The sequence below is a fragment of the Rhineura floridana genome, chromosome 3 (genome assembly GCF_030035675.1).
Source record: "Rhineura floridana isolate rRhiFlo1 chromosome 3, rRhiFlo1.hap2, whole genome shotgun sequence".
NCBI classification, from domain to species: Eukaryota; Metazoa; Chordata; class Lepidosauria; order Squamata; family Rhineuridae; genus Rhineura; species Rhineura floridana.
In genome coordinates this window covers 201820864-201891217 of record NC_084482.1, presented here as the reverse complement: position 1 = coordinate 201891217, position 70354 = coordinate 201820864, and the positions used below count along the sequence as shown (strand labels likewise).

Sequence of the window (70354 nt, the reverse complement as noted above, 5' to 3'; positions counted from 1 at the left end):
AGAGAACAACAAAAGGGATTCCACCTGTTAGATTTAAAATAAATTCCATTAAACATATAGACTTCAGTAACTGGAAAAAGTGGGATGATGGAAATCATGAAGAGTAATGAAATATAATGAAAATGATGCTGAGATTGCAATGGAGTAACTGTATTACAAATGAAAGTGATGTGAACTGAAATAAAAGGAAATGTATCAGAAGAATAAAACCAAATGATGTAAATGTAATGACATGTAAAATGTAACACATGTAAATGGAAGAGAAATGTAACTGGCTGAATGTGGAAATTTAAGGTGGGGGATTGTTGGCTATTAAACCGAGAAAGCAGAGGTTAAATTTCCACAAGTGAGCTACGTGACTTAGAAGCGAAAGTTGGCAGAGCTCGAGCCATCTTCAAGGACACGTTGCTAAGCAACCTAGGCTTGGGCAGCTGGCCTTATCTATATAGAGGGCCAGCAGACACTTGTGAGTGTGGGGGTCGAGGAGTTTGTACAGAGAGAGCTTGTGATATATTGTCAGTAAAGTGACTATTAAAACTTATTGCTTGTCCGGCTCATTGCTTCAACTGGCATCTAGCCTGTCACTATACTGTTCTGCATCCTGGGCATCTGCTTGCGCCAGATACAACATCCAACATCTCCAGGTAAGGCTGGGAGAGAATCCTGCTGTGGTATGTTCTTGTCATAGGAACATAGGAAGCTGCCCGAGTCAGACCATTGGTCCATCTAGCTCAGTATTGTCTACACAGACCGGCAGCAGTTGTCCAGGGGTTTGGGCAGTGGACATTCCCAATCCGTTCTGGAGACGCCAGGGATTGGATCTGGGACCTTCTGCATCCAAGGTAGATGCTCTGCCACTGAGTGACGGCCCTTCCCAAAATGCCTTCCTTTGTCAGTGAGCCCTGGCAGGCATATCTGGCTGCACTGGCAGCACTGGGTGGCTGCTCTTTTAATTCCCTACCGTGCCCCAGAATGACTAATGATAACTTGGGGATATTGTGGGAAATTACAAGGGTGTTTAGAACCAGAGGCCTGGTGCTGATCAGAGTGCCGGACCACAAAGAAGAAATTGAACAGTGGGTCTTGCAAGCATTGAATACCTGACAGCTGCCCAATTATGCCAGGTGCTGGCTGAATTAGTACTAATAGCAAAGTTTGATTCTGTGTGTTTGGGCATGAATAGGGACAATGCTTTCCTGCTCATTGCAGCTATTAATTAACTTAGCAATGCTACTGCAACGATTATGTTATTGCCAGTTGTTGCTGTTGTAAACAATCACTCTGATCCCTTTGCATATAGTTTTCATTGATACTTTTTCCATTTAATTGGAAAATTAAATCTTGTAACAGTGCTTTTGGTTCCACTGTTTACAAAGGGGTCACTGTCGCTCTCACTCTCTGTACACCCATTCCTGATATATTGAATGGACTCTAGTCCACAAAAGCTTATGCAATAATATAGTTGTTAATCTTCTGAGATGTCACTAGACTCTTTTGTTGTTTTTCCGTTGCCTGTCAGCTGTACTAATTAACTCTGCAATATTGCGGCTGGGTTCGCACCTAATGCTAAGCTACAGTTAATATACAGTAGGTCCCCACTCATACAGCAGGTTATGTTCCGGACCCCCGCTGTAAAGTGAAAACCGCTGTAAAGCAGATCCCATTAACTTACATTGACCAAAACGGCGCCCTGCGGCAAAAAACCGCCATAAAAGCGGAACAAGCGCTGTAAGGCAGGGCCTTTCTGCAATTCACAACCGCTGTATTAGCGGAACGCTGTAAAGCGGGGTCCTACTGAAAACCAAAGTTTACAAACCATGGCTTACGAACATTTGTTCTTGGTTCATAAAACCATGGTTAAGCTGCTGGGTCAGGTTTGGATGACCAAACATAGATGCTGATGTGTTTTAATCTCTTTTTAATCTGCTGTTGTTTTTAATAATTTTAAAATGTTTTAATTACTTGTTTTTAACTGTTCTTATTGATAATTTTAAGGGAAGTTTTTTGTAAACAGCTTAGGTTACAATCAAGTGGTATATAACTTTTGTTAAATAAAAAAATCAAACAAATTATAAATGATAGTTTATAAACCATGGCTTAGTGTTATATATGAAGCAGGGCACCAGCATGAAAGGGGATTATATTAGCCATTGAGAAGAGTCTTCGAACTTATTTCCTTGTCGTTTCCTGCTGATTGGAGCCAAGCAGAGTGAAATGAGTTCCTATTAGTTCCTACTTCAAAAAGCCAAGTCGTGGAGAGTGAGAATTCTGTAATTGCAGAAGAAGAGACAGTAAATCCTGATAGCATCCCATCTACATCATCAAGCAGTTTGGTAGCAGCAGGAGATAAACATGTAGACACTGAATTAAAAAATTCAAGCAATATCTCTGACAGTGAGAAAGGATAGTCAAATGATGAAAGAGACAGAGAAGCAGAAGTAATATTCAAGCCTGGCTGGATTATTCTGTATTGTTAGAAGTTTATATAATGTTAGAAGGGAGCATGGCTGTGACTATCCTGAAGGGACCCTGCACTTCTGCATTTGCCACTACACTTCTGCTTTTGAAAAACCCAGAGGGTGTTGCTTTCCCCACTTCTGGTTGCAGATCTAGATAGTGTCCATTTCCTTGGCATATATTGTCAATCCTTTCACATGCGCCTCAGTGACTGCAGTCTATGAAAAGGCAGGTTGTGCACTGCATGATGCCTTATTGTTTATGTGCATGCATGAACATGGATGTGCGGCTAGAGACAAGAATGCACCATTTCCTTCCTCCCATCCCTGAGATTTAACTGTTAAAGACCTGGGAACAGGGCTGAACCCTGTAGAACGGCAGGTCAAGCAAGCCACATTTTAATTAGATATCCCCCCACCAAAAAAAGGACAAAATGGGGCATCCAATGGCCAAGGAGAGAGAGAGGTCAACAGTGGGAAGGTTGGATGTGCATATGTAACCTCTCCATTCATGTTTTAGGAAGCCTGTCTGTCTTCACCATGAAGGGGTTAAACACACAGAGCTGTAAGCGTGCTAGAGAAGCCTGCAAACTTGTGACCTAAGCCAAGGCACCTTCCTGATCCACTGCCTTCCTTTTTCGCACCAGGGGGTTTTGCGCTTTGGATGGAGCCATTGGAGGTTGTAGATCTCTTCCCAGAGGTTGCAGCAATGCGGAAGCTGCAAGGAGCAGGTGAGTTAAAGCCCCGAGAGGCCACTGGGTGAAAAGAAGAAAAATAAATTAAAAGAGAGATGCCAGAAAGCAATAATTGTGGGGGAGGGCTGCAGGAGGGCATTCCTATAGCTTCCTTGTAGGGTTGCCAGCATGTCATCTGCCTTCTGTGCCTGTGCTTTTGTCAGGGGCCTGATGTGCAGCAATCAGTGACAGCATTTACTTCCCTTGCCATGGAAAGCTGATTGCTGCATGGCAATCAGCAACCATGCTGTGAAAGGCACAGGAGCAGGCCATGATGGCTTCCCCCAGGTCAGTTGGCAACCTGTCTGAAGCAACTTCGTGGGGTGGAAATCAAAGCAATGAAGCGTTTCACGGCATGAAGATGAGCGTTAATGCCTGCTGTTTAAAAGTACAGGAGCAGGGATGGTTTAAAAACTGGCAACTCTAAGCGTAGCAAGGGCTAAGAGTAACAACGGTACATTTATATGTCAGTCTTTCAGTGCACAAGGTGCTTCACACGCACATTATCTCAATAATCCTTGCAACTGGGGAGAGCCCCTTTTCACTCTGGGCCTGCTTGGAGGCTTGAGCGCTTGCCCTCCCACTCCTTTTGATGTCAAAGTCAGGTTTTCCACCTTATTTCCGCTTCATACATGAACGAGAGAAGGTCATGATTAAACAAATGCGACCACCAAGAGTGTCCGCAGAAAAAAAATTTGGGGAGTGGGGAGATCTATGAATCGTCATAATCCATCAAAGGTGAGGATTTCAGACCATGGCTGATGTTTGCAAGGATACAGACCAGGCATCCCTTTGAAAGTGGCATTCATTTAAGGTGCCCAAAGAATTCTCAGCTGAGCTTCCCCGTACGAGTGAAGTCTAGACTTTCAGACTTTTTAACATTTCAAAGGGAGAGAGGTCACCCATCAAGATAGGGACCAGTAAATGTCTTTTGCCAAGGGTGGTCACTTTGCACCTGATAAGAAAAGTTTTGGCTTTTATTGACCAATCCACTCTTCCTAGGGCTTAAAGCCACTGAGTTAGTTTCTCATTGTAAATGTACTGCCTTCAAGTCGATTCCGACTTATGGCCAGAGCTTCGGAGAGTTACTTTTTTAAACTACAACTCCCATCAGCCCTCTTCCATCCTTAATCCCCGAACTATCCAGCTGGTCTTTTTGGCACCATAGCTTCATGGGGGCAGTTTGAGTTTAAGAAATAACAGAGTTAAGGAAGAATAATCCAAAATGACTTACAGATACTATAATGAGTACAACAGCTAATAATAAAGCACTCCTATGAGTAAAATCTAATGGCTTTAATATAGTAGTTCTTAACTGGAACCTAAATCAGGTTTGTTCAAATACAGGATTCTATCAATCAGCATTAGTAAACAGTCCTTCATCTGGCCACTGAAGAAGACCAGAAGGTGGAAACGCATCTGGCCAACCTACTCCAGGTGCACCCCTTTTAGGACATCGTATTGCTTTATTGTTGGCTGTTGCATTTCTTTTATTTCATGGTGATTAAATACTCACTTTAGTGTCTCACCCATTTTGGAATATTCTTCCTTAATTCTGTTTTTTCTCAGCTTGTCCTTTGTTAAGGAAAATCAAGTCCCTTTGTGTGTTTGTTTGCCATTTGAGTTTATCATCATCATCAACAACAAAATAGATCCTAAAAGAGCCTTGCCATCATAGCTTTCTACAGACATAAGAGCCCTATCCACCTATTACTTGTGTGTAGAACATAAGCATTAGTGTACAGATGAGGGCCGCACTTTTAGCCTCACAAACCTTCTTTGAGTGTGTGAAGCAGTGTTTTTCAGGCCGTGAAAAGCCAGTGGGCTTTGGGCCACTTTCTGGTGGACCTCCGTGCCACAGCTTGTCCGGTGGCTTCCTCACTTGCCCTGCCCTGCTGCCTAGCCCTGCCAGAGCCTTTTGCCAGCCCTAGCAACTCCTTGCATGCTGAGTGAAGGTGGCCAGCAGACTGAGAAGTTTGGGGAAGGGGGGAGAAGAGGGAGGGTTGGTCTCCCTCCTCTGAGGGGAAAGGGCCAAAGGAGATACTGAAGGAAACTAGAAAGTGAGATCATTATTTTATGATGATAAATAACAATTGCCCAATTAATCTGGTATGCTCTTTTAGTTGATTGCCAATGTTTTAAATTGATTAATCTAACCCAGGGATGGACAGAAGGAAGCTCTGGAACTACTGAGGATGATTTGAAGTAGATCTGCCATGATTTTTGACTCCCAATTGTCAAACAAATTCCCCTGCCAAAAAAAGAAATGGGGGGGGGAGGACCAGCAGTGGATTTTGGTGGGGAAGAACTGGGCTCAGTTTGGTTTGTTGTTGTTATGTGCCTTCAAGTCGATTACGACTTATGGCGACCCTATGAATCAGCGACCTCTAATAGCATCTGTTACAAACCACACTGTTCGGATCTTGTAAGTTCACATCTGTGGCTTCCTTTATGGAATAAATCTCTTGTTTGGCCTTCCTCTTTTTCTACTCCCTTCTGTTTTTCCCAGCATTATTGTCTTTTCTAGTGAGTCCTGTCTTCTCATGATGTGTCCAAAGTATGATAACCTCAGTTTCATCATTTTAGCTTCTAGTGATAGTTCTGGTTTAATTTGTTCTAATACCCAATTACTTGGCTTTTTTGCAGTCCATGGTGTGTGCAAAGCTCTCCTCCAACACCACATTTCAAATGAGTTGATTTTTCTCTTATCAGCTTTTTTCACTATCCAACTTTCACATCCATACATAGAGATCGGGAGTACCATGGTCTGAATGATCCTGACTTTAGTGTTCAGTGATACATCTTTGCATTTGAGGACCTTTTCCAGTTCTCTCACTGCTGCCGTCCCCAGTCCTAGCTTTCTTCTGATTTCTTGACTATTGTCTCCATTTTGGTTAATGACCGTGCTGAGGTATTAATAATCCTTGACAAGTTCAATGTCCTCATTGTCAACTTTAAAGTTACATAAATCTTCTGTTGTCATTACTTTAGTCTTCTAATGTTCAGCTGTAGTCCTGCTTTTGTGCTTTCCTCTTTAACTTTCATCAGCATTCGTTTCAGATCATTACTGGTTTCTGCTAGTAGTATGGAATCATCTGCATATCTTAAATTATTGATATTTCTCCCTCTAATTTTCACACCTCCATCTTGGTCCAATCCTGCTTTCCGTATGATATGTTCTGCGTACAGATTAAACAAATAGGGTGATAAAATACACCCGTCTCACATCATTTCCTATTGTGAACCAATTAGTTTCTCCATATTCTGTCCTTACAGTAGCCTCTTGTCCAGAGAATAGGTTGTGCATCAGGACAATCAGATACTGTGGACCGCCATTTCGTGATCTACACAGTCAAAGGCTTTGCTGTAATCTATAAAGCACAGGGTGATTTCCTTCTGAAATTTCTTGGTCCGTTCCATTATCCAACGTATGTTTGCGATATGATCTAGTACTCAAAACAAATTCCTGGGCTCAGAATTCTTTAACTCTAAGTGCATGACTTTTGCACTTGGCTGCAGTTGATAGGTCTCAGGTTTGTATAAAATGAATCGAAGGAACCACAAAGTGCCCACTCCCAGTTAGGGAGTTCCTCTTAAGTTTCTTATTTCTCCAGTCTTATACTCAGTTCTCAATGTTTCCACAGCAATTTGCATTTAAAATAACTCATGAAAATCCAACAGCATTTTAGTGCCGATTTCTCCTAAGAAACACATTTTGGCATGCAGTTTTGACTAATATACACATATTTGCAAGCAACTTCCCCATTCTTCCATGTTATTTTTACCGATATATGTGTTTTTATACCCATTGCCCCCCTAATATATGCATGTTTGTACATGCAGTTTGGTTGCAGAATTGCACTGAAGAATTTGGAGAAGCATACATTTCAAAGCAGAGCTGTGCTCTGGTTTGCTATTTGTTCAGGAAGTGCAAATTAGGGAGTTTCTCACTAAAATGCAAACAAAATCAAACTTCTTCTCCATCCCAACCCCCAATCTAACCAATTAATCGACTGAGGATGCAGTCCTATATACCTACTTAGCTGGGAGTAAAAACGGAAAATGGACTGCCTTCAAGTCGATTCCGACTTATGGGCGACCCTATGAATAGGGTTTTCATGGTAACTGTATTCAGAGGGGGTTTACCACTGCCTTCCTCTACCTGGGAGTAAGTCCCACTAAATTAAATTTTATTTATTTATAAATAAGTTTTGTTTTTGTTAACCTGCCTTTCACCATAAGGTCCCAGGGCTGGTTATTCATGGAGGATAAGGCTATGAAATGCTACTAGCCATGATGGCTGTGCTTTGCCACCATAGTCAGAGGTAGTATGCTTCTGAAAACCAATTGCCGGCAGTCACAGGAGGGTAGAGTGTGCTTGCAGTCAGGTCTTGCATGGGGGCCTCCCATTGGGGCATCTCGCTGGCCACTGTGAGAACAGGATGCTGGACTAGAGGGGCCACTGGTTTGATCAAGCAGGCTCTTCTGATGTTCTTACATTCTTAACAATATAATATACAAATACATCAAGCAGATATAATTATAAAACCAAATCCCGACACAAACCTACCCATACGCTACACTCAACATCAAAGTCCTACTCCGGGTGCTTACTCCGAGGGAAGCTCGGAGGCTGGCAACAAAGGAGAGGGCCTTCTCAGTGGTGGCCCCCAAATTATGGAATTATTTTTCTGACGAGGTGCACCTGGCGCCAACCCTGTTATCTTTTCGGTGCCAGATCAAGACTTTCCTCTTCTCCCAGGCATTTTTAACAGCATTTGATTAACGTGTTTTTGACTTGCTTATCGGTTTTTATGGGTTTTAATGGTTTAAATTTGTATATTGATTTTCAGTGTTCTTAATTGTTGTAAACCGCCCAGAGAGCTTTGGCTATGGGGTGGTATATAAATGCAATCAATCAATCAATCAGTCTGTTCCAAATGGAACAGAACAGTATAAATTTAGCAAAAGAGACAACTCCCCCAAAACAAAATGCCTTAAGTGCCAAAGGCCAGGGTAAAGAGATGCCTCTTCAGCATACAGTGAAAGCTGTACAGCAAAGACGCTCTGTGGGGAAGGAATTCCCCCACTTAGGGGCTGTCTCCTGGACCACCATTCTCTGAACCTCTGAGGGTGGCAGAACATAGGAAGCTGCCTGATACCTAACCAGACCATTGGTCCACCTAGCTCAGTATTGTCTACACTGACTGGCAGTGGCTCTTCAGGGTTTCCGGCAGAGTTCTGTCCCAGCCCTACCTGGAGATTCCAGGGATTGAACCTGGGACCTTCTGCATCCAGAGCAGATGTTCAAAATAGCAAAAAAACAACAGATATGCAGCACAAGAAGGGAGGGAGAGCAGAGGACGGGAGATAGCTATGGGAAACTGCTATGAGGACTGTTCCAGTCTCAATGGAAAATAAATGGAGTAGCAGAGAGAGAGGGCAGAACTATCAAGAGAGCCCTCTCTGTGGATCTTTACACCAAGAAGGTTGGTAGGGATGGAGACCGCCTTTCAGATATTTTCGGCCTAAGTGGGGCTTACTTCTAAAAAGGCACATACGGGGTTTTGTTGCAGTGGTTGCAACTCACTTTGCACGTTCTCAAGAACTGAATTTCCTCTTCAGTGCAGGAACTGCAGCCGGAAATAAAAATGGAGGAGCAGGACCCCACAGGATCGGAATCCCGGGGGAGGCTGGAGGCAAGCGAAAGAGAGCCTCACATGGTCCAAGTCGGGACCATCAAGGCATTTCTGACTGGAGAAGGCCCACTGCAAGTTAAGCAGGAGCCAGAGGAAGGGCTGCAGCAGCGCTGGGAAAACCAGTGGCAGGAGTTCCTGAAGACAGTGGAATCCCCTTGCTCAGGGTGGAGGCACCTCAAGTTACCTGAGCCCATCTCCGAGGAGGAGACCAAGGAATTCCAGGCCTCCTTCAAGGAAATAGATGGTGCCAGTCAGTGGCCTAGAGGAGAATGGGCAATTCCAATGGTACCGGGCCTCCGGGGAGCCCAAAAACCCGACAGAGGTCTGGATTCTTCAGCAAAAAGGAAGGATGAGATGGCGAGCGAGGACGCCGTGGATTTAGAGACGCGACGCCAACGCTTCAGGCACTTTTGTTACCAAGAGGCCGAGGGGCCCGGGGATGTTTGCAAGCAGCTCTGGAAACTTTGCCACCAGTGGCTGAAGCCAGAGAGACGCTCCAAGGACCAGATCCTGGAGGTGTTGATCTTGGAGCAGTTCCTGGCCGTCCTGCCTTGGGAAATGCAAAGCTGGGTCAGCAAACGGAGCCCGGAGACCTGCAGCCAGGCGGTGGCCCTGGCGGAGGCCTTCCTCCTGAAGCTGCAAGATTCTGAGGGGTGGGGAGGAACGGTGAGGACATTCTCAGTGGGGCAGCCCTGAAAGGCCCAGAGGAAATAGCAGGGATGTTGTCTCATAGTATGAAAAACATAGGCCTGGCATTTCCCCAAGCCTGTGTTTAAAAAATTTTTTTTTCTCATCTAGTTTGGCCCTAAGCTAAACAGTATGGTGACAGACCTGTTTGTTTGAACCAGGGATGGGGGAATCGCAGGCCCAAGGCCTGAAGGAAGCTTCTGTACAGTAGGGCCCCGCTTTACAGCAATTCGCTAATACAGCGGTCTCAATTAGATGCAATTGGACTAAAGCCCCACTCATACGGCACTTGCTCTGCTTTTACGGCGGTTTTCCGGCATTCTATTAAATGGGTTCCGCTTTACAGCGCTTTTCGCTTTACAGTGGGGGTCTGGAACATAACCCGCTGTATGAGTGGGGCCCTACTGTATCTAGCACTCAGAACTCTCTCCAGGCCACACCCCCTCTCTTAAGGCCACACCCTTCACCAGCCCTGCTTCGCAGCCAGCGTTTTTGCCTAGCTGGAATGTGTCTGATAATGACACTTGGTTGACTGGACAGAGGATAAAGAGGAGCATGTGGAAATTAGCCTGCTGTACAAAATTGCATTCGTTGCTCTGCCCCATTTTCTCTCTGGGCTGGCCTACCACTAGCATGTCCCTCACCCCAGAAGGTTGCCTAGAAAGGAATGCAGACCTCAGAATGAAAAAAACATTTTCCTACCCCAGGATTAAACTTAGGTCTGCCCTCTCCCAGTGATGTATCAAGTGAGGGGAGGGGTGTCCTTGGGCCTTTATTGAGCCACCTTCTCATCACTGCTGCCTTCTCCCTTTCAGCCAAATCTGCACTGCCACCCAGAGCAGGAGGGCGAAGCTAGCAATGGCTACAATTTCCAGAGTGCTTTAACAGTCAATCCGTCTGAACAGGGGATTCTGGGAATTTTCACTCTGTGAGGGGACTAGGGCTCTCCGAACAACTGTCAGCACCCTTAACAAACCACACTTCCCAGGATTCTTTGGGGAAGCCAAGACCATTTAAAGTGGTTTCATAGTGCTTTAAATGTATTGTGCAGGCAGAGCCCTGTCTATGTCAGATCATTGGCCCATCTGACTCAATACTGTCTATACCAGGGATGGGGGACCTTGGGCCTGGGGGCCAAATGCGGCCCTCCAGGCCTCTCTGCCTGGCCCTTGGGACTCCTCAAGCCACACACCCTCTCCCCTAGGCTGCATCTCTCAGTGGCCCTACTTTGCACTCTCCCTGAGATTTTTGCTTGGCTGGAATTAGTTCTTGAACTCTGGTCATGGTTCATGTTTTCCTGGATGGAGGCCAGAGAGGGGTGTGTGAATGTGGGTAGAAATGAGCTTGCTCTACAAAGGTAAAATTCGCAATGGTTACCCTGCCCAGTTCTGCCTCTGGCCTCACCTATTTTATTCATTTATTACATTTCTACATTTATTACATTTCATGATAGAAACCCAAGGCGGCTTACATATGGTTCCCAGGCGGTCTCCCATCCAGGCACTGACCAGACCTGACCCTGCTTAACTTCAGCAGGGAGCTGGCCTCATGTGCCTTCGGACCATAGCCTGGGACCTATGTTCTTGTTCTTGGGTTATACCTTTCTACATCACAGGTCCGATTTACATTCTTAGAATGAATTAATTCTTATAATTAAGCCTCCTGCACCGATCCTTATTAACGTCCTTATAATTAACATGTCTGCTTCTTTTTGCAGGAGCCAGGGCTGTCAGTAGGGTCATTGGTGAGTACCCCAAATTCAGAGCAGGACCCTTCAGACCCCATGAAGATGCCGCTGTCTGTGGAAGCCAAGCAGGAGGATGGCAGAGACGCTCTTTTCTTTGGTAAACAATTACAAGACTCAGTCTGCTGGTTTTTCAAACATATATAAAAATATGGCTGTGGACAGTGGAGATAGAACATGGCTATCTTGGCTAGTAGCCTTATTCTCTGTGAATTTGTTTATCCTCCATGTAATTTTTGCTACCCACAACTCACCACCCTCAAAAATTTGTTGTTAAGGGTTGGATGACCTTCTAGAACAGATTGGCAGAAGGGGTGTGCTGGGGGCTTCAGGAAGAAAGTGGAATCGGCAAAAATCGCCTCCTCTCCCCCTCTGTTAGTGGACAACTCTGGATCAAAAGCCCTTCCGTTTGCTTGCACAAGGGTGCCAGGTGGATGCTGCCCACAGACATTTTCTCTGAATAATCTCTGAGGAATTTCAAGCTAGCTTTACATTTCTGGGCCATTGTCTGCAGGATGGGAGGACAGCAGCTGCCATCCCATCCTACCAAAAAGCTTGGGTGCAAAAATTACATGGAGAATAAAAAAATTCACAGAGGGTAAGGCTACTAGCCAAGATAGCCATTTTCTATCTCTACTGTTGGCAGCCGTATTTTTATATATGTTTTAAAAACCAGCAGACTGTTCCAGTGCTCTGGAACTATGTTTTTTAACCTTGGGCACCCAGATGTTGCTGGACCACAGCTCTGTTAAAGATCGGAGACCTCTTACCTCAGTGAGCTCCTGCCGCTGCATCATCCCTGACTATTGGCTGAGCTGGTTGGGAATAACAGGAGTTGTAGTCCAACACCGTGCAAAAATTGCATGGAAGATGAACACATTCATGGAGGATAAGGCAGTCAATGGCTATCAGGCTGAAGAACACTGCCCTGGGTGGAGAATTCTGGGTAATTAAAATGGCTGCCATGGCTGCCACAGGCAGGGGCAAAAAACCAAAACACTTTTAAGAAAGAAAAAGGGCTTGGGAACAGAACGCAAATGTGAATAACAAATGAAAGATGTTGAAGGGCCGTAGCTCAGTGGTAGACCTTGTGCTTTGCATGCAGAAGGTCCCTAGTTCAATCTCTGGCATCTGCAGGTAAGGATGGAAAGAATCCCCTGCCTGAAACCCTGGGCAGCCACTGCTAGTCCGTGTAGACAGTACTGGTTAGATTCAGTATGATTCAGTATAAGGCAGCTTCCTCTATTCCTAAAGATGAAACTATTATTATTTTATTAAATTATTATTTTGATTTCTTGCTTGTCCTTCACTGGGCGGCTTACAGCAATTTAGAAATTTAATATTAAAATCCATTTAAAGCAAAATGTTGACTGGTTTAAGCATGATTTTCTCCAATGATGAACAAAATGACTGTGGGTCACACCATTTAAAGCACATTTAAACACAAGGCTTCCCCCCAAAGAATCCTTGAACTGTAGTGTACCCCATCACAGAGCTACAATTCCCAGCACTTAACAAACTACAGTTCCCAGAATCCTTTGGGGGAAGCCATGTGCTTTTAATATGTGTTAGAGGTGCTTTAAATGTATGATGTGGATGTCTCTTAACAACAAGTATGTGGAGTAATGGCACACAATGGGGGGTAGGGATTCATGCACGCCTCTGCCTCTTGTGCTATAGTTCTCTTTCTTTTCTAGAAGGTGATGGGCAAATGCAGGAGAATGAAGAGGAGACGTTCCAGCTGGAAAGACCTGAGCAAGTGGATATCTGCAGAATATCCTTGGAAAGAGCCAAAGGGGGATTCTTCCAGGGCCTTGAGATGGGGCTGATACAAGGAAGCCCCGAGACACCAGGAGGCCATTGGGAAAACCATCCAGGGAAGGCAGCCAAACAGGCTTTTCTTTACGATGAAGGGGGCACTGGGTTACATGACGGTAGTTTTCAGGAGGGAATAATCAAGTTTAAGATAAAGAAAGAACAGACTGACAGTGGGAGCTTTGAACTCCTCAACAGCCAGGCCATGCAAATGGCCGAGAAGCCATATAAATGCTTATATTGTGGGAAGACCTCAAACTGCAAGGCGAATCTTGTTGTGCATGAGAGAACTCACACGGGAGAGAGACCGTACACATGCTTGGACTGTGGCAAGAGTTTCAACCGGAAATCAACTCTTGTGAGGCACAAGAGGATGCACACGGGGGAGAAACCCTACAAGTGCGCTGAGTGTGGGAGGTGCTTCAGCATCCGGTGCAACCTTATTAATCATGAGAGAATCCACACAGGGGAAAAGCCATACAGCTGCTCCGACTGTGGGCAGAACTTCAGTCGGAGGCTGCAGCTTGTCATACACAGGAGGACCCACACGGGGGAGACTCCATATAGGTGCGCCCAGTGTGGAAAATGCTTCACCCGGCGCTCTTCCCTCTTGACACATGAGAGAATCCACACAGGAGAGAAACCAAACACATGCACGGATTGTGGGAAAAGCTTTATTCAGAAAGGATACCTTCTTATACATAGGCGAATCCACACAGGAGAGAGACCCTATAAATGCTCATTGTGTGAGCAGAGATTTCTTAATCGGAGCGATCTGCGTAGACATGAGAAAATCCACATAGGGGTGAATCCCACTGAGTGTTAGGCTTATCAGAGAGACTGTGGCATCGATACTGACTATTCTTTACCTGCCAAAAGGCAGTAAAGTTTCCTAAAGATAAAAATGTAGAATTTAATTTTTTAAGAATGTCCTGTTTTTAAAAAAATCACAGAACGGTAAGATAAGAGCAAAGAACAAAGGTTTGATATTGAAGATAGTTGGTGAACCAAACCTGAAGCTTTGAAGGCTTCTTAGTTTAGGGAAAAAACGAGACATGATAAAAGGGGGGAACCTTTTTCACCCCATTGTCTGCATTCCATTGTGGGCAATCTTCCAAGGGCAGCATACCAGTGGTGGGCGGTGCCAGAAGCAAAAGTGAGTGGGGCAGTGGATGTAACTCTTACCTTTACGCAGGAGGCCATATTCCAGCCATGCAAAAGTTGGACACCCCATCCCCTCTCTCCTTCCTCCAGCCAGGCTGACAACAGGCAGAATTGTAGTTGAAGGACACATTGCAGCCAGGCAGAAGCACTTAAAGGTGCAGAGCAGTGCAAGCGAAGGGTACCAGCTAGGAGGCTGCCTGACCTAGGGAGGGTCCTGACGTCCAAAGAAAGTGGCCTGGAGGACTGCATTTGGCCCCCGGGCCTAAAGTGCCCTACCCGTGGTTTATGAAATGATACGTGGTGTGGAGAAAGTAGACAGGGTGACGTTCTTCTGCCTTTCTCACACCACCAGAACTTTGGGAGGGCAGGGGGCATGTCACCTGACAAGATGGTTGAGCTGTAGATTCTGGATACATAAAAGAATTTCTTCACACAGTGCGTGTTAACTTGTGGAACTCGGTAGTGGTGGCCACAAGCCGAGACAGCTTTGAAAGGGGTTTAGAGACAGAGAAGAAGAGAAGTTTATGAATGGCTATGAGTTACAGAGTAGCGATGGAGAATCTGTGACCCTCCAGATGTTGCTGGACTCCCAATTGCCGTCAGCCCCAGCCAGTACACCCAATGGTCAGGGATTGTAGTTGTAGTCTGCAGGTCCACAGGTTTTCCATCCCTGTGACAGAGTCATAGACTCTCAAATTTGGAAGAGACCGTAAAGGTAATCTAGTCCAACCCCCTGCCAGTGATGGCTAAATGGAGCATCCATGTTCAGAGGCGGTATGCCTTTGAATAAGAGTTGTTAGCAAGTGGGGCAAGCAACAGAAGGAAAGCTGTTGTCTTCTTGCCTTGCTTGGGGGCTTCCTAGGATTGCGGGCCAGCCACACTGTTGGAATTGGGAATCTAGAGTAGATGGAAGGTCCAATCCAGCAGGGCTCTTATGTTATCCTGATGCTTTTCAAGCCTAAAGTCCTCTTCTTCAGTGGATATGGGGAACTTATGGCCCTTCAGATTTTTTGAACTACAACTCAGCTTTGACCATTGGACATGCTGGCTGGGGCTGATGGGAGCTGGAGCCCAACAACATCCAGAGGGCCACAGGTTTCCCTCACCCCTGGAATATGCAAAAATACCCATGTCTGTAGTATTAACTCGGCCTTACTGTCTGAAGTCACATCCTAATGAATACCAATCACAGCAGGAATTTTAACCGGCCTTCAAGAAATTGTATCAACCCAATACTGAATCTGACATTTATAGCAGATTGTAACACAGTTTTAGGCTTTTGAGGCAAGTAAGAAGGGGAAGTAATAATATTTGTTCTGCACTTCCTATGTAGTTCTCTTTTGCTTCTACGGCAGGGGTGGAAAACCTGTGGGCCCTCCAGATGTTGATGGTCTTGTAAGAAATTTCAAGAAAATAAAACTAAAATAAAGTTTTTTTAAAAATTGCATTTTGCAAAGGTTCTGTCCGAGTGAATGTTCAAAAATCAATATATTGACACAATTAAGATTGCTGCAGCATAATACTACATTCAAAATACCTTTAACAACAGGGCAGTAATACCCAGTGTGTTCAATCAATATTATATTCATATAATAACATATATGACGTTTCATCCATATACAAAATGAATTAACTCATCAATCCTACGCATGCTTTACACAGGGTTCCACTGAGTTCAAGGTAACTTATGCTCCAATACGTGGGATGCTAATCATACTCAGCGTAGACCCATTAAAGTTAATAGGCATGGCTAACTTAGGCTCATTAATTTCAATGGGTCTACTCTGAGTAGGATTTAGTTGGATACACTCCAGTGTGTTTAAGATCATTCCAAAGGTTCTTTTTGCTGTACATTCATGAGGATTTCTGCTCCTGATTGTACGGGGCGGTTATATGCAATCCCACTTTTGATACTGTTTGTGCCTGCAACAGTTTTGGGTTAATATTTGTTTCCAATTGGCGCATTAGAATTAATGGGAAGCTACAATTCCCGTAGCTTCTTGCTGAAATCCTGTAACTTTTCATGTCATAAATGTTCCAGGTTTTTCCCCCCTTTCTCCCGTTTTTCTTACGCTGTAGTGCAAGAGTGTGCCTCCAGATGGCAATCGTACGGTAGCGTTGGGAAAACATTGCAGAACAACAAGTGAAGCAGAATGATGCGTAGACGGACCGGTCGCTCTGGAAGGGCCCTAGGATTGCAGGCTGTAATCCTCTGTGCACTTCCTTGGGGGTTCGTCCCACTGAAGTCGGTGGAACTTACTTCACAGTAAAACAGCACAAGATTGCACAGTAAAACAAACCTGCAGTCCCGTACACACCTACTTATGAAAAATGGCATCTCCAGATATCCTTTTTATTGCACATTCATGCTGATGCTATTGGGACGGGCACATCCCGCTTTCAGTCGTGTCTGCCCCTGCAAACGTTGTGAAGCAGTCATGCTGCTTAATTTCCCATAACTTTTTATACCACACGTGTTCTCATTTATTTATTTGGACCTCCTTTTGTTGCACTGTAGCCCCCTGGACAGAAATAAGGTAGCATTTGGGATGCATTGCAGAACAACTAATGAAGCGAAGTGAATCCTCCACTAATTAACTATTAGAGGAAGGCGATGGTAAACCATCTCTGAATATTCATAGGGTCGCCATAAGTCGGAATCGACTTGAAGGCCGTCCATTTCCATTTTCAATGCACTATTATTGTGTCAAGAACATGTTGCAGAATACACCTGCAATAAAGTCATACTCAGATGAAACCCACTGAAATTCTTAAGTTAGTCATTTCCTCTGTTTTCAATAGGTCTGACTCTAAGTAGGACTAACAGGGACTTACTTCTGAGTAGACATGCATAGGGCTGTGCTGTTCATTGACAGTGCAATCCTAGACAGGTTTACCCAGGAGTAAGGGACTGAATTCAGTGAGACTTACTCCCATGTACAGGCTTGTGGCCAAATGTTTCTTCAATTGAGTTACAGATTTACCTAAGAAACTAAGGATCAAACTAGATGTAATGTTAATAGCGTAAATGCAATTGACATGTACATTTTGAATGGGGCTGCTATTTACATTTTCAGAAAAACCCATGCACAATAATTGCATTTGTGCAATTAACATAATGTGTAGTTTGAGCTGAAATGCTGTTGCCAATTAAAAAAAACAAACTGGGCCATTATAAAAAATTGTACAAAACACCAATGAAGTAAAGTTAGATTGGCCTTCTGTTTAACTATTTTAACAAAGAATTTTTGATTTATTTATTTATATAAGTCATTTATATACTACTTCACTTTTTTGGGGGGAGGGAATTGTGGGGGGTACAGTGTTGGGACCTATGTCAGTTTCTGCACCTTAATACCTGTTTTGCTAGTTTATTTTGCTTTGTACAATGGCAGATAGATTAAAAGTAGTCACTTTAAACATAAAGGGTATGGGAAATTCTATTAAAAAGGCCAGGCTGAAAAGGATGTTTTGAGATCTGTTTTGATGCTGCAAAAATGCATAATGCCCCAGGTAATATAGGTCTCTTGGCACAGAAAAAGTGGGGTCATCGTTACGTGGCTCCTGGAACCAATAAGGCCAGGGGAGTTGCAATTTTGATTCATGAGGGTATTGATTTTAGGGTAGAAAAAATATTGAGAGTCCCAATATCTCTTCACTGTAGGGCAGCCTTTCCCAACCAGTGTGCCTCCAGATGTTGTTGGGCCACAACTCCCATCAGCCTCAGCCAGCATTGCCAGTGGTCAGGAAAGATGGGAATTGTGGTGCAACAACATCTGGAGGCACACCAGTTGGGAAAGGCTGCTGTAGGGACTCTAGATGCAATCCACAGAGTGACTTTAGCCACCATATACGCCCCCAATTCTGGGCAAATTGGGTTTCTACACAAAGTATTCGAAAAGCTCAGCTGCTTGCTAATTGTAGTGTGATTATGGGTGGCGATTTCAGCTGGAATCTGGGCATGGTCCCAGACACTGGTGGGCAAGGACAAAATCAAGGTTAAGAGAAATACAGTGCATTAGGAGAGTTATACCTACTCAAATAAAATCCTACAAATTTTGCTCAAATATTTTAAGGATGTTTGTGCGGAAATTTATCAAGATTACACCTACACCTTTTATTCACACCCCCATCGGACTCATTCCAGACTTGACTCCGTAGTAATCTCCAGTGATTTGCTGCACAAAGTGTATTTGGTGAATATTGGGCCCATCAAGATCACAGACAATGCCTCCCTGTCAGTGGAGCTGGGGTTGTCCCTCCACTGCTCCACTACGCCGGTGTGGAGGCTCAACCCCCCCTTTTGGTGTCACAAATGTGCAGAGATCAGATCGGGAGAAGTTTAGAAAATTCTTGTAAGGAAATGAGGCTGAAGAAATTGGTCCTGTGCTCAGGTGGGAGGCAATGAAAGCCGTGGTAAGAGGGGTATGTATAAAAGAACGTAGTATTCTCAAGAAGCAAAGGAGAGTGCAGATGTTAGAACTGGAAAAGGCGGTTATATAGTTGATGACACAATATCACGATACAGGAAATTTAAAGATGAAACAAAGGCTAGAAAAGGACAGAACTCCATTTATTAGATATAGATGAAACCATGATTGGGATGCTGTACGTGAAGCAAAAATTCTATGAGTATGATGGCAAAGGGTCCCATCTTTTGGTAAACCGAATCCAGAAAAGAGGGCAAAAACCAAAATCAAAGCAATTTATATGGCAAGTTGTGCAAAAACGTCCAGTTCCAACAAAGATTCAGACTGAGATAGGTCTCAACTTAAAAGGCTTGAAAGAGGAAGGTCTTCAATAGGCGCCGAAAAGATAACAGAGATGGCGCCTGTCTAACATTTAAGGGGAGGGAATTCCACAAGGTAGGTGCCGCCACACTAAAGGTGCATTTCCTATGCAGAATGGACTTCCTGATAAGATGGTATCTGCAGGAGACCCTCACCTGCAGTGATCGACTAGGTATATAAGGCATAAGACAGTCTTTCAGGTATCCTGGTCCCAAGCAGTATAGGGCTTTGTACACCAAAACTAGAACCTTTAACTTGGCCTGGTAGCAAATGGGCAGCCAGTGCAATTATTTCAGCAGCAGGTTGACATGTTGACGATACCCTGCCCCAGTGAGCAGTCTTATATTTTCGGCGCCTTTTGAAGATTTTCCCCTTTCAACAAGCCTTTTAAGTTGAGACCTATCCCAGTCTGCGTCTGTGTTGGAATTGCTTTTTAATTTTTTTTAAAGCAATATATTTTTAACCCTTTTTTAAAATATGTTTTAAATTGTATTTGTTTTAATGTTTTTAGTTGTTGTAAACCACCCAGAGAGCTTTGGTTATGGGGCGGTATACAAGTATAATAAAATAAATAAAGATTTTTTAAAATGTTTTTAACGTTGTTTTGTTTTAATGTACTTTAAGGTCTGTTTTTATGTTTTAAGGTGTTTTTAGTGCTTTTGTTTGCTGCCCTGGGCTCCTGCTGGAAGGATGGGATACAAATAAAATAAATAAATAAGATATAAATCAAATAATAAATACATAAATGTTAAACCATCTGGAAACTGTAGTTCTGGGAGAGGAAGGGGTGTGTGTCTCCCAACAAACTACAGTTCCCAGGATTCTTTGAGGGGGAGCCATTCCCAGAGTTCCCTGGGAAGAGGGATTGATGTTAAACCACTCAACCACTCTGAGAACTGTAGCTTTGTGAGGGGAATAGGGGCTCTCCTAACTTTTGGTACCCTTAACAAACTACATTTCCTAGAAAATTGTTTAGAATGATGGAGAAAACTAGTCCTCGTATTTTAATTTAAAATGTGTAACAACAGTAAGGTGTTATTTGGTGGAAATGGATATGGATTTGATGCAAACCTCATTATTTGCCATGCTGCCTGCATGTTAAAACTATCCATGGTTTTCAAAGTAGAAGCCCCCTGTGATTTCAATTTGTGGCTGCAGCAGTTTACCTAAAACCCTTCTGAGGTTCTGCTTGCGAATTTGCATAATCAGGCAACGTGGTGCAGTGGTTCACGCGTCAGACCAAGATGGGTGATGATCAGGATTCAAATCCTCATTCATCCATGAAGCTCACAGCTTACCTTTGGCTAGTCATGCTGCCTCTCAGTCTAACCTACCTTGCAGGGTTGTTGTGAGGATAAAACCGGATGGGGGAGGGAGAACCAATATATGTCACTTTCACAAGTTCCCTGGAGGGAAGATGGAATATAAAGGAAGCTAGAGATCAAAGATTCTCCACCACTGTGATCTTTCAAGTTATTCATTTATTTACATATTTTATTCCCATTTTGTGAGTGAAAAAAGACTCCACACGGCAGTAGTGGTTCTGTCACAAGTACCTACTAAAACAATGTAATCATATGAAATACATAACCCAAATAGCCAATCATTTAAATCCAGCAGTAAGCTGCAAATATTTTTATAAAATGGTGCCATGTAGCAAACACTTCTGTTAATGCCTCTGGGAATCTCGTGTCCAGGATATTTATTTATATGAATTTTAAAAACCATTTTCCCAACCTGAAATGCCCTTAACATGTTGTATGTGGAGGAGAATGGGGGGAAAGAAGCATTAGAATTCAGTAACAAACTGGATATGCTAGAAAACAGTATCCTTCTGTTGTTTGGCCCCAATGTCTGGTACTCAGAGGTATACTACCTCTCGCCAAGGATGCTCCATCAGTGGTAGCCATCACATCTTTCAATGGCAAATTCCATAAGTCAGCTGTGAATCATGCAAACAGGTATTTTTGTGTATGCGCTGAATCTACTGCCAGTTAATTTACCGGGCAAGTTCTAGGGCTAGGAGAGAAAATGAAAACTTTCCATCAACATCTATCTTGTCTCCCCTTAGTCATCTTCTCTCTCCCCTATCCTCCACGCTTTCACCTGTCCTAACAGGAAAAATAATCCAACTCATCTACTATTGTGGTTATTACTTTTGGCGATTTCCTCTGTTCTGTGACATCGTTTTGAGATGCGGTGAGCAGAACCATGCAGAATGTGCCCAATGTGGTTGTATGTCAGGTTTATACACGTGGGACCTGCAGCAAAATGGTGTAGCATGAAGTGAACCTGTGTAGGGTTTCAGCCAGTCTGGCTGTCTTCCAGAATACTCTATTCCATTCCTCTCCAGTTTTCCATCCCACCCCCTCCAATAATGTCTCTATTTCACGCTCACTCAGCATGCTCAGCCCTCATTGGGATATTTGAGGGGGTGTGTGTCACCCTTTTTAGGGTTTTTTCCTTTATAGTTTTTTTTTACTGACATCCTTTACAAAAGCTGCATACCCACCTTATATTTAAAGGACATTATTTCCCCCAAAGCATCCTGAGAACTGTAGTTTGGTAAGGGTGCTGGGTACTACAGCTCTGCAAGAGGTAAGCTACAGTTCCCAGGTTGCTTTAGGGGAAATTTTTGTTTATATGTATGGTGTGTCCACAGCCAAAGAGCCCTGCCGCTTTAGACTATAGCAGAGGGAATGTAGCTTCGTAGTTCAGTCTATGGCATCCCCAGGTACAGCTAGGAAAGGCTCCTGTCTGAAACCCTGGAGAGTCACTGTCATTCAGAGTAGGCAATACTGAGGCAGGCAGACCTAATAGTCTGACCTAGTATCATAGAATCGTAGAGCCGGAAGGGGTCTATAAGGCCATCGAGTCCAACCCTCTGCTCAATGCAGGAATCCAAGCATAAGGAATAAGGCAGCTTTCTAGACCTGTTGTCCAGAATTGGCTACTCACAGGAAGCCCATAAGACATGATGGCAACAGCTTCATCTTGTTGTTGCCCCCAGCAGCTGATAATCAGATACACTGCCTCTGAATGAGTAGGTTCTATTGAGCCATCATGACCAGTAGCCATTGATAGCCTAATCCTCCATGAATTTGTCTAATCTCCCTTTAAAGCCGTTGGTTTTGAAAACACCCTCATCTTGCGGCCAGCAAATTCCATATACTTAGACACACCTCTTTACCCTAACCCTTTGACAGTTAAGGTTTTTTAGGTTTGTATGTGTGAGACCCACCTCATTTCCCATTCCCCCCCCTTTTTTTTTGATGAATCTGTACTGTTCTGTTTTGGCTGGAATGGTTGTACTGTTTTTTAATCATTGTAATGATTTTATTTATTTTTACAACTGTATGTTATTGTTGTAACCTGCCGTGAGACCTTACAGTGGGCATGCAATATATATAATTGATTATACATTCTTGCCCCAATACAGACATAAACAGCATACAAACATAAACATGACATGAAGCTTTAGAACGGGAGGCTTTAATGAGAAAAAAGGAAAAGGATCACAACGTAACACTTACAGCCAATGCGTTTAACCCAACTAAATTTAAACACTGTGAACTGAAGCACTGAAATTCTCGTGACCTGATCGGCTCAGAGCCGGTAACTGTGGTTGAAAAGAAGTACAAAAGAGGCAACCCTAAATACTGGTTTTCCCTCTGCAGGGGAATGGGATTCTTCCAGCGACTGCATCTACTCACGAACAGGATTGAGAAAATGTTTTAAAATGACTGACAATCGTTTTTAAGCCAGTTCCAAAGTGTTTGGGCACTAGCCCTGCATCAGAGGTAGATATGCTTATCTGAAAACTGACCAAGAGTGGTGAAGTGCCTTAAAGATGAGAGAGGCATCCACGTGAAGAGGAAGCAGGCCTTACATCTGCTGGCCCATCCTCACCCCAGATGTCATTCATGCCCAAACCTAAAAAGGAGACGGACTTAAGGCTGTGTACACGCTAACCCGTTTGTAGCCCAAAAATGTGGTTTTGCTCAATACGGAATTGTTCATGCTCATCCTCAACATGCTGCTTTCAGTCTAGATTTATTGCAGATCCTGCTGTCCAGGCAGTGTGTGGGTGTGATATAAAGTAACATATAGTTTGAAAACTTATGCAGTAGGGCCCCACTCATACGGCAGGTTATGTTCCGGACCCCCACCAAAAAGCGAAAACTGCCAAAAAGCGGAACTCATTCAATAGAATGGCACCCAATGCCCAAAAAACGCCATAAAAGCGGAACAAGCGCCGTATGAGTGGGGCCTTAGTCTAATTGAGACCTCCCCATTAGTGGAGCACCATAAAGCGGAGCGCCGTAAAGCGGGGCCCTACTGTAGTTTGAAAACCTTCCTCTTGATTAGATTACACGTTCGAAAACCCTCCACCTGCGATCTTGGTATACTCCCATCCACAGCGACATTGGGCAAGCGTGGATACATCCCCCATTGCTCGGACCGCCTACAACTGACCGCCACACTGCAGGGTAAGACAGAATCAATCTGCAATGAGCCTTGAGTTCCAGAATGAAAGGAGTTTACCAGGAAGTGCTTTTTAGGGGCAGAAGAAATACACGATAGGTCTAGATTATGTGTGGAGACAGTAGAAGAAACAAGAATTCAGTCTCCATCGATTCTAGAATAAAATGTTGCGTGTACGTAGCCTTGCTCCTCACAGACCCTTCCATTGACCAGGACTTCCGAAGATGTCATTTCAAAGCAAAGGTTCTGGTTCTGTATACTTTTCCCAAATGTCCAAGACAGCACCCTTCCTCACCTTGATGCCCTTCAGATGTTTTGGACTGCAATTTCCATCTGGCCCAGCCAGCACGGCTGGACGGTACCAACTTAGTGAAGGCTGCAGTGCAGTTTTGAGTTCCAAGCGGGATTTCTGGGATGCCGTAATTTCTACTCATGTTCCCAATTCTATACTCTGACCACCACCCCCAGCCGCCATAAAAATATGGGCGATTACCTGTAACAGGTAAAGGGTTTAAAACAGCTGTTGCACCTGGACTGACCCCTGGGAGAATGACTGGTAGAATCTGGGGCATTCAGAATGGCTTCTCGGATATTTGCTACAGAAATGTACAATGTTCTCCTCTCCCATCCAAAGCGCTTCACGGCTGAATGCACTTTGCTGTGTTAGGTTACAGGCCCAAGGCCAATGAGTAGCTGCCAACACTGAGCCTCTGAGTGAGGAGATGTTGGCAGCTCAGATCCCATCTCGGAAACACACCTGTTTATTCCATAACGGGGGGGAAAACCCCTGTATAATTTACATAAGAAGCTGCCTTCTTACCAAGTCATAATACCACTTGGCCCATCCAACTTAGTACTGTCTGCACTGACTGGCAGTTCTCCAGGGATTCAGAGAGGATATTCTCAGCCCTACCTGGAGACCCCAAGAACTGAACCTTGGACCTTCTCCATGCAAAGTTGGTATACCACTGAGCTACGGCCACTCCCTATGTAATGTTTTTATAAATGTCAATATATTACAAACCCATTGATGGCCATTTTGCTTCTCTTTCGAGACAGTCCCTGTGGCATGTTTCCCCTCCCAATATCACCCCATTTTAGCTCTATTACAAGATGCTTTCCTCAGTTCTCTGGTTTTCACCCCAGAGCCGTTTCCTAGGATGCTTCTCCTGGGTGGATTTTCATGTGTCTATGAAAAACAGAGGAACTACAAAACCTTTTCTCGCACACCGAGCATTCATACGGCTTCTCTCCAGTGTGGATCCTTTCGTGCACAACAAGGTTGGATTTCTTACTGAAGCTCTTCTCACAATACGAGCATTTATGCGGCCTCTCTCCCGTGTGCACGACAGTGTGTTTCCGGAGGTGAGAGCTAGAGACAAAGCTTTTCCCACACTCAGGACAGCCGTACGGTCTCTCCCCCGTGTGGGTCCTCTCATGTATAACGAGTCGTGATCTCTGGCTGAAACTTTGCCCGCAGTTCAAGCAATGATACGGCTTCTCTCCCGTGTGTGTCCTTTTGTGCGTCTTCAGCTGAAAGCTGGTCCTGAAGCTTTTCCCACACTCGGAGCACTCGTACGGCTTCTCGCCTGTGTGGGTTCTCTTATGTTTAATAAGGGAGGCAATCTCCCTGAAGCTGTTGCCGCAGTCAGAGCATTCATGTGGTTTCTCGCCTGTGTGGGTCCGTTTGTGAATCACCAGCTGAAAGCTGATCCGGAAGCTTTTCCCACACTCAGAGCATTTATACGGCTTCTCTCCTGTGTGAGTCCGCTCGTGTTTCACCAGAGAAGCTCTCTCACTAAAGCTTTTCCCGCATTCCAAGCATTTGTGTGGCTTCTCGCCAGTGTGCGTCCTTTTATGCAGTTTAAGATGACAGCTGATCCTGAAGGTTTTCCCACACTCCGAGCATTCGTACGGCTTCTCTCCTGTATGGGTTCTCTCATGTTTAATAAGGGCACCTCTCTCAATGAAGCTCTTGCCACAGTCTGAACATTTGTGTGGCTTTTCTCCCAAATGGATCCTGAGGTGTTTAACGAGTATCCCCTTTTCCCCAAAGGCTTTCCCACACTCCGTACACCCGTACGGCTTCTCTCCCGTGTGGGACCTCTCATGCTTAATGAGGGTGGATTTTGCGTTGAAACTTTTGCCACAGTTTGAGCATTTATACGGCTTCTCCCCCGTGTGGATTCTTTTGTGTTTAATGAGATTTGTTCTCCAACCAAAGCTTTTCCCACACTCAGAGCAGATGTACGTTTTCCCTCCTGCATGAGTCCTCTCGTGGGGAATAAGGGAGGCTTTGCTGCTGGATGAGATTTTCCCACAGTGCGTGTATTTATGTAGTTTATCCTTTGCTTGGATTTGTGGACTGTCAGAGAGATCAATGGCCTGAAGACATCTCTGTCCACTGTTGGGACTTATCTTTTTCCTACACTGGAAGGTTGTTTCATATAAGCTTTGGCCCCCTTCCTCGTACAGAAAGCCTCGCTTGACGCTCTTCCCCAAATGCCATTCTGGTCCCTGTTGACTTCCAGGTTTTATTTCCCCCCCAGGCCCCCAGAAAAACACCCCTTCGGCTCTTTCCAATGGCATTCCACCAACACCCAAGTCTCTAGGTCTCTCCAGCTCAAAGGTCTCCTCCTCGTTCTTCAGCACTTGACTGTCACAGTCTGGGACAAACAGAGAACCACTTGTTTATTTAGAGTTACATTTTATGCTTTTTTTGGTATATATTTGTAAAACAATAAAATCCATTTTGATCAATGGGTTGTATCCAACTAAGTTCCACTCCGAGAAGACCCACTGAAATTATTGGGTTGTATTCAATGTAGTGCTAAGCAGATTGTTCCAACAGCGCAAGGATTTCTCCTTGCGCAACACAGCAATCTTCCCCTCTCCTCCCTCCAGAGCAGATTTGGGGACAGTGCAGGGTCTGCATGGGGGGGGGAGATCCCATTGCGCTAGCACAACTTTTTGGTTGAATAACGCCCAGTGTATCCATTAAGATGTCCATTAAAAACATAAGAAGAGCGTGCTGGATCAGGCCACTGGCCCATCTAGTCTAGCATCCTTTTTCCCCACAGTGGCCAAGCAGATGCCCATGGGAAGCCCACAAGTAGGACTGGAGCGCAAGAGCACTCTCCCCTCCTGAGGTTTCCAGCAACTGGCATTCAGAAGCATAATCCCTCAGATGGTGGAGGCAGAACATAGCCATCGTGGCTAGCAGCCACTGATACCTTTGAAAAGAAAGGGACTGCCTTCAAGTCGATGCCGACTTATGGCGACCCTACGAACAGGGTTTTCATAGTGAGCGGCATTCAGAGGTGGTTTTACCATTGCCTTCCTCTGAGGCTGAGAGGCAGTGACTGGCCCAAGCTCACCCAGTGAGCTTCATGGCTGTGTGGGGATTCGAACCCTGGTCTCCCAGGTCATAGTCCAACACTCTAACCACTACGCCACACTGGCTCTCAGGAAAAGCCTACAGCGCCCAGTATTCCCAGGTGGTCTCACATCCAAGTACTAACTAGGCCTGACCCTGCTTAGCTTCCGAGATCAGATGAGATCAGGCGTGTTCAGGGTAGTATGGCCGTAGACGCTGATACCTTTATCCTCCATGAATTTGTCTAATCCTTTTTTAAAACAATCCAAGTTGGTGGTCATCACTGCCTCTTCTGAGAGTGAGTTTGATAGCTTAACTATGTGCTGAGTGAAGAACCATTTCATTTTCTTCCATCATTCAGCTTTATTGGACATCCACGAGTTCTAATGTTACAATAGAGGGAGAAAAACTTTTCTCTATGCACTTTCTCTATGCCATGCATAATTTTCTACACTTCAATCATGTCACCTCTTACTTGCCTCAAACGTTGCAATTTCAGTGGGTCTGCTCTGAGTAGGACTAGCACTGAATACAACCCAATTTATCCTAAGTACAAGTGGGACCTGCAGCAAAACATAGCAGTATAGATTACTTCCTTTTCGGGATTCTAGCCACTTGATTTCATTCCATTCCTCCCACCCTAGATTTCTGTCTCCCCTCCCCCTCAAATCATCAGTAAGCGTTCCAGGCCCATCAAGCACGTTCACTCCTTATTAGGCTGATTTGGGAGTTCACACCCACAAACACTTAAGAAATTTTTCTAATTTCTTTTTGTACTTCTGCAAACCTTGGGGCTCCCACAAGTACACAAATACTTTCCTCTTTGTGGATGGGTGCCATTTCAGCTACATAAGAACCATTGCTTGGAGAACTGAGACAATCAATTACATTACTATCATTATGAGAGACCTGAGATCATCATCATCATCATCAAATGGATTTCTAGCCTGCCTTTTGGAAAGTACAGGAATACCCCGCATTAACATACGCAATGGGTCCGGAGTGAGTATGTAAACTGAAAATGTACTTAAAGTGAAACACTACTTTTTTTCCACTTATCAATGCATGTACTGCACTGCAATCGTCATATACGGGCATAATTGATGTAAATAATGCATTTATAACTAAAATACATGTAAACATAAAATAAAATACTGTAAAATAAAACACTGTACTGTAAACCCTTTAAGAAAAAGGTAAGCTTACCTTTAATGTCAGCTGGCAGATGCAAAATGGATGAACGAAAATTTACATGTATTGTAGGAAGGATGAAGGAGAGGGCATATCTTCTATTTCATAAGTCGAGTCATCAAGGGCTAGACGCTTTCTTGCTGGCGATTTGGATGGACTACCTGAAGTAGGAGTACGGCTTGGGGCTGATGTTGACGCTAGAGATGGACTTTCAGTGGATGTTGATGGTCTGGGAGATTGACTGGGTGCAGCTGGCCTTTTACGAAAGTAGGTGTTTAAGGAGGTTTGAACTGTAGCTCTTTTCTTTTCCCTGTAGATTTCTTTGTAACAGGCATAAGCCCCTGAAATGATAGCACTGACTTTGGAACTTCTTTCAAAGTCCCTATCATGCTTTTCAAAAAGAGCCATGGCGCTATCAAGATGACGGAAAGCTTCCAAGAGAATTTTTGAAGTTAGGCCTTCAGGCTGTTCCATGATCTCATCCTCATCCCGCACATTTTCTTCTTCTCTCTCCTCTTCAAGTTCCAGAAGATCTTCATTGCTGAGGAGTTCAGTATGGGATGCCAGAAGTTCAGCAACATCTTCTGGCTCCACTTCCAGCTCTAACTGCTTTGCCATCTCTACAATATTTTCAGTAACATTAGCTACAGGATCTTCAAAGCCTTCGGAATCATCAACTAACTGTGGGCATAATTTTTTCCAGGCCCCTTTCATTGTTGTTTCCTTTATGTCATTCCAAGCATCTCTTATAGTTTTGATGCAATCCAAGATGTCGTAGCTTTTCCAGAATTTCTTTAGGACTTCTTGCCCTGTCCCCTCTTCATTTTCAATTGCTGCAATACACTTGCTGAAGGTTCTTTTCAAGTAGTTCAACTTGAAGGTGGCTGTGACACATTGATCCATGGGCTGCAGGAGCGAGGTGGTATTCGGTGGTAGGAATTCCACTCGAATGTTAGGGTTCAGCTCATCTAACGTTCGAGGGTGGCCAGGAGCATTGTCTACAAGGAGCAAAATTTTAAAAGGGATATTGTTGTCCTTGCAATAGGCTTTCACCTCTGGTACAAAGCAGGTGTCAAACCAATCTTCGAAAACGGCTGCAGTCACCCATGCTTTTCTATTAGACCTCCAATGAACTGGAAGTCTAGTTTTAACGTAGTTCTTTAAAGCTCTAGGGTTTTCCCAATGATAAATTAGCATAGGCTTTAGTTTCAAGGTACCAGAGGCATTGCCACCTAACAGAAGGGTTATTCTTTCTTTAGCTGGCTTGTAGCCTGGCATTGTTTTCTCCTCTCTTGCGATGAAGGTTCTTGCAGGCATCTTTTTCCAGAACAGCCCAGTCTCATCCACATTAAAAATTTGATCCTTGGAGTAGCCTCCCACTTCAATAATTTTGGCAAGGTTGCGTGGATAGCTTTCTGTAGCCTCAGTATCTGCAGCAGCTGCCTCTCCTTGCACTCTGATGTTATGTAGGTTAGATCTCTTCTTGAACCTATCAAACCATCCACGGCTTGCAACAAATTCAGCATCCTTCACTGCCTCACCTTTCTTAGCCTTCAGGTCATTGAATAGGCTTAAGGCTTTATTCTGAATCATTGCCTGGCTTACAGGAACCTGGCGTGCAGTCTGATTTTCTATCCAGAGTATTAAGAGTCTCTCCATGTCTGCAACAACGCTATCCCTTTTTCTAATTCTTGTTGTGTTCACTGGCGCAGTACTCTTAACTTCCGCAATAATTTTTTCTTTACTCTTCATGACCGTGTTAACTGTCGTTCGAGTGAAGCCTAGCCTTCGGCCTATCTCAGCTTGAGAAACACCTTCATCAGACAGTTTAATCATTTTAAGCTTCATATCTAAGGTAACAGATCTCCGACTTTTCTTTGTATCTGCCATTATGTACAGTACTGTGAAATTGTGAAGCCAAACAATTGAAGGCAAGGGAAAACAATACCAATACCAAGAGGCACCACACACACACACACGCTATTGGGAGTCACAAGTCAGCAGTGGCAAAAGCCAGAACTGTCTTCCCCCAGCCCCATACATTTAATTAAAACTGTCACATAGAACACAATTCAGGCATCCAGGACTTTAGTGTAGCTGTGGCTGGGAGTAGTGTGTCAGTTCAAAACAAAATGTAACAATAAATACAGGAGTGTAATGTGTAATTTTCTTCTCATGTAAACATTTTAAAATGACTCTGTTAATGCCAATGCAAATAAAATTCATAACTATTATATTTATATTACAGAGGACAGGACTATGACTGAGAGAGCGTGCCTAGCCTTGCAAAGTAGCCCAATGTCTATAAGACCTGTTTTGCTTGTGACAACCTTGAAATGTATTGCAAATTGTATTGTTTTATTGGTGTATTACTGATGTTCTGTTGATGTATTATTGATGTTTTATTGGTGTATCTTTATGTTGGTGCTCTTTTGCAAGCCGCCTTGAGGGCCTTTTGGCCGAAAGGCGGGATAGAAATATTAAAATCAAAATCAAAATGATGGGCACAGACAGAGAGAAAAGTATTCTGGATTAACTAATTCAGAATAAAGACTGCCCTGCTTCCGTTTTCACTAGGGTAAAATTCCCAATCCTATGCAAGTCTACTTAGAAGTAGGTCCCACTGGGTTTGATAGGGTTACTCTCCAATAAGTATACAGATGATATTTTAAAAGTACAATACTGTAGACCAATAAAGCAATTCTTTTGGAAAGAAGTGAACACAATTGCTTTTTTGCTTTAGTCTGCTACAGAGAGAGCGAGAGAGAGAGAGCGCAGACTTCTGCTATTTTGCTCTCAACTAGCTGGGGGGAGGGAAGCTTTTTCCTCAAGTCATAAAACTAGAATTTTTGTTAATTGTATCACAATCAATTTATTTTTATCAAATAAAGCAGGAAAGGAAGAATTAGAATCTACAGTACAGTACAGTACTGTAAGCATGAGGTGCCCCCTCATGAGGTGGCCCTCATGAGGTGGCCCTCATGAGGTGGCCCTCATGAGGTGGCCCTCATGAGGTGGCCCTCATGAGGTGGCACTGAGCCGCCACCGACCTCGGCTGCTGCTAGGCTCGGCCTGCTACGGCCTGCACAAAGGGACTGTAATGTACAGTACTGTAAAATACTGTAAAGAACTTAAAGGAGTCAAATTTCTTAGCCTTCAGGTCAGGAAAACAAATTCCTTAGCCTTCAGGAGTCGCTCAAACGCCAACGGGAAGAAGACGCTGCCGCCGCAAGGCACGAGACACATGGAACGCAAGTTCGGGCAGTACTTAAGTGTCCGTCGGTGTCCGTCAGTGCAAAGCAGGCGTACGTAAACAGGGGAATGGTGGAGAATGCAGTATGTCCGTACTCACTAGTGTCCGTAAAGTGAAGGTACGTATAGCGGGGTATTCCTGTATACCCTACCATGGTGGGTTACAACAAATCAAGAAAATTAAAATATCAGTAAAAACTGAGAAAATCTGTTATCTGTTGATGGATAAACACCCTACATATAAGATTTTCTTTTTTTGCCTTAGCAGCTCAAAGGATCAGACAGAATTTCACTGTACACCATGAGGTCCCATGTGTTGGGGGCTACTTGTGCTAAAATATACTTCTATACAGTTTCTAACATGTAACTAATGGGAATACTTCTATACAGTTTCTAACATGTAACTAATGGGAATTAGAGTTCAACACCCCCCAGAGGGCCACAGGTGAGCGACCCCTGCTTTGAATCCTTACCCAGTGAGTTGGCCTCCCAATCACTCTCCTGCTTGACCTCCAGAGGGATCTGCAACTTGACAATGTCCAATGGATCTTCCTCCGATTTGGGGGATTTTACAGTCATGTCACTGGGGGCCCCTGATGTCTGAAACAGAAAACAAAGACTTGATGTTTTGAAAGATGACTGGTTCAAGGTCTGCTCTCTGCCCCTTCTACATTTAGCTGCCTCTAATCAAACTAGCCAGTTCAGCAGAAGAAAAGATACAGACTCGGTTTCCAGATATTTCCAGTTTGCAGGGCTAGCTTCCCCATGGCAAGAGGAAGGCCAATGCGCAGAGATGATGGGAGCTCTAGTTCAGCAACACCTGGATGGATCCAGGTCTTCCATCACTATCCTAGATAGACAACCTGCCTGTCCGCCCCAGGTATCTGCCAACCTAGGGTTTTGTCAACAGCATTTGACTGTTAATTTGGTGAATTAAGTTACAAACTAATACAACAGAAATTTTGTTAGTTTGTAACTTAATTTATAATTACTTTCATGCAGAATAATTGAGTTAATGAACAGCCCACGTATCAGTTCATATCTTAGAACATAATACACAAAAGTAAGTGGTTTTATGGCATCTGTTTTAACAGTTGTATAACATTCTTCACTCGGAGGCATTCACCATTAGTAGTTAACGTTCTTAATTATATTTTTTGCCCTTTGTAGTGTATACTCATCATGAAAGCCACTGAAGAAGACTAATTGTCGAAATGCATTTGGCTATGCTATGCATTTTGCAACTGATTACGTATGGGCATTGATTTATGGCTATTGGCCACTGTTTATAAGTTGCCCTTTATGTTCACATCGATATTGTCTTGATTATATCATATATTTTGTATTTCATTGTGTATGGGCACTGAATTTTTTTATTATTTAGCTGGCCATCTTTATTATTATATGAGAATACTTATAGGGATTTGATATTGACTGTTTACATACATATTAAATTTTTGATATTTTATAATTATGTATTTTATGTTTGTACCTTAACTTTGTTTGGAGCAAAACTTTAAATCAGAAATCATTAACTAACTATTGGATACAACCCTTTATTTATTTATTTATTTTATTCCATTTACATCCTGCCCTTCCTCCCAAAGGGAGGGTAATTATCATTACCTGCCCTTCACCCGAAGATCCCAGAATACCTTTTCTGCCCCGTCGGCACCCTGGTCACAAAACTGATGGAAGTGCTGCCACTGCGCCTCTGAGTCAGCCTCCTCGTCCAGAATCTCTTCCTTCACTTTCACCCTAGATCCCAGGTTTTGGTCGGCCTCCTGGGGTTCTCCACCGACATCAGGACGGGAGCGAACTGTGTCCTCTCCTCCTGGCCACTGCGTGTCATCAGTGACTCTCTTCAAGGAGGCCTGAAATCCCTTTGTATCATCCTCCGGCCACGGCTGAGGCAGCTGCGAGCCGCCCCTCTCTTGCAGGGGGGACTCCTCTACCGTCTTCAGGAACTCCTGCCATTGGCTCTCCCAACGCTGTTGCAGCCCCTCCTCCGGCTCCTGCTTCACTTGCAGCTGTGGGCCTTCCCCAGTCAGAAACCCCTGGGTGGTCCCAACTTGGACAACGTGAGGGTCTTCCTCTCCTGCTGCTGAGCTCTCTTCTGGTTTGGATGCTGCAGGTTCCTCTTCCTCCATGTTTCTTCCTAGCTGCGCTTCCAGGACTGAAAAAGAAATTGAGCATTAATGGGAACATAAGAAGAGCCTGGCTGCTGGCTCAGACCAGTCGCCCATCTGGCCCAGCACTCTGTTCTCACAGTGGCCAACCAGATGTCCCAATGGGAAGCCCGCAAGCAGGACCTGAGCGCAAGGGCACTCTCCCCTCCTGTGGTTTCCAGCAATTGGTGTTCAAAAGCACACTGCCTCCAACCGTGGAGGTAGAACATAGCCATTGCGGCTAGGAGCCATCGATAGCTTTTTCCTCCTCCAAGGCTAATCCTCTTTTAAAGCCAAACATGGTGGTGGCCATCACTGGTGCTTGAGTGCAAAGTATAGTGTGACTTTAAAAAAAAAATTCTTCTTAAATATATGACATTACAAGTATTCATATTTCTATATGATGCAATAATGATATAAATCTACTATAACAGTATAAAAGTATCACGCAAAATATCATTCTTATGTTAGCAATACAAAAATGTCAATAATTACTTGTGCTATGCCCCAAGAAATAAGTGAGTGGATAATTAAAAAGACAAGATAATTATCTGACTTTTCCTTAACTACTGAGATACTAATATCACCTTCCGTTCTTTTGTCAAGCAATTCATTTAACTGTATAGATGCAGATAGCGTAATTCCTTTTTCACGTACTCCATTACTAAACTTCAATTATTAGTCACCTCTCTGGCCCCTTCTTTCTCCTTCAACAAGGCTGTTAGCTTGACAATGTTAAGCTGTTCCCACAAGAGATCCATTTGGTTCTGGTTCCAGTTGCTTTTCCAGGTAGGAACACAGGAAGTTGTCTTATACCAAGTCAGACCACTGGTCCATCTAGTTCAGTAGTGTCCACACTGACTGGCAGCAGCAATCCAGGATTTCAGACAGGAGTTTCTCCCAGCCCTACCTGGACATGCGAGGGATTGAACTTGGGATCTTCTGCATGCAAGGCAAATGCTCTACCACTGAGCTACGGTCCTTCCCCTTGTATCTTACATATAATATACTGGCAACTATTTTTTTAACAGCACCATCAGCATAGTTCACTGGATGAGCTACAGTTTTTTTTATATTTTTTTTTTATTTTATTTATTAGATTTATATCCCACTCTTTCTCCCAGTAGGAGCCCAGAGCGGCAAAGAAAAGCGCTAAAAACACTGCAACACATCATAAAAACAGACTTTAAAATATTTATTTATTATTATTTATTTATTATTTGATTTATATCCCACCCTTCCTCCCAGCAGGAGCCCAGGGCGGCATATATTGAAATATATTAAAACAAAACAACAATTAAAAACATATTAAAACAAAACATCTTTAAAAACATTTTTTAAAAGCCGTAAAAACAGCTGTTTTTTAAAAAAGTTTTTAAAACATCTTAAAAAGCAATTCCAACAAAGACACAGGCTAGGATGAAGTCTCTACTTAAAAGACTTGTTGAAAGAGGAAGGTCTTCAGTAGGTGCTGAAAAGATAACAGAGATGGCGCCTGTCTAATATTTAAGGGGAGAGAATTCCAAAGGGTAGGTGCCACCACACTAAAGGTCTGCTTCCTATGTTGTGCAGAACGGACCTCCTGATAAGAAGGTATCTGCAGGAGGCCCTCACCTGCAACGCACAGTGATCTACTGGGTATATAAGGGGTAAGACGGTCTTTCAGGTATACTGGGCCCAAGCTGTACAGGGCTTTGTACACCAAGACCAGAACCTTGAAATTAAGAGTTGATGGCTTATCATGGTTTACTGTGCATGAGCAGCATACTGGCGCACACTGACCAATCGTCCCTCCCGAGTGGGAGACGCAAACGAGGAAGTCACAATTAACCTAGCTTCCCGTGGCATTTGAGCCAAGGACTATATTTTGCTGCTCTCTTAACAAGCCAAGGTTTTGTAAGCCAACAACAATGCTTCGTGTAGCACCGGCTAGCAACTCAGATTGCCGCTGGCCCTACTGACAGGCAGGGGGTAATTCTGAGTATCATGAAAAGGGAGGGAAATTGTTAGTGATTCCATTTTGTTTATCATTGTATTGTATTTCATTTTATTTTTACTGCCAGAGGAAGAAGTGCCTGTGGGATTTTCTGTTGAGTTCCAAAATAACTTTGATGAGCCTTATACTGTGCAGCTTGACTTGTGTCTGTGGGGTTAGGGGCCCACAACTGCTCCTCCACTTTAGGAAACAAAATGTCTTGAGGCAGCCCTGGTCGAATAACTGCAATAACTGTTAAGTCTTTATGGTTAAACATGTTATTATTTGGCCATATTAAGAACATAAGAAGAGCCCTGCTGGATCGGACCAAAGGGCCACCATAGGCCAGCCTCCTTGTCCCCCAGTGGCCAACCAGATGCCCCAGTGGGAAGTCCACAAGCAGGACCTTAATGCAAGAGAACTCCCACTTGTGATTCCCAGCAACTGGTATTGAGACACACAGTGCTTCCAGCAGCGGGGGGAGAAGTAGCCATTGTGGTTAGTAGCCATTGATGGCTTTATCCTCCCTGAATTTGTCTAATCCTCTTTTAAAGTCATCCAAGCTGCTGACCGTTTATGTATCTTGTGGGAGAGAATTCCATAGTTAAACTATATGCTACATGACGAAGTACTTCCTTTTGTCTGTCCAGCTTTGTTAAAAATGTAAATGTACTGCCTTCAAGTCGATTCCGACTAATGACAACCCTATGAATAAGGTTTTCATGAGCCTGAGAGGCAGTGACTGGCCCAAGGTCACCCAGTGAGCTCCATGGCTATGTGGGAACTTGAACCCTGGTCTCCCAGGTCGTAGTCCAACACCTTAACCACTATATGGATAACACCAAATGTTAATGCTTAAGGAGAAACATTTCTTCCTATCAATGTTCTCCACACCACGCATGTGTGGAGAATGTTATATGTCCGCAGGTTCAAGCGTTAGGAGAGATGGAGAAAACCTTTTCTTTATCCACTTTCTCCATGCTATGCATAATTTAGACAATGGTGTAGTGGTTAAGGTGTTGGACTACGACCTGGGAGACCAGGGTTCAAATCCCCACACAGCCATGAAGCTCACTGGGTGACCTTGGGCCAGTCACTGCCTCTTAGCCTCAGAGGAAGACAATGGTAAACCCCCTCTGAATACTGCTTATCATGAAAACCCTATTCATAGGGTCACCAGAAGTTGGGATTGATTTGAAGGCAGTCCATTTTCATTTCCATCATGTCATCTCTTGCTTGCCTGTTCTCTAAACTAAAAAGCTCCCAAATGCTGCAACCTTTCCTCACAGGGGCGTTGCTCCATCCCCTTGATCATTTAGGTTGCCCTTTTCTGAACCTTTTCTGCAGATCTGAGGCAGAACTTGTGCCCCCCCAATGTGGATGGACCCCCAGCTCCGATCAGCACCAGCCAGCATGACCAATGGTCAGGGATGATGGGAGTCCAGCAACATCTGGAGGGCTCCAAGTTTTCCCTCCACAGATCTAGGCCTTACAGAGCTAGGCCTTACAGATTTGCCCTTGATTTGACTGGAAGGAGTCAGGGGAGGAGGCATTGAATGGACCCTGCTGGAACTATTTGCATAGGACGCCCCCTTTTTTCATTTGGAGGGTGCCTCTCTCTCTTGGAAGCCTTGCAGCCGCCTCTCTTCAGCCATGGACTTTCTGCAACCCCCTGCGTTTTACTCCCCTCTCCTCCTCCTCGTTTTCCGGCACCTCCACTTCTGCTTTTGACTCACCTGCTCCCGGCAGCCCTTGCAATGCGCCCACCCTGAGACTCCGCGGCAGCCCCCCAATACCTCCACGTTTTTTACCAAAAGGGGAGGGGGAGGAGGGAAGTGCCGGAAGGTGGCTTCTCTTTTCACACCTCCCCTTCAGTTTCTGTGGCCTCTCTAGGCACAACCGCTCTGTGCATTTAACCCCCTCTTAGCAAACACAGCTAGCTCTCTGGAAACTCGGAAAGAAGAGCTCTGCTGGATCAGTTCAGAAAGGGCCGTCTGCTTCCGCCATCCTGTTACCCACAGTGGCCAATCAGATGCCTCTGAGATGCCCACGAGCAGGGCGCAACTGAGCCCTCTTTCTGCTTGGGTTCTCCAGTGACTGGTGTTCAGAGGCATGTTTGTCTGCGATACTGGCTGTGGCCACTATGCCTAGCAGCAGCAGAGGCTGGTGCATTGGGCCCATTGCCCTACTAACCTTAGTCTGCTCCCACCTGCCTGCCTTCTTATTTAAAGCTAGTCTAGTGGGTGGCATTAAGAACATAAGAAGAGCCTGCTGGATCAGGCCAGTGGCCCATCTAGTCCAGCATCCTGTTCTCACAGTGGCCAACCAGGTGCCTGGGGGAAGCCCGCAAGCAGGACCCAAGTGCAAGAACACTCTCCCCTTCTGAGGCTTCCGGCAACTGGTTTTCAGAAACATACTGCCTCTGACTAGGGTGGCAGAGCACAACAATCACGGCTAGTAGCCATTGATAGCCCTGTCCTCCATGAATTGGCATTGGCTGTCAGATTCTCCCCCCCCCAAATCTCAGTGTTACCCCTTGTGAAACTCAGCTTGTAGGATGGAGGGGGGACGACACAAAACTAGAATTAGTTGGTTCTGCCTGTCATTGGCTCTGCCTCCATCTACTATGGGCCTCCTTGCCTTCTGCCCCACCAGTCCCAATGGGCACCAACCACCACAGACTAGTGGGGACAGCACCAGGTTGGGATGGGCCCTTGGGATCAACACCACCACCACTTGTGGCCACCGTCTCCCCTATCGTGCTGTTAGCATGCTGCATGCACACTTGCTGATGTACCCACATGGAAGCTCATGCCGGCCACGGGGGTATTGTCTGGGAGGGTGGTGGAGCACCCCCTCTGTGATCAGTGTTGGGTTGTGGGGCATGATTTGCAGCTGCAAATCATGCTCCCATGTAGATCTAGACAGGGGCCCTTTGGAAGCTATCTGCAATCTGCAGTTGCAAATCACACTCCATGACCCCATGCCGCCATCACAGATCACAGAGCTCCACCCTCCCAGCCCCAGTCTGTAGATCTAGACAGGGGCCCCTTGGGAGCAGCCGGGGCTCTCAGCCTGTGCCCCACCTGACCACCTGCTGGTGCCAGGCCTGACTAGTAGCCATAGGTAGCCTTATCCTCCACGAATTGGTCTCATCCCCTTTTAAAGCTGTCCTTAGTTGGTGGTCTTCACCACATCCATTTGGTGCGGCAGTAAGAGTGTTAGACTAGGGACGTGGGAGATCAGGGTTCAAGTCCCTACTCAGCCATGAAGCTCACTGGGTATCCTTGGGCCAGTCACAGTCTCTCTGCTCAACCTACCCTACAGGGCTGTTGTGCCCTGTAGCAGTGATGCTGTCACAGCTGCTGCCAGCATTCCCTTTCTGTGGTTGGATTTGATTATCTGGTGGTGGTGCTATATAATCAGCTGGAAGGCCATCATTTTTATGCTTGTTGTGGCTCGACACATTTTGGAACGGATCTTATAGAACAAGAGTGGCTAACCTGAGGCCCTCTAGGTGTTTTATTTATTTATTACATTTATACCCTGCCTTTATTTCACCATAAAACCCAAGGCAGCATACATGTGGTTCCCAGTAGGTCTCTCATCCAAGCATTGACCAGACCCAGACCTGTTTAGCTTCAGCAAGGTAGTGGGCTTCATGCGCCTGAACTACAACTCCCATCAGTCGTAGCCAGCAAGGCCAAAGGTAAGGGATGATGGGAGTTGTAGTCCAGCAACACCTAGAACACTTCAACTTCCCCATTCAAGTGAAATTATCTCTGGTGGGTTTTTTTTGCAGGGATGTTTTAGGTCCGCCCCCTCAAGATACAGTTTTAATACATATATTTACAATCTCCATTATCTTTAAAAAAAATACATTTAATGAAACTGGCAGTTTTTAATCAGGTTTTCATTGGTAAAATGTTCCTGATAAGTTATATTTTTTTAGATGAAGAATTGTTTCCCAGACTTCTGATAGCAAAAGCACACCCATTATGAATTAATTATGCACAAAAAGCTTTATTTCTTGATAGGAAAAAGACAAACCCATAGCAGTGACTTGCCCAGAGGTGCACCTGAGGCTTACCCTGCATGTCATTCATTGTCTTGAGACATCATTTTGTCATAATGGGTGACCTTTGCAATTAAGCTTTGGAACCTCTCTTTAGGATTGTATAGTATTGGATTGTTTGGTGTACAGACAAAAACAGTCAGAGCAATGAAGGTAAATTTCACCTTTGCACAGCAGGCTAGCTTCGACACACACACCAACCTCTTCATGCTCCATTCAGGCAAGGAAGCATTATTAAAGGTTACATTCCAGCCAGACAAAAAATCTCAAGGAGGTGAAGCACAGCCAGTGAGGGGCATGGGCTGGGGAGAGGGTGTGTGGCTGGGGGGGATATGGTATAGGGAAGGCCTGGATAGAGAGGATGGAGGGCCATAGAAAACAAACTTTTATTTCTTCTTTTATGCTCTCTATCTCATTAGGATTGCAAGCCCACCATACATTGAAAACACATGGCTTCTCCCAAAGAACCCTGGGAATTGCAGCTTACCTCTCAGAGAGCTACAATTGCTAGCACCCTAAACTACAGTTCCCAGGATTCTTTGGGAGAAGTCATGTTCTTTAAATGTGCTGTGGTGTGTGCAGCCTCTCTCTCTCATCCTCTTTCTCTCATCCCTTACTCCTAATCTCAATAAAATTTATGAATGGAACCTGGGAGTTGACTGTGCCCCTTGATGTACAGCTCCCCTGCGTGCCAGATCGCTCACTCGTGCTACATGCTTTGGTCTCTGGGAGACATGGGAAAAAATAAGCTTGCCTATCAGTGACTAGGAGAGATCAAGCTAGTAATTGCCGCTCCTAGGGTAGAGGCCCACAGATCTTGGGAGTCCCCCTCACTCAATTCTCTAAGGTTGAACAGAGGCATCAGTAGCATGGAAATAAGTGAGGGAGAAAGCATCTGAGGCTGGCCCTTCCAAGTGTTAGAAAGGGAGGTTGATTGAAGGAGCCAAGTCCAGAGCAGAGATTCAAGCAGAGAGGCAGTAGGGAGCTCTTTGCTGGGGACATGCTGTTTTGCTGCATCTCTGCAGAAGAAATGATTGAATGACCCACATTGGAATTAACTGCCCATGGGTGACAATGGTCAGGAGGAGACAAGAGGAAGGAAGCGAAGGAAGGCTCCAGTATAGGAAAAACCAAGAAGAGAACTCAAAGGAAGGACAGGAATCTGTTTATTAGAGGCCCAACGTATTCCAAATCCAGAAAATTGAACTGCTTAAAACAGTCTCAAACCCTATCTTCTTTCCTAGAAACAGCTAATCCCAGAACACAGAATCATACAGAGAAGTAGCTGAGAGACTCTGCTCTGCTTGAGGGCTTTGGTATAGTATCACACTAGAACTGGGAAGATCTGGGTTCAAATCCCTGCTCTACCACAGAGTTCACTGTATGACCTTGACCAATTCATTCTTTTCTCTGCCTAACCTACTTCACAGGGTTGTTGTGAAGATAAAATGGCAGAACCATGTACACAACCCTGAGCTCCTTAGATGAAGGGTGGGACAACAACGTAATATAAATAATACAGTATTTTAAAAACAAGCCTTTATTTCCTGCTCACGCTGGACCAAGGGTTCCTTCAAGACACACAAAGGTGCCCTTATCTACGGTTTTGTGGGGAACTACTGCAATAAAGCTTGTATTATCCTCACGTGTACAGTTGCCCCGTGTGTACCTTTTTATGTTTTTTAAGGTCAGAGCTTGAAACGAAGCTTTTTGGACACTCAGAGCATTCATAGGGCTTCTCCCCTGTGTGGGTGCGCTGATGTGTGATAAGGTTGGCCTTCACGCTAAAGCTTTTGCCACAGTAAGGGCAACTGTATGGCTTCTCCCCCGTGTGCCTCCTCTGGTGCTGGACCAGATGCGCCAGCTGGCTGAAGTTGTTGCCACAGTACGAGCAGTTGTACGGCTTCTCGCCCGTGTGGACCCTTTTGTGGGTGAGCAGCCGAGAGTTCGTCACAAAGCATTTCCCGCACTCGGAGCAGGGGTATGGCTTCTCCCCTGTATGGGTCTTCTTGTGGATATTCAGGTTTCCTTTCTGGCTGAAGCTTTTGCCACACTCGAAGCACTGGTGTGGCTTTCCTCCCTGGTCAACCTGTTCGAGACTCGGAAAGGTGGGGCGCCAAGGGACCCTTTCCCCGCAAGCCAAGCTTTTGGGCAGCTTTTCTCCCTTCTGCGTTCTCCAGTTGTCAGAGCTGAGGTGATGGAACTGCCGACAGTCGCTGCCCCGTTTTTTCACCTTCCACCTGCAGATTCCCTCCTGGCTCCCATGCAGGCCTTCGTCACGCCTGAGCGTGACAAGACACTTAGGCAACTCGTGGCTTCGCTGTGGGCATTTAAGCGGTTGCTCTCCGCTGGGGGCCCTCTCGCGCATAGCCAAGCACGATCTCTTGTGGGAGCGCTCCCCGCAAGATGTGCACCGACGTGGCTTCTCTATGGTTTGTGTTTTCTGGTTCTTCAGAAGGCTGGGACGCAGGCCGTTTTCGGCACTGGCCTTCGTTCTCTTCTGCGTGAGGGTTTCCTCTTGGAGGCTCCGTTCACGTAAGCCTTTCTCACTTTCTACAGAGTGGGAAGTATGTTTTGCAGCCTTCCCTGGAACATTTTCCTGGCAATTCCCAAGAATCTGTTCTGCAACGGGACCCTGGAAAAATGTCCCTTTAACTTCTTGATCCAGGGCCAGTCCCCATTCTGTGAGTTTGGGTTTTTCCAGAAGAAACTCCTCCTTTTCCTTGTTCTCCTGTCCATCCTCTTCATGTTCTGGAACCAGTAAATAATCACGACAAGGGTTATCCCCAATAATCAGTGGATCATTCATTCATTCATTTGTTCATTCATTCACCCTACTTCTATCCTGCCTGTCTGCCCAGAAGCTCCCAAAGACATTTACATCATTACTGAATTGTTTTAATTGCTACAAGCTGTCTGATCAAATTGATTTTAATGGTTGCTTACATTTTCTTTTCATTGTTTTTTTTTGTTTTATCACAAGCAGAACTGCAACAAAATGTTGTTGTGTAGAGTGCTGCTGTATCAAGGGTTCTAGCAGGCCAGCTATGCCCTTTTCCAAGATACTTCATTCCATTCCACTCTCTGGTTTTCTGTTATCCCCCCCCCTCAATAATCAGTTATCATTCTGGGTTGTATCCACTGCTAGTCTTACTCAGAGTAGACCCACTGAAGTTAATAGACATGATTAACTTAGGTTCATTAATTTCAATGGGTCTAGAATAACAGAATAATAGAGTTGGAAGGGGCCTATAAGGCCAGCGAGTCCAACTCACTGCGCAATGCAGGAATCCAACTTAACCCAACAGATGGCTGTCCAGCTGCCTCTTGAAAGCCTCCAGTGTTGGAGAGCCAACCACCTCCTTAGATAATTGGTTCCACTGTCATACCACTCTTACAGTTAGGAATTTTTTATTGATGTTCACTTAAAATCTGGCATCCTGTAACTTGAGCCCATTATTCTATGTCCTGCACTGTGGGATGATCGAGATCCTGGCCCTCGTCTGTGTGGCAACCTTTCAAGTACTTGAAGAATGCTATCCTATCGAATGCTATCCTATCTCCCATCAGTCTTCTCTTCTCCAGGCTAAACATGCCCAGTTCTTTCAGTCTCTCCTCATAGGGCTTTGTTTCCAGTCCCCTGATCATCCTCGTTGCCTTCCTCTGAACCTGTTTCAGTTTGTCTGCATCCTTCTTGAATGTTTCAATACTTGACACACGTAGGTAGCATCAGACAGGCATGGGCAGGCAGCACCATGGGATTGCCTTCCTCTGAACCTGCTCTGAGTAGAACTTAGTAAGGTACAACTTTCAGTGTTTACTGAGCATGCCCAGTCCTTACTGGACGACCCCCATGGTTTGTTTTCTAAAACTTTTTTTTGGGTAACTTTTAATTTTATTTTCACTGGCCTGTATTTTTAAACGTTCATTTAAATAGCAGTGGCTCTAACGTGTCTCAATGAGATCTGAAACCATATGGGGCAGGCTGTGCCCCAAAAGGCAGCCTGTAAATAATTTCATTAATAAATAGCACCAAAGGCTAACTGAGAGAAAGAGGCAGAGTTTCTGCTTCTTGGCAACTTTTTGAAGGGAAGCAGCCATTCATGGCCCTCCTCATGTTCCCTTCATCTTTCATGGTGCCCTTTCAGTCTTCCATCAGAGGGGCTCTGTTGGATAAGACAGAGGCCTACCCCATCCAGCTTCTTCAGCTGAATCCAATGCAGTCGTTGTGCAAGTGGAACAAGTCCCGTTCACACAACAGAACTTCCCTGACCCCCACAATATGTCCCCTGCAGATATGCCCCAAATCTGCTCCAGAGAGTTGGTAGAACCCCCAGAGCAGATTTTGGGTGGTACAGGGGAGGGGCAGAAACGCAAGAAGGGGGGAAAGTTAAGTTGTGTGAGACATTCCGCTCATGCAACGACTTCGTTGGATACAATGAAAGGATCCACCAGCTGCTTCTGAGAAGGCGTCAAGCAGGACATGAGGGCAACAGCCCTCCCTCGTTGTTTGCTCCACAGGGGTCCTATATTCACAGATTTATTGCCTCTGGAGGCTCCATTTTCTCCTCTCCCTCAGTTCAATTTGTGCAACAGCCATCTATGCTGGTGGTCATCGCTCCATCCGGTGGCAGTGGATTTTGTCATTTAACTGTGCTGCATGAAACAGAACTCCCTTCAGAACCTATTTTCACATCTGTGCTCAGGACCTCAGCCTTACCCAGCAAAACAGCTTCCTCCTCATCCTCATCCTCTTCGCCCTCCGTGGAGAGCTCCATCTCCACGGTGTCTGATGCATCCTGATCAGATGCAGGGGAATTAACAACTGCCTCTGCCAGGAGTCCGGACACCTGAAATACAAGTGGCACTGTTAGTCAAGGGCTGAATTAAAGGTTACCATTTCAGTATGAGAGCACACGTTTTGGATGCAGCAGGCCCCAAGTTCAGTCCCCGGCATTTCCAGATAGGGCTGGGAAGGACCTCTGTCTGAGAGCTGCTGCCAGTCAGTGTAGAGTAGGGATGAGGAACCTCAGACCCCAAGGATCAAATGTGGCCCTCTGTGTGGCCCTTCCCAGGCTGCAAACCTCCAGCACACCTAGGATTGCCAGGCTCAGGGCCTGAGAATGCTTCTGTATCTTTAGGAGAAGAGAAAGTCAGCCAAGTGCAGGTGTTCTTGCAACCCTGTAATGGGAAAAACCACAAGGTGGAATTCTCCCTTCCCCCTGCACAACTTTTAAAGATACAGAAGACCTCTTGGAGGCCGGGCCTGGCAACCAACAGGTCTTCTGTATCTTTCAAAGTTGTGCAGGGGGAGGGGAGAATTCCACCTTGTGGTTTTTCCCATTACAGGGTTGCCAGAACACCTGCAGTTGGCTGACTTTCTCTTCTCCTAAAGATACAGGATCAGTCTCAGGCCCTGAGCCTGGCAACCCTAAGCACACCAGCCTGGGCAGAAAATAGAGAGGTGTGTGTTAATCTATGTGTAAAAATTAGCCTGCTGTACAAAGGTAAAATTTACATGTGTTGCTTTACCCACTTTTGTCTCTGGCCCTGGCCAGAACCTGCACGTGGCCCCTGGAAGGTTGCCCAGAAGGGAAAGTGGCCTTTGGGCTGAAAAAAGGTTCCCTCCCCTCCTGTAGACAATATTGAGCTTGATGGGAGTGCTGCATCTGACTCATCATGAGGCACCTTCCCATGTTCCTTCCTGCCGCCTGAACATAGGAAGCTGCCTTATATTAAGTCAGACCATTGGTCCATCTAGCTCAGTATTGTCTACACCAGCCTTTCCCAACCAGTGTACCTCCAGATGTTGTTGGACCACAATTCCCATCTTTCCTGACCATTGGCAATGCTGGCTGAGGCTGATGGGAGTTGTGGCCCAACAACACCTGGAGGCACACTGGTTGGGAAAGGCTGGTCTACACTGTCTGGCAGTAGCTCACCAAGGTTTCAGATGCAGGACATTCCCAGCTGCACCTGGAGATGCTGGAGATTGAACCTGGGACCTTCCACATACAAAGCAGATGCCCTACCTCTGAGCTACAGCCCTTCATCCTGTGAAGGCACAGGATGCAGCCGAAATTAAAGAGGTCTGGGCCTGGTGAGAGAAATCTGCCTGGGACCCCCTGTGTACCCCTCTGTATGTTCTATGATGGAAGACTTATGGGATATAATTTTTTTGAAAAACAAAGCCAATTCTGAGAGAGGGCAAGGGCCATCTCCAGGTGCTATAAGGGAGGGATGAGGAACCTGTGAACCACCAAAGATGTTGCTGGACTACAACTCCCATCATCCCTGACCGTTAGCCATGCTGGCTGGGACTGATGGGAGTAGGAGGCCAACAACAACTGGGGGGGGGCGCGCCAGGCTAAGGAATGCTGGGCTAGGGTGTGAGGCCCAAAACAGGTTTCAAATCCCATCAGGCACACTGAGTGACCATAGCCCAGTCTATCTCAGCCTACCTATCTCACAGGGTTGTTGGGTGGAGTGTTAAGGAAGAAATGCTGCCCTGAGCTCTTCAGAGAAAGGATGGGTGAAAATGCTGTGGCCTGGGTCCCAATAAAACTGCCAGGATGTTATCCTTCCAACTGCTGACTGGAATGTCACGAGTGGGCCTGCAACAAAAGGTTTCTGTGTATCCTCATCTCCCAGCAGAAGTGCTCGTGGTTGAGCCAGGTTCCTGCCAGCCAGCTATGCACCTCCCACCAGGACACTGTAAGCCAGGGGTTGCCAAACTAGTGCCCTCCAGATGTTTTTGGACTTCACCTCCCATCAGGCCTAGCCAGGGTGGCAAACATCTGGAGAGCACCAGGTTGGCTAACACTGCTGTGACATAAGGAGCTCCAGCAGGGTATTCCATGCACCCACCCCTCAAGGTTTTCCATCTTTCTTTTCCAACTGACAGACAACAACACACCAGTCCTCATTGGGCTCCTTGGGATGTGTGTGGTTTTTTGCTTCCTTTGTGAATGTTTTTAAATTCTGTCCTTTTGCAATCGGGGCTCTCTGGTGAGCATGCCAAAACCTCCTTTTTTCTCAGTGCCTCGCTTGGGCTCCATTTCTCTTGGCACTCACCACCTGAATTTGTAATTAGAAGGAGCAACAGGGACAGGCGTGTTGCGGTCTGACCTTGGGGCACGCTGCGAGTCTAAGAACATAAGAAGAGTGTTGTTGGGTCATACTATCTCACTCCTAAGCAGCCTGTTGGCCACAGAGGCCAATCAGATGTCTCCCAACCCCTGATCCAACTGTTACATTTCTGCCAGGCCAAACTGGAGCTTGCTTCCCTTTGTAGCGGTTGCCCATTGTCCATGAGGTCATTCCCAGGTGTTCCCCTTTTGAAACTGATATTAACAAAGTATCTCAGCAGCGAGGAACTGGATCTGGTCATAAGACCAGAACAGTATCCCACCCGGCAGGGCAACTTTGACAGGTGGGTGGGACATCATCTGATTTCATAATGACTGCAGGCAAACGTCATCTATGTTAGGAGGAGGTCATTGTAACTGCTGATCCTAAAAGAGAACCACATAGCGCAGCTCATTCTCAGGGCTTTGGCTATGCAGGGCTCTCTTCAAGTACCAACAATCAGCTGATTGTTTTTAAAATTGATTTTGTAACCGCAATTACATTAAGGGGGGGGAGATGTCAGCTCACATCAACAGAAGATTTAAACATCTCTACATCTATTTAGTTTACAGATATGCTGATGAAAGTTAAAGAGGAAAGCACAAAAGCAAGACTGCAGCCGAACGTCAGAAAGACTAAAGTAATGACAACAGAAGATCTATGTAACTTTACAGTTGACAACGAGGACATTGAACTTGTCAAGGATTATCAGTACCTCGGCACAGTCATTAATCAAAATGGAGACAGTCAAGAAATCAGAAGAAGGCTAGGACTGGGGAGGGCAGCTGTGAGAGAACTAGAAAAGGTCCTCAAATGCAAAGATGTATCACTGAACACCAAAGTCAGGATCATTCAGACCATGGTATTCCTGATCTCTATGTATGGATGTGAAAGTTGGACAGTGAAAAAGGCGGATAAGAGAAAACGGAACTCATTTGAAATGTGGTGTGGAGGAGAGCTTTGCGCATACCATGGACTGCGAAAAAGACAAATAATTGTGTGTTAGAACAAATTAAACTAGAATTGTCACTAGAAGCTATAATGATGAAACTGAGATTATCATACTTTGGACACATAATGACAAGATATGATTCACTAGAAAAGACAATAATGCTTGGAAAAACAGAACAGAGTAGAAAAAGAGGAAGGCCAAACAAGAGATGGATTGATTCCATAAAGGAAGCCACAGACCTGAACTTACAAGATCTGAACAGGGTGGTTCATGACAGATGCTCTTGGAGGTCACTGATTCATAGGGTCGCCATAAGTCGTAATCGACTTGAAGGCACATACAACAACAACGCCATCCAAATGTCCAAATATGTATCCAGAATGTTGGTGTTTATAGAAGGTATGCTCAAATGTAGCAAGGGGGGTTAGGTCATCAAATCAGCTGATTCTTTATGCTTGCAGAGACATCTGCGCTGTGCTTTGAAGCCCCGACAATTAGCTGATAGTTGGGACTTCAAAGCACCTTGTAAAGGGCTTTGCAGGTGCCACAGATCAGCGATGCCTGCAAACTCCTTTTTTTGTCACAGACTTAACTTTATCTCCCCACACCTGATGTCAGGTGTACGGCAGGTGGGCGTGGCTTACCCAAAATGACCTGGAGGTTATCCAGGTAATTCACCTGAGTTATCCATTACTCCGGCCCTGTCACAATTGTCCATTTAAACAATAATGTCTACCTTTTGTTCGCGGCTCTCAGCCTCTTGCAGCTTCAAGAGGAAACTTTCAGCTAGGGCCAGAGCATGGGCACAGGTGGCAGGACCACCTTTGCAGACCCAGATCTGCATCTCCAGGGGCAAGATGGTCAGGAACTGCTCCAGGATCACCAGGTCCACAATCTGCTCCTTGGTGTGCCTCTCTGGCATTAGCCACTGGCGGCAAAGTTCCCGGAGTTGGCTCAGGACCCGCCGGGGCCCTTCAATCTCCTGATAGCAGAAATGCCTGAAGTGCTGGCGATGGATCTCCAAGCAATCGGGGTCCTCCTCATCCGGAATCTGTCCCTTCAACATCCTGGAATTTTCCAAACCTCTGTAGGCCTCTTGCATTTCCCCACCAAGAGATGGCAACGCCCGTGTTGCAATCGTGCACCCTCCTCTGGGCAACTGGCTGGCTTCTTTTCCTAGTTGGTAGGTAGCCTGAAATTCGTTCCTCTCCTCCTTGGACACAGGTTCAAATAACCGTGATGGTCTCCACACAGAATAAGGAGACGGCACCGATTTCAGGTCCTTTTCCTGCTCTCGAGTTGCCTTGTGCTGTCGCAGCCCCTTGTGTTGTGGCGGAGGTGCCCCAGTTGAAATCCCCCCTTGGAAGCCATGAGGGTTTCTTTCCATTTGGTTCGCTCTCGGTCCCCGTCCAAGCAGGTTACTTTCTGCCATTTTTTTGTCCCTGGCTGTGTCACCCAAGCTGGAAAATAAACTCAGGATTGATAGATGCAATGTGATGATGATGAATTCAGTAGTGCAGTGGCATATTCAAAAGTGCAGAGTCCCTTCATGATAGTCACAGCCATGCCCCCTGCTAAAATTATACAACCTTCTAAGATTATAGAATAATCTGGTCAGGTTTGAATACTGCTTTCTGTTTCTCTATTATTGTCACCATTTGACTGTCCTTTCTCACTGTCAGAGATATTGCTTGAATTACTGGATTCTGTGTCTACACGTTTATCTCCTACTGCTACCAAACTGCTTGATGATGTAAATGGGATGCTGTCATCAATATTCAGTGTCTTTTATTCTGCACTTACAGAATACTCACTCTTCCCAACTTGGCTTTTTGAAATAGGAACTAACAAGAACTCCTTTCACTCTGCTTGGCTCCAATCAGCAGGAAACGGAAGCAAGTTAGAAGATTCTTCTCAGCAGCTAACACACTCCCTTTTCATGCTGATTGGCTCATAGGACAGTGGAGACATAGGGACCCTGCTGGGATCTGGCTCCCAAAACAGTAAGGGGTCTAAGACCCGCAGCAAGACCCTAGACAATAACTGAAGATGGTTTATTTCATTTATGAATCACTTCCCATTAGCTTTTACATGAAGAATTGAATTACCTATACTCATAACTAATTGTTGTCCTTCCTATAACAGTTGGTAGAGACTATTTTAAAAAAAATAGTGATTGCTTTTAAGGTTTGATTCATTGTTGCAATTTTTATTTTACCCCCTCTTTTCTCTTTTTCATTCTTTCCTTTGGAAGGGGGGTGTAAGGATCACAGGAAGCTGCCTTATACAGAGTTAGACCTTTGGGTCCACCTAGCTCAGTACTGTCTGCACTGACTGGCAGTGGCTCTCCAGATTTGGGGCAAGGGATATTCCCGGGCCTACTTGGAGATGCTGGGGGTTGAAACTGGGGCCTTCTGCATACAAAGCAGGTACTCTACCACCAGATGTTGCTGAACTACAGCTCCCATCATCCCTGGCCATTGCTTGCTGGGGCTGATGGGAGTCATGGTTTAGCAGCATCAGAACAGCCCGAGGTTCTCTACCCCTGACCTAGAGAGTGCTTCCGAAGGGAGAGAGATCCCGTGAGCTTCATTCAGGTAGCCCATGGCATATCCACATTAAATACTCATACTAACTGTTCATTGCATTTTTTGTTTCTTTTCTTTCTTATATTGTATTTTATTGCATTACCATTTGAATGTAAGAAATAAATGTAAGAAATAAAAGAAGCCGTAAAAATACAATTAGAAGTCATATAGAATCTAGCGTAGTGCATCGAAATTGCTACAACAGACAGAAAAATCATTAAGTGGTCCGCCAAAACCATTAGCAATTTTCAAGTGGTTTGTGGGGGGGAAAGGTTTGGGGACCACTGATGTAATATATTCTAGTGGAGTGCAATGCTGGTATGCTGGGGACCCTTAATCGATATAGTGACTTGTTACACACCTATACCTTTCTTTTAAATAGCGGAACAGACCAGTATATTAGCATTTTTATATACCACTTAATGCATTCAGAGAGTTTACAACCAACTGTAAATTGTTGCTTTTATGTTATTGTTAGTTTTTATTGTTAGTCTCTTAATGTTTTGATGTTTACATGTTCTGCTTTGTACGTCGCTTAGAGTGGCTGACAATTCAGCCAGATAAGCGACTAATAAGTCGAATACATAAATAAATAAATACATGTATACTGAGAGTTAAGTCTCATTGAGTTAAAGGGTACGTGTATAAGACTGCATGTTCAGCTCTGACTGCACGGAACGCACCGTCAGACATAGAACTTACAAGACATATAATTTTCAGCGAATGTTGATGCAATGGGGAGTGACTGAGTTATGTATTAATCTGATTGGATAGTCTTTAAGGTTCCACAAGTAACTTTTATTATTTGTTGCAACACATAGAAATGAGACTGTATTTCTAATTGCAGGAGAGGGGGTAAAATTGATTCTGGTTTACTTTTAATATGTCATTTTCTGTTTACCTCCGAGTCATAAATCTCTGATACTACAATCCTACATACATGTCTACGTGGAAATAAGTCCCAATGAGTTCAATGGGACTTACTCCCAGATAATTGCAAATAGGATAGCAGATTACATTACCTCTAAATTATACTGGTGGCCAAAATATTTAAGTATTTATACAACATGCTTAAGCATCCACTGTTTCTGTGCAAGTGATGAAGATGAGGAGAAAACAACCACTGGCCTCACTTACGTGACCTCTTGGGAGTTGGGACTCAAAGCAGCCCCATCAGGTAAGAGAACACTAGCCGCCACTTATAACATATATTAGATGTTTATATTTGTTGCATCCTGTTTTTATCTATGTTTTAATATTTTTGTAAGCTGCCTAGCTGCAATCCTTCACCCACTAATTAGGCTGCAATCCTAACCCCACTTACCTGTCAGTAAGCCCCACTGAATTTAGTAGGACTTACTTCTGAGTAGACATGGTTAGAATTGTACTGTAACCTGGAAGTAAAAAACCATTGGCCATAACAGGATTCCCTTCAAAATAGACACATCAAGCATGCTTTTGAACAGGCCTTTGAGGTCCTTGGGAAGGGTAAATCTTTATGATTTATGATTTTACCATCTATCATATGCTGCTAATATAAGTGCTTTTATATGTATTGATGACTGTCCAGTATTTTTATCTATTGTTATTAATTATGACTGCATTTGATATCGTTGTATTGTTGTATTTGATATTGTTGTATTGTTGTATTTTATCTCATTTTAATGTACGTCGCCTAGAGTGGCTAATTGCCAGATAGGCGACAAACAAATTAAATATTATTATTATTATTTATTATTATGCTTTGTTTTATTCTTAAACCCTAAAATCCACCAACTGGATCCTGCTGCAAGACACACACTTAGAATTAAGTAATTTTGAGCCCAACAATTTGTTATGAACCAAGAGAGCTCCACACAAAAGTCAACTTCTGTTTATCCCAAGGTTTCTTCATTTCAGCTGCATACTTTAGGATGTGGGGGGTGGTGGTTTTGTTGTTGCCACTGTTAGTTGAGAATCTGAAATCCTTGGTGCTAATCTGCAAACCACTTCAAGATCTACCAGTAGGACCAGATCTATCCCCCCCCACACATACCCTCTCTAGGCATGAGAGCTCTGTGTACATGGATTACTCTGTAAAGATCTGTCCACACACACACACACACACACCTGGACCTCTCTAGGCATGAGAACTCTGTGTACACGGATTACTCTGTAAAACTGTTTACTAAGGATAGCCCCTATTCCACTACTAGTCCATGTCAAACCATTGTCCCCATTAGGTTTCTGAGGATCTGATCAGTTAGAGCAGCAGACAAAAACCTGGGACACCAGGGTTCCAGTCCCCACTCTGACACCGAGTTCACCCAGCGACTTAGGGCAAGTCACCATCTCTTTAGCCTGACCTACCACAGGGGTGTTGAGGATGAAATGGGAAGGGGGAAAAGCTTGAGCTCCTTGGAGGAAAGGTGGGCTGTAAATATTACAATAAATAAATCACACACATACACTTTATGGGGGGGGGGAAACAAAAAAACTCTCCCCTTTCCCCCACATTGTGTGTGTGCGTGCATTGATAATGGTCTTTCCATGCCTACTCAGAAGTAAACTCCACTGAGTTCAGTGGGATTTACTCCCAGGAAAAGCGTGCTTAGGATTGCGTCTGAAACCCTCACACAGAACTGTGTCGTGTCTGCCTTTAGATCATCCTCTGAAACCTCCACAATTCCCCCCATTCAATACTAATCCTTCCTCCCCCCCCCTTCTTTCTCCCTTTCCCCCTTCCCTCTCTTCCAGCATCCGCCTCAGGCTGTAACTCACCTTCCCCTTGCAAGCCTTTTTTCAGCTCAACTTCTGGGAATCTGCAGCCCCCCTAGATTGCTCCAAAGATGAAGAAACATACAAAAGGCAGTTTCTCCCCGAGAAAGGAAGGGTGCAGGACAGGAAGGAGACTTACCCTTTCCACCCACAACCCCCCTTACTTACCCACATATCTGGACCTCTCTAGGCACGCGAGCTCTGTGTGCTTAACCCCTTGAGAAAAAGTCACAGGCGCTCAGTGGCTGTGGTTGAAATGGGAAAAACCACAAGGTTACCTTGTGGTTTTCCCCACTGTAGTGTTGCAAGAAAACCTGCACTTGGTTGAATTTTCTCTTCTCTTAAAGATACAGAAGCATTCTCAGGCCCTGAGCCTGGCAACCCTAGGAACACAGGAAGCTGCCTTAAAAAATTCTGGGACAGAATCACAGAATACCAGAGATGGAAGGCACCTTGAAGATTATCTAGTCCAGCCACCTGCTCACCACTCAGATCCATGTTCAAATCCAGTTGGGATGTTCTCACCCCAAAAACATCTGGCTGATACAATTTTGCAACTCTCTATTCTTCTTCACACTTTGGTGTAAGCGTTTTGGGGAAAAGCTTTAGGTTAGGGGAAGAGCATTTGCCTTGGATGCCGAAGATCCCAGCTTCAATTCCTGGCATCTCCACATAGGGCTGGGAACGTCTCCTGTCTGAAACCCAAGAGCTGCTGCTATTAAGTGTAGACAATACTGAGCTAGATGGACCAAAGTCTGACTCAGTTCCTAAGGCAGCTTCCTAGGTTCCTAACCTGAAATCTGTTTTGCACTTACCAGGATCTAATCTAATTAAAATATTTGAAATATTTATTTGTTGTTGTTATGTGCCTTCAAGTCAATTACCACTTATGGTGACCCTTTGAATCAGCGACCTTCAGCAGCATGAACCACCCTGTTCAGATCTTGTAAGTTCAGGTCTGTGGCTTCCTTTATGGAATCAATCCATCTTTTGTTTGGCCTTCCTCTTTTTCTACTCCCTGCTGTTTTTCCCAGCATTATTGTCTTTTCTAATGAATCATGTCTTCTCATGATGTGTCCAAAGTATGATAACCTCAGTTTTGTCATTTTAGCTTCCAGTGATAGTTCTGGTTTAATACCCAATTATTTGTCTTTTTCGCAGTCCATGGCATGCACAAAGCTCTCCTCCAACACCACATTTCAAATGAGTTGGTTTTTCTCTTACCCGCTTTTTTCACTGTCCAACTTTCACATCCATACATAGAGATTGGGAATACCATGGTCTGAATGATCCTGACTTTAGTCTTCACTGATACATCTTTGCATTTGAGGACCTTTTCTAGTTCTCTCATAGCTACCCTCCCCAGTCCTAGCTTTCTTCTGATTTCTTGACTATTGTCTCCATTTTGGTTAATGACTGTGCCAAGGTATTGATAATCCTTGACAAGTTCGATGTCCTTGTCAACTTTAAAGTTACATAAATCTTCTGTTATCTTTACTGTAGTCTTCTTGACTTTCAGCTGTAGTCCTGCTTTTGTGCTTTCCTCTTTAACTTTCATCAGCATTCATTTCAAATCATTACTGGTTTCTGCTAGTAGTATGGTATCATCTGCATATCTAAAATTATTGATATTTCTCCCTCCAGTTTTCACACCTCCTTCATCTTGGTCCAATCCCGCTTTCTGTATGATATGTTCTGCGTATAGATTAAACAAATAGGGTGATAAAATACACCCGTCTCACACCCTTTCTGATGCAGAGCCAATCAGTTTCTCCATGTTCTGTTTTTACAGTAGCCTCTTGTCCAGAGTATAGGTTGCACATCAGGACAATGAGATGCTGTGGCACTCCCATTTCTTTTAAAGCATTCCATAGTTTTTCATGTTCTACACCACTGTTCTTCAACCTTGGGTCCCCAGATGTTTTTGGACTACAGCTCCCATCATCCACAGCCAATTTAGCCACTGGTCAACGGATCATGGGATCTGTAGTCCAACAACATCTGGGAACCCAAAGTTGAAGAACACTGATCTACGCAATCAAAGGCTTTGCTGTAATCTATAAAGCACAGGGTCATTTCCTTTTGAAATTCCTTGGTCCGTTTCATTATCCAACGTATGTTTGCGATATGGATCTCTGGTGCCTCTTCCCTTTCTAAATCCAGCTTGGATGTCTGGCATTTCTCTGGCATTTCTATGCCAGCCTTTTATTCTACTTTCAAGATTATTAACAAAATTAGGACAGAGCGTATCATCAAAATCAATGACATTGAATTCAATGGGACCTACTTGCTGCCCTGGGCTCCTATTGGAAGGGCGGAATATAAATCTAATAAACGACAACAACAACAATAATAATAATACTTCTGAGTAGAAAAGGGACCCCTCCACACTGGTGTTTATTTGCAGAAGTATTCCGCAACAACCCATTTGAACTCAGTGTTGTCTACACTGATTGGTCATGACTGGGTTTCAGATTGGAGTTTTTCTCAGACCTATCTGGAGGGTTCTGCAGAGTCTCAGGCAAGGGGCACTCGCAGCCCTCCCTGGAGATGCCAGGAATTGAACCTGGGACCTTCTGCATGCAAAGCAGATTCTCTTCCACTGAGCTGCAGTCCTAATCAATATACTGCATTATCCAAAATGATCAGGGGATCGAGCAACTCCCCTATGAGGAAAGGCTGCAGCATTTGGGGACTTTTTCAGGCTGCATACACACCATGCATTTAAAGGCTTTGATCCAATGGCATGGATACCACAACCATTGAAAGTCTTTTATCTGCTGCAGCCTTCATCCGCCTTCACAGCCCAGCCGTTGTAACATACACATTGTCATCCTCCACCTGTTCTGGCGTTGAGGACATTCTTGGATTGTTCTTTGTCTATGGGGTTCATAGAGGACCTTCACAAAACGACTGTTCAAAACCTGCATACTTGTCTTTGTTGTTTGTCTTTGTGGTATATTCGTGTTTTTATCTTATAGTCTTTAAAGATGTTTTGTTTTAATGTATTTTAAAGTCTGTTTTTATGATGTTTTAAACTGTTTTTAGTGCTTTTGTTTGCTGCCCTGGGCTCCTGCTGAGAGGAAGGGTGGGTTATAAATAAAATAATAAATAAATAAATAGTCGTGATTGTGATCTATTATGTTAGTTATTTTAGGTTGCACTGATGTTTAAGATGATCTTTTAAGATGATTTGTATTGTCTTAAATGTGTAATTTTGTTTGTATGATGTTTAATGTTAATGTTAAGATGTTACTATTTAAGACGATCTTTTCAAATGTTTTGTATTTTAAATGTGCAATATTGTTTTATTTTTTTATAACACTGTAAACCAGTTAGAGGCTTCTTTTGAAGTATGAAGCGGTATACCAATTAATTAAATAATACCAATTAAACAACAACAACAACAACAATAATAATAGTTGTTGCCTTTAACCCATGTATTATTTACAACACTGTCTGGAATAAGGCCCAGGACACAAACGTATCAATATCAGTATATCTGTCTGTCCTTCAGTTTGTTTGGGGATCTTATGCTTACCTTGTTCAGTCTGTATTAAGCCTTGCAGCCTGTTGGGCCTAGCGGAGGGAGGACGAGAGGGACGCGTTGTCTCAGTTTGGGAGTCTCTCTGAGATGTTGCCTTCAGCTGAACTGAACTTTGTAGAAGTCTAGCCATGGGATATGAATCTTCCTCAAGGGTTAGCTCTACGAGATAGGTGAAGGACAAAACCAATACTGGCAAACAGGAACAAGGCTCAAGGAATCCTGGGAACGGTAGTATGACACAACAGAGACTTGCCCTATGCTGCAGCTGCTCTTATAATTGAGAAAAGGAAACAGCAGGGTTGGAGAAGGAAGGACAAGGAGCCTGCACAAAGCGCTGAAAGAAGAGTTGGGGGGCTCCTTGTTGAAGGAGAGGGAACTAACTGTGCTGCCAGGCCTACTGAAGGGCTAAGCAGGAAGGAGGCACTTCAAGGCCTGCAGCGAACCACAGTGGATGGAGACTGCTAAACACTAAACTGCATTAGTTTGCCTTTGGAAAGAGTTCGTTGCTGGCTATGACAAGCACAAAGTTTGTGTTTGTAGGGATGTTTAGACAGGGACACAGCGGAAAAATTGTTTTATTGCTTTCTTTTAACCTGTATGTTCCATTCAGCTACTTTAGTTGCTAATCCTTTGTATATCCTTTAAACCTAAGAGCTCCTTTTCCTAAGTTAATCGTTGTACAACTCTGAACCAGTCCAAGATTGCTGGTGCAAAATCAGCTCCACACAGTCCTGGGTAGCTGCATCCAACAGTTCAATAACTACCTACAGCGGCTCTGCTAGCTGATGTACTTCATGTACCACCTGCCACCACCATATTTGCAGCTCTGTTCTCATCGGAACCTGCTGATGAACATCAAGAATATACTACTAATGCAACACCTACTGCGTATGTGTGTGCCCCCACCAACAATTAAGTTCTGTGTTTGTTTTGTACTGGTATGTAACATCTGTATACCTGCATACTTTTAAGTAGAGTTCAGTATGAATCAATGAATGCCTTTGAGTTGTCAAATAGTTAGTCCCATAATATACTATTAATATAAAGGTAAAGGTGTCCCTGCACTTATAGTGCGAGTCGTTTCCAACTCTTAGGGTGACGTCTTGCGACGTTTACTAGGCAGACTGTATATATGGGGTGGGATTGCCAGTTCCTTCCCCGGCCTTTCTTTACCCCCCCAGCATATGCCGGGTACTCATTTTACCGACCACGGATGGATGGAAGGCTGAGTGGACCTCGACCTCTTTTACCAGAGATTCAACTTCCTCCTTCCGTTAGAATCGAACTCCAGCCGTGAGCAGAGCTTCGGCTGCGTTACCGCCGCTTACCACTCTGCGCCACGGAGGATCTACTATTAATATAGAGTTATGAAAATTTGAAAGGAACCAGTATTTCATCTTCATTTTCTATTTCTTTTTATCTTTTCACATCTATTTCTTTTTTTAAAACTACCTAACTCCTTATTAGCTCCCATACGCCCAACTGCACAAAACCTTATTTCACATTGCACAATTGCTTTTGGCACTGCACAAAATGTGTCTAGGTATGTCTAGAATAAACATTGCTGTACTATTCTATTATTCTATTCTCTTGAGTGTGCTTTAACTTTGATTCCTGTATTGATCAGTGGGTTGGACTCAATCTTCTTATAGGCTCCTTCCAACTCCTATTCTATGATTCTGTGCCTAGATGGGCCATTGGTCTGATTCAGCATGCTCTTTTTATATTTTTATGTTAAGGGTGCTGTGAATTATAGCACTGTGAGGGGTAAACTACAGTTCCTTGGATATGGGGGCAGGATGTGCTTTAAATTTATGGTTTGGGGAAGGGGTCATAGCTCAGTGACAAAGCTTTGCATGCAAAAGATCCCAAGTTCAATCCCCAGCACCTCCAGGTAAGGCTGCGAGATACTCCCTGCCTGAAACGCTGGAGAGTTGCTGCCAGTCAGTGTATACAGTACTGAGCTAGATGTACCCAATGGGCTGATTTGGTATAAACCAGCAGTGTCCTATGTTTCTATGTGTGCATGCAGCGTCTGTACATAGGATATGAGCTGCAAGGGTTAAGTTGAGAGAGTTCCGATTCCTAGAAAGGAAAAAGGTGAGGAAGAAAAAATCTGCCAAAGGCAATGTGTGTGTAGACTGGAGGAAATGTTATTCCTTCCTGTTTGAACCTCAACAGCAGCTGGATTAGAGAGGCAGCTTTTAAAAAGGAGATGTAACTTCTCAAGGAGGGAGTCATTGCATGAAATCTCCTGATGAATACTGGGCGTTTAATATAAGAGAGATTTCGCTGAGTTTCTTTGTTTTTGCAACAGGACCTTTCTTTGCTTCCAGAAGTTCGAAACCCACGGACGGACAGTGATTCTCTTGGTGCTGAAAACTGAGGTGTGTAGCAATTCTGGCAGGGGATCCTATGGTAGGTGGTGGGAAGTAACTGGTTTCCAAAGGGAGAGTAGATTCGGGAGAGGCAAAAGAAAATGCAGTCCTCTTCCCGCGATGCAGAAGTGGGCTTGCAGAACTCACTGCCACAAGATAAGGCAAGGGGCGCTGGTTTAGCTGGCTATCAAAGGGGGAGGATTCGTCTAATTCACAGATGGGGAGGGTATCCATGGCTGTGAGCCAGGATAAATCGCTAGAGCCTCCAAGTTCAGAGGCAGTATACTTCTGAACACCACCTACAAAGTAGTGAAGGAAGGCTCCCTGGAAACCAGGGTCACCTGTCTCTGAAAAGGGACAGTGGATGAGATGGGCCTGTGGCCATCCGGAGGGGCTCTTATGTCCCCAAGCCCCATGTCGGAGTCATTACTCCCTATTTAGAATAAGATGGCTGAGTTGATTTAGTTAAAACCTGTCTGCGTCTTTGTTGGAATTGCTTTTTAATATGTTCTTAAACCTTCTTTTTAAAAATGTTTTTAATTTTAGAAGGTATTTTGAAAGCTTTTTTAAGAAATGTTTTTAAAGATGTTTTTGTTTTAATGTGTTTTAAAGTTTGTTTTTATGATGTTTTAAAGTTTTTAGTGCTTTTGTTTGCCGCCCTGGGCTCCTGCCAGGAGGAAGGGCAGGATATAAATCAAATAATAAATATTTATTTATTTATATACCGCTCCATAGCCGAAGCTGTCTGGGCGCTTTACAGTACCTGTAAATAAACAAATAAATAATAAAATAAATAAAATGGGAGGGGGTGGCACTCTGCATGGACTCAAGAGTTACTCCTCTTTAACCAAGAATGCTCAATGCAGGAATCCAAATTAAAGCATCCCCAACAGGTGGCTGTCCAACTACCTCTTGAATGCCTCCAGTGCTGGAGAGCCCACTGCCTCCCTAGGTAATTGGTTCCATTGTCATATCCCTCTTTGGACGTTTTTCCTGATGTTCACCAAAATCTGGCATCCTGTAACTTGAGCTCATTATTTCATGTCCTGCCTCTGGGATGACTGAGAAGAGATCCTGGCCCTTTTCTGTATGACAGCCTTTCAAGTACAGTTACTTGAAGAGTACTATCATGTCTCCCTTCAGTCTTCTCAAGACTAAACATGCCCAATTCTTTCAGTCTCTCCTCATAGGGCTTTGTTTCTAGTCCCCTAATCATCCTCGTTGCCCTCTGAACCCATTCCAGTTTGTCTTCATCATCCTTCTTAAAGTGTGGTGTCCAGAACTGGATGCAGTACCCAAGATAAGGCCTACCCAGTGCCAAATAGGAAATGGAAATGGACTGCCTTCAAGTTGATCCTGAATTATGGCAACCCTATGAATAGGGCTTTCATGGTAAGCAGTATTCAGAGGGGGTTTACCATTGCCTTCCTCTGAGGCTGAGAGGCAGTGACTGGCCCAAGATCACCCAGTGAGCTTCATGGCTGTGTGGGGATTTGAACCCTGGTCTCTCAGGTCGTAGTCCAGCACTCTAACCACTACACTACAAGTGCCAAACAGAGGGAAATGAATACTTCACGCGATGTACAAACTATACTTCACATCCCCGTTGAGTGTTTTTGCCTGGCTGGAATAGTGTCCTTGAGCTCTGATAATGCCTCTTGCTTACTTGGATGAAGGGCAGAGACGGGTGGGTGAGTTTGTATAGAAACTAGCCTAGTGTACAAAGGTAACATTTAATTTCATTGTTCCGCCCACTTTTGTTTCTGGCTCTGCCCATCACTGGCACGTGGCCCCTGGGATGTTGCCAAAAAGGAGATGTGGCCCTTAGCCTGAAAAAGGAAGAAGTGAGGGCCACTAATTTGGATGGCTTGGAAAGAAGATTAGACATATGCATGGAGGATAAGGCTATCTATGGCTACTAGCCACAATGGCTATATTCTGTCTGTACTGTTGAAGCCAATATGCCTCTGAATTCCCGTTGCTGGAAACCGCAGGAGGGGAGAGTGCTGTTGTGCTCAGGTCCTGCTTGTGGGCTTCCCACCAGCATCTGGTTGGCCACTTTTGAGAACAGAATGCTGGACTAGATGGGCCACTGATCCAGCACATCTTTTCCTGTCTTCTTATGTTACCCATCCCTGTCTTAGCACTTACAAACACACTGATCTCTCCCCCCTCCATTCCAGGCTAGCAATGAAGGAGTGGGACACGGCAGAGCCTGAATCGGCAGAAGGGCTTGAGGCCCAAGGAGGAGGAGAGCCACATGTTGTCCAAGTTGGACATATTGGGGAGTTTCTGGCTGGGGTCACTGTGAAAGAGGAGCCAGCTGAGGAGCTGCAAGAGACCTGGGAGATGCAATGGCAAGAGGTTCTGCGAACGCTGCAGTCTCCCAACTTGGGTTGGAAGGATCCAAAGCTGCCCAGGTCTCCAGACACGAAGGCATTTCAGGCCCCCTTCAAGGCAGGAGCTGATGCCAATTGGTGGTCTGTAGGGGAACGTGCGACCCAACACTTGCCAAGCCTCGCCGGAGAAGCTCCTGGGACTCACGGAAGCCAGGGTGCTTCGGTGAGAGTGAAAGACGAGATGCCAGATGAGGATGCCATCCGCTTGGAGCTGTGGTGCCGGCGCTTCAGGCAGTTCCGCTACCGAGAGGCCGAGGGCCCCCGAGAGGTTTGCAAGCAGCTCTGGCGACTTTGCCATCAGTGGCTGAAGCCAGAGCGACGCACCAAGGAGCAGGTCCTGGAGCTGGTGATCTTGGAGCAGTTCCTGACCGTTCTGCCGCAGAAAATGCAGGACTGGGTCAGAGATCGTGGTCCGGAGACCTGCGCCCAGGCGGTGGCCCTGGCAGAGGGCTTCTTGCAGAGGCAGAGTGGAAAGGTAAAAGTGCCGCATCCTCCTTGAAAGGGTGGGAGGAAGATAGGGAGCTGCCCTAGACTGAGTCAGGCTGTTGGCCCATCTAGCTCAGTATGGTCTGCATGATCTGACTGGCAGCCGCTATCCAGGATTTCATACAAAGGTTTTCTGAGCATGAAGACAAAAACAGGAAAGGTTGAGGGTGGGGAGAGAGGGGGGTGGACTAGGGAGAATTCTGAGGGTCAGACAGAGAGGCCCAGAGGGCTGCATTTGTGCCCTGGGCCTGAGGTTCATCACCCCTGGCTGATATCGCCCAGGGCTCCTTTTGGGAGGAAGGACAGGGGATAAATTTAATAAATAAATACAGACAAAATGGCACCACCCACATGCAAGAGGGAGGTATTAGCAGGTTTGGGGCAACCTGAAGTTTTGCAGAACTGCAAGAAGGATTTGGTGGGTGCAATATCCAAAAAGGGCTGAGTATGCTCAGTGGCCACAGAATGCTCACTGACATCTGGAAGGGGAAACAGAAATCCAGGTGGGAGGGGGAATGGAATGGAGTATCCTGGAAAAGGGCACCTGAACACTGCAACATTTTGTTGCAGGTTCCACTCGCTATTAGCCGAGGTAGCTAAATGGAGCCTCCACGTTCAGAGGCAGTATACTATCTGAATACCAGATGCGGGTGGAGCAAACCAGGGAAAGGACTATTGTCTTTGTATCCTGTTTGTGTGGTTTCCTGGAGGTGTCTGGTTTGCCCCAATAGGATGCTGGGCTGCATGGACCTCAGGCCTGAGCCTCCAAGATGTTTCTGATGTTCTTCTGCTCTGAATGTGTTGCTGGCTTCTTTTTCCAGGTCTTGGAGCCTAAACTGGAACAGGATCCATCAGGCATGGTGCAAATGCAGTTCTGCCTGGAAGCTGAAGAGGGTGATGGGGAGGCTGGTTTGTTAGGTAAGGACAAAGGTGGGCATAGGATGTTTGGTATTATCCACACTGACTGGCAGCAGCTCTCCAGGTTTTCAGACAAGGGACACTCCCAGCCCTTCCTAGAGATGCTGGGGATGGAACCTGCAGTCTTCTGCATGCAAATGAAGATCCTCTACCTCTGAGCTATGGCCATTCCCAAAATTCACCTTTCTGCCAAACCTTGTTCTGGCTCTAACTGAATTGTCACAATCTGTACTGCTTCCATTTCATTTCTCTCTGACCTTGCTGATTACAATCCTCCTGTGTGTGTGCGTGTCAAAATGTTTTTGCTTCTGTCCTCATTAGCTGTTCTGACAAAACTGTAATGATGCTGTTTTCCAGGGTGGCACTTATAGAGCTTTGAGGATGGAATGCTCAGAAGAGTTTCATTCACTGAAGCTAAGTGATGCTGGTACCATATTCTAAGTTGAGTTCTTGCCTGGTGTTGAGTGCAGGACCCGAGTTCAACAGCATTCTCCCATCTTGTGATTCCCAGCAAAATGAATTGCTTTGGGCACCTGTGGGGTTAAAGTGGTTGCTTTGGGGGCTGTTCTTAATCCTCTGGTTTCTACATTTATTGATTTCTATTGGGTCATCAGCTGTTACTTTAAATCACAAAGGTGATATGTAACTGTAGAAAAAATTTAAGTTCATCCTGGCTGATGGAGTCATTGAAAAATTTCTGGACTCATAGCCTTTTGGAATTCAAAGGGACCTTGTGTGTAGCATCTAGGCTGTCACCCTGCTCGATGCTCAGATCCATGTTCACATCCACTTGGGATGTTTCCACCCCCACAAATCTGGCTGGTACAAGTTTGTAACTCTCTCTTCTTCTCCATACTTCTGTAGAAGCATTTGGGAAAGGGCTGTAGCTCAACGGTAGAGCATCTGCCTTGCACACAGAAGGTCCAAGGTTCAATTCCCGGCATCTCCAGGTAAGGCAGCTGGGAAAAACCCCTTTCCTGAAACTCTGGAGAGCTGTTACCAGTCTGTGTAGACAACACTGTGCTGGATGGACCAAAGGTTTCACTAGGTGTGAGACAGCCTCCTATGTTCCTTTGCCTGGGACTGCAGCTGTGCAACCAGCCTCTCAGACAGTATGACCCAGTGCCTTCAAGGGGATTGACTTCCTAGCAAGTGTGCACAGGACGGCAGCCTTAGGAAAATTATGTCATCGTATTCATATTGTCACTTTAAAAAAAGTATTTGGCTATAGTAATGACTACTGAAGTATCAGTATTAAAAAAATTGTGCCACATTTTCAATTCAAAATGTACAAGACTTACAGTAATGTTGAAATAACAATGAACACACACACACCGAGTCTTGTGGCACCTTAATGTCTAACAAATGTGATATGGTGTAAGCTTTCGTGGACACCAGCCCACTTTGCCTGATGAAACTTGACATTAAAATAACGTGAAAGCCAGCACCCTCAAATACCAACAAGAACTTGCACAAAAACAACAGCAGAAGCAGTAAAGAAGTAGGAGAAATTATAATCTTTGGCAATGAAACAAAGACAAAACCTAGACATCTAAACAAGGCTTCAACCTTGTGCTTTTCGCCTCCTCCTCCATCCTCCCTATTTCCTTTTATGTCGTGCCATTTCGGTGGTAGGCCTGAGGGCTGAACCTGATATTTGTAAGCTGTTCTGTGAGCCTTTTTCAGCAGAATGACAGAGTAAAAATGCTTTAAATCAGGAGTTACTAATCTTTTTTGTTCCAAGGGCTGCATTCACCACTGACCAACCCTCTAGGGGCAGCATGCCACTGTTGGGTGTAGCCAAAGGTGGGCGGCACCATTGCTGTTTCTCCCCCCACATATACACAGGCACATAGTCCCCCCCCTCAGCTGAGTAAGGGAACTATTCCCCCTCCCCTTTCATCAACTGATCTGAAGATTGGGAAAGGGGCAGTTTGCATCCCCATCAGGGTACCGGGGTGGGCAGAGGAATTTAAACCTCTGCTCACTCCAATGCCATGTCTGCTTTATAATTTCCCCTCCTTTTTGCCACCACTGCCAGTATCGCTGGGATCTTGAGGGGTCAGAACATTTTTCTTGGGGGGGGGAGGAATCATATCAGGCCCCTGGGCTGGGGGTTAGCTTTAAATAACTCAAGACATGATTCTCGTTTCATGTTTCATTCTGTTTGTTTCATCAGGTAATGGGCACAAGAAGCCCCTTTCCCCAAAAGGACTTGTCCCAAAGGATAGAGCGATATCACTAGAAAAAGTCCAAGGGGAAACTTTGCAAGTTCTTGAAACACCTGAAAGTGTGCAGGGAGCAGAAAGTTGCCCAAGGAAGACCCCAAAAGAAACTACTCTGAGCATAGAAGGTGACAGAGGCTTGCGTGATATCACTTCTCAAGACGGAATGTGTGAGGGTAAGAGAGAAAAGCCAGATGCTGACGATAAGAAAAACCTCTCTTGGAATGGTGGCATCCTTGAGGATCAAAGAACGCTGCTGGGAAGAAAAATATATAGCTGCAAATACTGTTGGGAACATTTTCGAGAGAAAACACACCTCATTAAACACGAGCGAACCCACACAGGGGCAAACCCACACGAATGTGCCGAGTGTGGGGGAAGCTTCCATTCCTCCCTTCACCTTGCAAGCCACAAGAGGATTCACACCAGTGAGAAGCCATATCAGTGTTCACAGTGCAAGGGCAGCTTCAGTCAGAAATCACGCCTTGTCTCTCACCAGAGAATCCACACAGGCGAGAAGCCTTACAAGTGCTCACAGTGCGGGCTGTCTCTGTCTCGGCGTTGCCACCTCCTGAGGCACGAGCAAACCCACACAGGGGAGAAACCGTACAAGTGCTTGGAGTGCGGGAAGAGCTTCGCCCAGAAAACCAATCTCATCACACATGAGAGGACCCATACGGGAGAGAAGCCGTACAAGTGTTTGAGATGTGGAAAGGACTTCGGCGAGAAAGCATCCCTCAATCGCCATGAGAGGATGCATCTCGGGGAGCGGCCCTACAAGTGCTCAGAGTGTGCCAAGAGCTTCTTTTGCAGCTCTGATCTCAGGAAGCACAAAGTAGGGCACATGGGAGAGAAACCATATAAGTGCTCACACTGCAGGAAAGGGTTCTGTCAAAAGTCAAGCCTCGCTGTCCACGAGAAAGCTGTCCACACGAGAGAGGAACAGTATAAGTGCTCGCACTGTGGTAAATTGCTCTCCCGGCGTTGCCATCTCACCAGGCATGAGAGGATTCACACAGGGGAGAAGCCCCACCAGTGCATAGACTGCGACAAAAGCTTCAGCCAGAAAGCAAACCTTATTAAACATCAGAGAACCCACACAGGGGAGAAGCCATACCAATGTTCCACCTGCGAGAAAAGATTCATTGAGAAAGCATCCCTTATCAGGCATGAAAGGACCCACACGGGTGAGAAGCCCTATGAGTGCTCCGAGTGTGGGAAACGCTTCATTTCTAAATCTGATCTGGGGAAACATAAAAGAAAAAAACACTGCCAGAAAGAGAGCCCTTAAATGTGTGAACTCTTCAGGAACAGACTCTTTAAATAAAAAGAGGGAAGAAAACCTTTTTGATCATAAAATAATAGCATTCAGCAATAACATTTTTTGTAGGTGTTTGGACTGCACGCTAAAGTTAGGTCTGAACTGGACATGTTAAATGTCTTTCCTGCATTTAATATGCATTTTTTAAAATGGCAAAGAATTTTGTATGAGGAATTCCTAATAAGATCTAAAACAATTTGTGATGTTGTAATGCGGGCGTGAGGAACGTTTTCCAGTTGAAGGGCCACATCCTTCATGGGCAACTTTCTGGGGGCATGTGAATAGTGGGTGGGGCCAGAGGCAAAAGTGCAATAGCTGTAGCCCTTTACTCTTATCTTTCTATGGTAGATACATTGACAGTCCAACTAGGCAAAAGCACTCAAGGAGGGCCACTGAGGGGCATGGCTTAGAGAGAATTCAAATACAGAGTCCAGGAGGCTTACATTTGAACCCTGGGGCCTGGGGGTTCTCTATCCCTGTTATAATGTCATATCACAGTACAAATGTAATATTTTCAACTTTTTCTGTTTTTCTTAATGTTTGTTTTAACTAAGTATGATAACCCTGAACAAGAGTGATAAAAAAATAATATAACATAAATCCAAATAGCATCATCTGAAGGGGGTTAATAATTATCAGGGACACGGCAGGAGGGGAAAGGGTTAAGTTTCCCCTTCACTCCAGCGGTGAGACTGATAATTATCAGCCCCCTCCCCTTAGCTATTACTGTTTGCATGTTTTGAACAAAAAATCTGATGCCTTCTAGACTCATTTTGGGTTTATGTAGTGCAGGGAGGGAGTGGAGAGGGGTCAGACCCCTTGTGTATGTGGATGTTTTGTGTGCCTTCAAGTTGATTATGTCTTATGGAGACCCTATGAATCAGCGACCTCCAATAGCATCTGTTATAAACCACCCTGTTCAGATCTTGTAAGTTAAGGTCTGTGGCTTACTTTATGGAACCAATCCATCCCTTGTTTGGCCTTCTTTTTCTACTAAACAAAATTAAAAATGGGTAATAATGTCTGGCCCCTGTAATGTAGTACAGTGCACAAGGTAAAAAGGTTGTGTACCCCCACAGGATAGACCCTGTGATCAAAAACAGGGCTGGGCCAGCTGTTGTTGGACTCCAACTCCCATCAGCCCCAGCCAGCATGGCCCAGTGGTCAAGGATGAGAGAGTCCACCACAACAGCTGAAGGTTTTCTATCCTTGATCTAAACTTATCTATTGCTGTGATTTATGCCTCCAGAGTAGATAACTGAACAATTAAGTGCCCCGTGATTGTAGCACAGCTCTTATATGTGGTTTCATTGTTTGTTTATAAGTGTATTTTTTAATGACATATAAAATAAACAAATAAATGATGGCTGGCTTTATGAGACATGAACGGAGATAGTGTAGAGTAGTCTAGGCTTTGCCAACTTGGCGCTCTCCCAGTGTTTTGGATTACAACTCCCATCAGGGAGACCACGAGGTTGGCAACAACTGGAGTGGACACATTTTGACTTGATGGGCCCAAGTTAGTCATGTTCATGATTGCAATATAACTGCTCTGAGTAGGACAAATATAATAGGATACAACCCTTGCATCCTTTAGAAGAAGGACCAATGTCAGTGGCCAGCAGCTGAATCCCAGTGCTCACCAGAGGACCCTCTCCCAACCCTGACTGGAGCCCCTAACACCATTAGTACTACAGTAGTCCTTGGATTGATTGCCTCTTCTGCTGCCTGCTCTTTCCTGAGCATAGGGAAAGTGACACCATCAAGGAGAAGGGGGGATTTGTGGCCCTCCAGGTATTGTTGAACTCCAACTCCCATCAGCCCCAGCCAGCATTGCCAATGGCCAGGGAAGATGGGGTTAGAAGGTCAACAGCATCTGATTTCCCCATCCCTGATGGAGAAGGAGCAGCAGCTGTCATCAATGCCGGCCTGCTAATATTATAATGCCTTTATCAGTGGTGCTGGGATTGCCAACCTTTTTGGACCAGTGGGCACATGTGGAATTTTGAGGAAGTGCCATGGGTGCCAGTCACAAAATGGCTGCCATACGAGGTGTGGCATAACACAAAATGGATGCCACATCTAAAAGAGCAGACAGAGGCAGGAACACATTTGTTGCATTGTGGATTTTTGAGGGGATGTTTACCGAGACCTTTTGCGGGTGCCGCAGGAGATACTGGTGGCTGACCCTTGGTGCACAGTGATGGCGGTTGTATATCCAAAAGGAAATACTGTACACAGGCAAAAAACATCAGCCCATGTGATCAGGGGGCTGGAGGAACAAAGTATGGGGCTTTTTAGTACAGGGGGGGAAAGGTAAGGGCTGGCCAGGGATATGACAGAAACATATAAAATTAAGCATTGTGTGACAAAAGTGGTTAAAAAGATGTTTGTCCTCGCTCTCTCAGTGATGTGTCAACCTGAGGCCATTCATTTTAGCTGACTCAGGACAGAAAAAAGGAAGGGTATCTTTACACAGCACATAGGGAATTTTCTGCCCCATGTAGTGATGCCCACCAACTTGGATGGTTTAAAAGGGGATAGGAAACAGAATTACTCTCCTGTACATGAAGCATGTTCTCTAATGCACTGTTCTTCAGTCTTGGGTCCCCAGATGATGACTGACTACAACTCCCTGACCACTGACCATGCTGTCTCGGGATGATGGGAGTTGTAATCCAACAACATCTTGGGAACCAAGGTTAAAGAACAGTGCTCTAATGAATGAGCTATAAGCCCCTCACAAATCTGCATTTTTAGCATGGAGAGCATCTTTCTACTTGTATATTGGTTGTTCAACATACATACAGATTGCCCCCCACACACACAATTGAGCTCAGTAACAGCCCCCATACACATCCAGGGCAGGTATCCTTCTACATGGGCTAATTGTTTTAATTATAAGGCTGGGGTATTACATTCTGGGTTGCTTAAAATAGCAGGTAGTCTCTGTGGAAGGAAGATGAGCTTAACTACTGTTGAAAGACCTCCGACTGCTTTCAAAAGACCTCCGGGGGGGGGGGTCTGGTAGGGAGGGTGTGAATCGCAGTGTGGCCAGGTTGGTGAGGGGCCATTCTAAGCCTCCGACCTGTGCCTGACCTGTTAGATTATTATTATTATTATTATTTATTCAGTTTCTATACCGCCCACAGCCAACGGCTCTCTGGGCGGTGAACAACATAAATATAAAAATACAGTAAGATAAAATCACATAATAATTACCACACACATAATAACAATTCTCAAAGCTAAAAACATATTACACAATTAATTTAGTATACCAGAGTGTTATAAATATACTAAAATATATTAAAATGCCTGGGAAAAGAGGTACGTTTTAACCCGGCGCCAAAAAGAAAGCAATGTTGGCACCAGGCGCACCTCGTCAGATAGACTGTTCCATAGTTCGGGGGCCACCACTGAGAAGGCCCTAGATCTTGTCGTCATCCTCTGAGCCTCTCTATGAGTCGGGACCCGGAGGAGGGCCTTCGATGTTGCACGCAGTGTACGGGTAGGTTCATATCGGGAGAGGCGTTCCATCAGGTATTGTGGACCTGCGCCGTGTAAGGCTTTATAGGTCAAGACCAACACTTTGAATCTGGCCCGGAAACATATAGGCAGCCAGTGCAAACGGGCCAGAACAGGTGTTATATGTTCGGATCGTTTGGTCCTAGTCAACAATCGGGCCGCAGCGTTTTGCACGAGCTGCAGTTTCCGAACCGTCTTCAAAGGTAGCCCCACGTAGAGCGCATTGCAGTAGTCCAGTCTTGAGGTTACCAGAGTGTGGATAACTGAAGAGGTCATCGCTGCCCAGATAGGGACGTAGCTGAGCTACCAACCGAAGTTGATAGAACGCACTTCATGCCACCGAGGCTACCTGGGCCTCAAGTGACAATGAAGGATCTAAAAGAACTCCCAGACTACGAACCTGCTCCTTCAGGGGGAGTGTAACCCCGTCCAGGACAGGTTGAGTATCCACCATCTGATAAGAGAAATCGCTCACTAACAGCATCTCAGTCTTGTCTGGATTGAGTTTCAATTTAT

The 70354-nt window shown here is 44.9% G+C and overlaps 3 protein-coding genes and 1 non-coding gene across 7 annotated transcripts; 2 read left to right on the top strand and 2 right to left on the bottom strand.

Moving 5' to 3' along the window:
* Positions 1–3061: 3061 nt before the first annotated feature.
* Positions 3062–15736, top strand: LOC133381102 (zinc finger and SCAN domain-containing protein 31-like). 2 transcript variants are annotated; one of them, XM_061619666.1, is made up of 4 exons: positions 3062–3187; positions 8816–9555; positions 11294–11420; positions 13018–15736. In XM_061619666.1, the coding sequence occupies exons 1-4, from the start codon at positions 3121–3123 to the stop codon at positions 13959–13961; spliced, it is 1878 nt and encodes a 625-aa protein (XP_061475650.1). In that variant the 5' UTR covers positions 3062–3120; the 3' UTR covers positions 13962–15736. The 2 variants fall into 2 exon arrangements, with proteins under 2 accessions (XP_061475650.1, XP_061475651.1); XM_061619667.1 differs by lacking the exon at positions 3062–3187 and adding an exon at positions 3562–3928.
* A 6610-nt stretch (positions 15737–22346) lies between these two features.
* Positions 22347–53197, bottom strand: LOC133378875 (uncharacterized). The gene is made up of 8 exons (XM_061613489.1): positions 53040–53197; positions 48428–49151; positions 44332–44461; positions 41257–42362; positions 37273–37456; positions 33049–33569; positions 31867–31993; positions 22347–26240 (listed from the first exon to the last, which is right to left on the bottom strand). Exons 2-8 carry the CDS (start codon positions 49121–49123, stop codon positions 24730–24732), a joined length of 4275 nt encoding a protein of 1424 aa, XP_061469473.1. The 5' UTR covers positions 49124–49151; positions 53040–53197; the 3' UTR covers positions 22347–24729.
* LOC133382550 (5S ribosomal RNA) lies at positions 27047–27165 on the bottom strand. Its single transcript, XR_009761986.1, has one exon. It is a non-coding gene; the product is annotated as a 5S ribosomal RNA (ribosomal RNA).
* Positions 53198–56824: 3627 nt separating the features above from the next.
* On the top strand, positions 56825–67634 carry LOC133381093 (zinc finger protein ZFP2-like). 3 transcript variants are annotated; one of them, XM_061619641.1, is made up of 5 exons: positions 56825–57521; positions 58901–58970; positions 61145–61835; positions 62668–62764; positions 64944–67634. In XM_061619641.1, exons 3-5 carry the CDS (start codon positions 61152–61154, stop codon positions 66278–66280), a joined length of 2118 nt encoding a protein of 705 aa, XP_061475625.1. In that variant the 5' UTR covers positions 56825–57521; positions 58901–58970; positions 61145–61151; the 3' UTR covers positions 66281–67634. The 3 variants fall into 3 exon arrangements, with proteins under 3 accessions (XP_061475625.1, XP_061475627.1, XP_061475628.1); XM_061619643.1 differs by lacking the exon at positions 56825–57521 and adding an exon at positions 58108–58126; XM_061619644.1 differs by lacking the exons at positions 56825–57521; positions 58901–58970 and adding an exon at positions 60284–60353.
* Positions 67635–70354: the final 2720 nt, after the last annotated feature.

What these genes read in the sequence shown, in the direction of transcription:
- LOC133381102 (XM_061619666.1), top strand. Translation starts at nt 3,121, where the DNA reads ATGGAGCCATTGGAGGTTGTAGATCTCTTCCCAGAGGTTGCAGCAATG. An exon ending in GCGGAAGCTGCAAGGAGCAG is followed by an intron (nt 3,188 to 8,815) that starts GTGAGTTAAAGC and finishes TTTCCTCTTCAG; the next exon opens with TGCAGGAACTGCAGCCGGAA. An exon ending in CAGAGACGCTCTTTTCTTTG is followed by an intron (nt 11,421 to 13,017) that starts GTAAACAATTAC and finishes TTTCTTTTCTAG; the next exon opens with AAGGTGATGGGCAAATGCAG.
- LOC133381093 (XM_061619641.1), top strand. Translation starts at nt 61,152, where the DNA reads ATGAAGGAGTGGGACACGGCAGAGCCTGAATCGGCAGAAGGGCTTGAG. An exon ending in TGCAGAGGCAGAGTGGAAAG is followed by an intron (nt 61,836 to 62,667) that starts GTAAAAGTGCCG and finishes TTCTTTTTCCAG; the next exon opens with GTCTTGGAGCCTAAACTGGA. An exon ending in TGGGGAGGCTGGTTTGTTAG is followed by an intron (nt 62,765 to 64,943) that starts GTAAGGACAAAG and finishes TTGTTTCATCAG; the next exon opens with GTAATGGGCACAAGAAGCCC.
- LOC133378875 (XM_061613489.1), bottom strand. Translation starts at nt 49,123, where the DNA reads ATGGCAGAAAGTAACCTGCTTGGACGGGGACCGAGAGCGAACCAAATG. An exon ending in GTGCCGACGGGGCAGAAAAG is followed by an intron (nt 31,994 to 33,048) that starts GTATTCTGGGAT and finishes TTTCTGTTTCAG; the next exon opens with ACATCAGGGGCCCCCAGTGA. An exon ending in TTGGGAGGCCAACTCACTGG is followed by an intron (nt 26,241 to 31,866) that starts GTAAGGATTCAA and finishes TGTTTGTCCCAG; the next exon opens with ACTGTGACAGTCAAGTGCTG.